Genomic DNA, 70,733 nt, shown 5'->3' on the forward strand with positions numbered 1-70,733 from the left:
CGGTTTAAGCTCAAACACGGGATCACCCTTGGGTGGAGGAGGATCCACTAGGATTTCAACAGGTAAATTGTTTTCCAGAATAGGTTCCTATTTAAAGAATACTTCATCTATTTCCCTTGTTTCATTCATAAACATGTCATTTTCATGATCTATCAAATATTGTTCTAAAGGATCACTAAGAGGTACGGCAATAGAAGCAAGACCAATAATTTCATCCTTACTAGGTAATTCTTCTTCACGCTGTTGTCTACTAAGTTTAGAGAAATTAAATTCATGAGTCATATCATCTAAACCGATAGTAACAACATCCCTTTGCAATCCATGGTAGCATTAATAGTGTTCAGGAAGGGTCTACCAAATATAATGGGACAAAAGCTATCTTGTGGGCAACCAAGAACAAGAAAATCAGCAGGATATTTAGTTTTCCCACACAAGACTTCAGCATCTCTAACAATTCCCATTGGTGAAATAGTATCTCTATTGGCAAGTTTAATTGTGACATCAATATCTTCTATCTCAGCAGGTGCAATATCATGCATAATTTCTTTGTATAAGGAATGAGGTATTGCGCTAGCACTAGCACCCATATCACATAAGCCATGATAACAATGATCTCCTATTTTAACAGAAATAACAGGCATGCCTACCACAAGTCTAGGTTTATCTTTAGCACAGGGTTTAGCAATTCTAGCAGTTTCATCACAGAAATAAATAACATGCCCATCAATATTATCAGACAAGAGATCTTTAACAATAGCAATATTAGGTTCAACTTTAACTTGCTCAGGAGGTGTATATGTTTTAATATTGCTTTTACGAACCACAATTGAAGCTTTAGCATGATCCTTTATCCTAATAGGGAAAGGTGGTTTCTCAACATAAGAAGTAGGAACAATAGGATCATTATAAGTGATAGTCTTTTCTTCAACTTTAATAGGTGCAGCTACTTTTACTTCTATGGAAGGATGATATTTAAACCACTTCTCCCTAGGGAGATCAACATGAGTAGCAAAAGATTCACAGAAGGAAGCTACTATCTCAGAGTCAAGTCCATATTTAGTGCTAAATTTACGAAAAACATCGGTATCCATAAAAAATTTAACACAATCAAATTTAGGTGTCATACCTGACTCCCTACCTTCGTCGAGGTCCCAATCTTCAGAGTTGCGTTTAATTATTTCCAATAAATCCCATTTGAATTCAATAGTCTTCATCATAAAAGAGCCAGCACAAGAAGTATCGAGCATGATGCGATTGTTATCGGAAAGCCGAGCATATAAATTTTGAATAATCATTTCTCTTGAGAGCTCGTGATTGGGGCATGAATATAACATTGATTTAAGCCTCCCCCAAGCCTGTGCGATGCTTTCTCCTTCGCGAGGCCAAAAATTATATATATAATTGCGATCATGATGAACAAGATGCATAGGATAAAACTTCTGATGAAATTCCAATTTCAATCGTTTGTAGTTCCATGATCCCGTATAATCACATAGCCTATACCATGTCAATGCATATTCCTTCAAAGATAAAGGGAAGACCTTCTTAATAACATCTCTGGGTACACCTGCAAGCTTAAATAATCCACAAACTTCATCCACATATATTAGGTGCTCATCAGGATGAATTGTTCCGTCTCCTGAAAGAGGATTAGCTAGCAGTTTTTCTATCATACCCGAAGGAATTTCAAAGCAGACATTTTCATTTTCGGTACGTTCAGTAGGTTGAGGAGCAACTCTTTGCTCTACTGGTCGGGGTGAAGATACCCCGAACAAGCCCCTCAGAGGATTACTTTCCATAGTAACAAGTGACGGTAAATTTCAGCACACTATATAAATTTTTCCTTACCAAATTCCACCTACCAAAGGCGCTTCACTCCCCGGCAACGGCACCAGAAAAGAGTCTTGATGACCCACAAGTATAGGGGATCTATCGTAGTCCTTTCGATAAGTAAGAGTGTCGAACCCAACGAGGAGCAGAAGGAAATGATAAACGGTTTTCTGCAAGGTATTCTCTGCAAGCACTGAAATAATAGGTAACAAATAGTTTTGTGATAGGATAATTTGTAATGAGCAACAAGTAACAAAAGTAAATAAAGTGCAGCAAGGTGGCCCAATCCTTTTTGTAGCAAAGGACAAGCCTGGACAAACTCTTATATGATGTAAAGCGCTCCCGAGGACACATGGGAATATCGTCAAGCTAGGTTTCATCACGTTCATATGATTCGTGTTCGGTACTTTGATAATTTGGTATGTGGGTGGACCGGTGCTTGGGTGCTGCCCTTACTTGGACAAGCATACCACTTATTATTAACCTCTATTGCAAGAATCCGCAACTACAACAAAAGTATTAAGGTAAACCTAACCATAGCATGAAACATATGGATCCAAATCAGCCCCTTACGAAGCAACGCATAAACTAGGGTTTAAGCTTCTGTCACTCTAGCAACCCATCATCTACTTATTACTTTCCAATGCCTTCCTCTTGGCCCAAATAATGGTGAAGTGTCATGTAGTCGACGTTCACATAACACTACTAGAGGAGAGACAACATACATCTCATCAAAATATCGAACGAATACCAAATTCACATGACTACTAATAGTAAGACTTCTCCCATGTCCTCAGGAACAAATGTAACTACTCACAAAGCATATTCATGTTCATAATCAGAGGGGTGTTAATATGCATATAGGATCTGAACATATGATATTCCACCAAATAAACCAACTAGCATCAACTACAAGGAGTAATTAACACTACTAGCAACCCACAGGTACCAATCCCAGACTTGGAGACAAGAATTGGATACAAGAGATGAACTAGGATTTTGAGAGGAGATGGTGCTGGTGAAGATGTTGATGAAGATTGCCCTCTCCCGATGAGAGGAGCGTTGGTGATGACGATGGTGATGATTTCCCCCTCCCGGAGGGAAGTTTCCCCGACAGAACAGCTCCGCCAGAGCCCTAGATTGGTTCCGCCAAGGTTCCGCCTTGTGGCGGCGGAGTCTTGTCCGGGAAGATGGCTTATGATTTTTTCCTCATCGAAAGACTCCATATAGCAGAAGATGGCCATCAGAGGGCCACCAAGGGGCCCACGAGGTAGGGGGCGAGCCCAGGGGGTAGGGTGCGTCCCCCACCCTCGTGGGCAGGGTGTGGCCCCCCGGTGAACTTCTTGCGCTCAATATTTATTATATATTCTGAAAATGACTTCTGTGAAGTTTCAGGACTTTTGGAGCTGTGCAGAATAGGTCTCTAATATTTGCTCCTTTTCCAGCCCGGAGTCCCAGCTGCCGGCATTCTCCCTCTTTATGTAAACCTTATAAAATAAGAGAGAATAGGCATAAGTATTGCGACATAATGTGTAATAACAACCCATAATGCAATAAATATCAATATAAAACATGATGCAAAATGGTCGTACCACTCGACAATCAACTCCAACGCCGCGTTTTTCTTCAAGGGGAGTTCTTCAGTATGCAGCAAAACGATGTTTCGGTCGATGAGTACTATACGCGGCTGAAGGTCCTTGCTGATGAGCTGCGCGACGTTGGCATGACCATCGACGACTCCGTCCTCCTCACCAACCTTCTCCGCGGCCTCCATCCCGACCTTGGCCAGTCCGCTGCCAACCTCTCCCTCGTCACGCCGACGTACGCGAAGGCGGTCACATATCTTCGCATGGAGGAAAAGCGTCTCCGTCACACCGCCCGGCAGGCGACCCACGCCGCCTCCACGTCGGTCTCGCCGCTGGCCACGACACTCTGCCAACTCCGCCAGTGCCACACGCGCCTCCTCCGACCCCGCCACCCGCGCCCGCGCCCGCTGGTGGACGCAAGCAGAAGGGTCGCGGGGGTCGCGGCCGCAACACCAACACGACGCCCCGCCCTCCTGCGGCAACCGCGGCCGCCCCTCCTTTGTCGTGGCTCTTGGGGTATAATCCCTGGACGGGTGTTGTGCATCCTTACTCCATGCCCTTTCCCCATCCTCCCGCTCCGGGCATCCTCCGGTCGCGGCCGTCTTCTCATCAGGCGCTGCTGACCGCGCCGGCTCCCGCGGCATACGGCAACGCCGCTGCCTACAGTGGCCCTGGCGGTCACCTAGGCTACGGCGCATATGGCGGCGCCCCTCCGGTCTACGACCCGGCGCTCCTCTCCGCCCTTCATGTTGCACCCTCGCCAAGCACCTACAACGGAGGCGGCAATTGGTACATGGACACCGGTGCCACCACTCACATGGCCTCCAACCTCGGTATCCTCTCCCGTGCCTCCCCCTATCCCTTCAACTCCCGCATCGTGGTGGGTGATGGCTCCTCTCTTCCCATCACTCATCACGGTTCATCCTCTCTTCTGTTCCCCTCTTCATCTCTTACTCTTAATAATGTGCTTGTTTCACCATCCTTAATCAAAAACCTATGTTCTGTTAAAAATCTTACTCATGAAAATCCTGTCACTGTTATTAAGGATGCTCGCACCCGGAGGGTTCTGCACCGATGTGATTCCCCCGATGATCTCTACCCATGTGGTCCTACGACGAGTGGCGGCCCGGTTGCTCTTCATGCCGATGTCTCTCTTTGCCACGCTCGACTTGGTCATCCCGGCGCCGACGCTCTTCACAAAGTTTTGAGCACCTTTTCTTTTTCTTGTAATAAATCAGCGGCTCATACATATCATGCTTGCCGCATAGGAAAACATGTTCGCTTGCCGTTTCCTTCGTCTACATCAATAGCCACTTTTTCTTTCGGTGTTATTCATTGTGATGTTTGGACATCTCCAATGCCTAGTAATTCGGGCTTATCATATTATCTTGTGATTTTAGATGATTTTTCTCACTTCACTTGGACTTTTCCGCTACGCCGTAAATCTGACGTTGCCTCCACTCTCCACAGTTTTTATGCTTACGTCCACACCCACTTCCATCGCACCATTTCTCATCTTCAAACGGATAACGGAAAAGAATCTGATAACCTCACTATTCGACATCTTCTGTCCACTCATGGCACTGTTTTCCGCCTTACATGTCCATACACCTCCCAACAAAACGGCAGTGCCAAACTTTTCTTTGCACCCTCAATGAGAGTGTTCGTGCGCTGCTTTTCCATGCACACATGCCCGCCCGGTTTTGGCCTGATGCTCTTGCCACTGCCACTCTCCTTCTCAACATCCGTCCATGCAAACCGCGATGGAGCTATACACCTCATCAGCTTCTGTCCGGGTCTCCCCCATCCTATGACGATCTTCATGTCTTTGGTTGCTTGTGTTACCCCAACATCACCGCCACCGCCCCACATAAGCTTGCGCCTCGGTCTCTCTCTTGTGTCTTTCTCAGCTATCAACCAAACACCAAAGGATTTTGCTGCTATGATCTGGTCTCTCGTCGCGTGTTCGTCTCCCGGCATGTTTACTTTGATGAGGTTGTTTTCCCCTTTGAGCAGGCTACACCGACAACAACTCCGCCTTCGGATGATCTCCCTCGACGGCCTCGTGGAGCCCTTGCGCTTCCTCCGCCATGACCCAATGCACCTCTGACGGGTCCTTCGGCGGGGCCTTCTTTGTCGGCTCAGGCGGAGACGGCCTCGCCCCTCCAGGCTTCGGCTCCCGCTGGACTGGTCGGCTCAGGTAGAGCCGGCCTCACCCCTCCGGGTTTCGGCGCTCGCCCTCGCTGGCCTGGCCCAGGAGGCGTCTCGGTCGGGCCCCCTCCCACTTCGCCCGCACTCACGTTGGAGGCGGCCTTGCCCGCTCCCGCATCGCCTGCGGCCTCGTCTGCCGCCTCGTCCGTCTCGGCCGCGGTATCATCTTCGCCACCCGCGGCCCCGCCCGCGGTCCTGTTGCCGTCACCCGCGCTCGTCCCTGCGGACGCCTCTTTGCCACCCGTGGCCTCGCCCGCTGTTTCGATGCCGCCATTTGTGGTCTCGTCTAAGTCCTCGACCGCCGCCTCACCCGCGGTTTCTCCTGCGGCCACGCCTTCGTCTTCTTCCGTGGTTGTGCCTCCACCTCGACGCCGAGCTCGGCCCCCGCCTCCGCCGCCTCATCATTCCATGGTGACACGTGCCAAAGACGGGATCCATCAGCCGAACCCTCGCTACCACAATCTTAGCATCACGGTCATCTCTCCAGTACCACGCTCGGTACGTTCTGCACTGAGTGATCTGTGTTGGCTAGCGGCTATGCGTGCTGAGTATGATGCTCTCGTCGCCAACCGTACCTGGACGTTGGTCCCTTGCCCCCTGGTGCCAACATTATCACCGGCAAGTGGGTTTTTCGGCATAAGCTTCTTCCCGATGGCTCTCTGGACAGGTACAAGGCCCGCTGGGTTGTTCGCGGTTTTGCACAACGTGTCGGTATTGACTTCTCGGAGACCTTCTCCCCGGTCGCCAAACCCACCATGATTCGTGTTGTTCTTCAGCTCGCCGCATCTCACCACTGGCATGTTCATTAGCTCGACATCAACAACGCTTTCCTCTATGGTCATCTTCAGGAGTGTGTTCTCTATCAGCAGCCTACCGGTTTTGTCGATCCGTCTCGGCCTGATGATGTTTGCATGCGATCACGGTCTCTCTACGGTCTGAAGCAGGCACCCCGTGCGTGGTATCAACGCATTGCAGCATTCCTCACTGGTCTCGGTTTTTGCAGCACCACCTCCGACACATCGCTGTTTGTGCTTCATCGAGCTGATCATGTCGACATGCTTCTTCTATATGTTGACGATATTGTCATCACCGCCTCTCGGGCGGACTTACTTCGCGACATCATCGGTCGTCTTGGTTCTGAGTTTTGGCTTAAGGACTTGGGCGCTCTGCACTTCTTCCTCTGCATCAATGTGCGACGTGACACTTCCGGGTTTTTTCTTCATCAAGGACAGTATGCTCTGGATCTCTTGGATCTTGCTGGTATGACCGATTGCAAACCTGTTGCCACTCCTGCCGAGGCCAAGCCGAAGCTCTCTGCCACTGCTGGACAACCTGCCACGGATGCCGCTCTCTACCGCAGTATTGTTGGTGCTCTTCAGTACCTCACGCTCACCCGACCAGACATTCAGTTTGCCGTGCAGCAGGTTTGCCTGCACATGCACTCGCCTCATGATGTTCACTGGTCTTTGGTCAAGCGCATTCTCCGGTACATTCGTGGCACACCGACATTCGGTCTTCGTCTTCGCGCCTCTGCCTCCACTGAGCTCTTTGCTTACACTTATGCGGATTAGGTCAGATGCCCCGACACTCGACGATCTACATCGGGATACTGTGTCTTCTTCGGTGACTCTCTCATCTCATGGTCCTCTAAGCGGCAGCCCACCGTCTCCCGCTCGAGTGCTGAGGCTGAGTACCGTGCTGTTGCCAACGTTGTTGCCGAGACATGTTGGTTACGGCAACTACTTGGCAAACTTTGGGTCTCCATCCCGAAAGCTACGGTGATTTTCTGTGATAATGTTTCGGCCACCTATCTCGCGGCGGATCCGGTGCAGCATAAGCGCACCAAGCACATTGAGCTTGATGTTCACTTCATTCGCGAGAAGGTTCAGTTAGGTCAGCTTCGTGTTCTTCATGTACCGACAACCCAACAGTTTGCCGACATTATGACCAAGGGGCTTCCAACCGCTGCATTCCAGGAGTTCTGTTCCAGTCTTTGCATCGCCGACACCGACGCTTCGACTGCGGGGGGTGTTGAGCGTGACATATTTGTATTACTTATCCTATCTTCTATAGTTGACTCCTAGAAATATGGTAAGTCCATGCCAGAGGCGCTCACTGGAGCCTCAACGTCAATGCATTTAGGAAAGTGAGAGGACAACTCGGGCATGCCAGGTACCGGGAAAGTGCTTGACAATGGCGCTGTACTTAGAAGTTCCGATGTGTTGCACGACTGTACTGTCCATGGTGACTCACGCGCTGCTAGGTCATTTTCCTTTTTTCAGAGAAACAAGGCGAGATCGTGATGGTTACTTAGCTCGAATCCTTCAGAATACCTTGGTCATAAAAGTCAAAGTAATAAATGACGGTTAAGGGTAATGACTTCAAACGTGGCCAGCTTCTATAATGTGGCGGGCGATGTTTACAAGTCTCGAAAACGGATTCACCGGCTTATTTACTCTTTATACTCTATTTTTTAATTTAAAGTTGACCAATTTACATAATGTATCTATAAATAAAGTAATAAATATACTTAAAACAAAGTAGAAATTGGCAAAATGGATAAATTCATTGCAATATCCAAGATCGGATGCATCCTCTAGTGTTGAATCGGGTATAGAACCCAGGATGCTTGGTTACAATTCCAAATCTACTAAACCATTGTTCGAGGAAAAGTATTATACAAAGCTTGTGGGATTGACGTGACAGGTATAATTTGAAGCGTCCGTTGTGGGACCATGACTTGCGAAGAAGGTAATCAACGCAAAGAACTTCTTCACTTTTGGCCCCAGGAAAATATGTCGCTTCCCAATCTTTCTACTCGAGGCATGGTCATGGTTTTCATTCTTTGTTCTGTTGTGGACCCGCATTGAAGTGGGACATTGCTTCTTAGAGCATCTCCAATAGACGCGCTAAAAAATTACAGCGCCGAAATAGCATTTTAGCGTGCGCAGGAGGATGGTTGCTTTTCTAGGCGCTGCAAAATTTAGCGCGCCGCTATAGCGCTTCACCCGGCGCGGCAAAATCTAGCACCCCCGGCAAGCGCTTGGAAAAAATATGAAACAACATATACGAAAACATTCATAGTTCAAATTCATAGCATAGTTCAAGCCCCAAACCACAAGCAAGTTCATATGATGCTAAATAAAAATAGATAAAATGATGCTAAACTACTCCTCGTCCTCCTTGGTGGTGTAGTCCGACGACCTAAACACATCGAGCCACCGAGGATCTTCATCGTCCCAGGTCGACGACGTCCCAGGTCGATCTGGGCTTCCGCCAGTTCCTTCCGTGCTCGCTTGTCCGCCCGACGCACGGCTCGCTCCACCTTCCTCTGGGCCCAGAACTTGTTCTTGGTGGCAACATCCTGCGGGAAGCACTCACGCCACACCGCCATGGCGTGCTCGTCCACCTCGATGAGGAGGAGGCGGCACTCCCGCCTCTGCTGGAGGTGGCGATGCTCCTGGCGCGTGCACACGTCGGAGAAATTCATCTGCGACCGAGGCCGCCCGAGGCGCCACGGCGTCGTGCTGTACGCGCGGGCGGCCTTGTAAGCGGTGTCGATTGTTCTGAGCCCGAGGCGTGTATCACCGGAGCAGATCTCCGTGTAATACATGCGGAGGGGCGGAGGCGGACGCCGCGGTAGCCCGAACTGCTCCGAGGGCGCGGCAGCATGGCGGTGCGCGGTGGCGGGGGTGTTGGAACCGACGGGGAAAAAGGCGCGGCGGCGGCGGGGAGCTGGAAGAGGCGAAGGAAGAAGGCGCGGCGGTGGCAGAGCACTGAAAGAGGCGGGAAGAGAAGGCACGGCAGTGGCGGAGCACTGAAAGAGGCGGGAAGAGAAGGCGTGGCGACGACGGGAGTGAAGTTTCTGGCGGTTGGCGGGTGCAGGCGCGTGGCTTTTAACCCAGCGCGCTAAGCATCGCGCGGCAAAACTACCGCGTGCTGCCGCTTTTCCCTGCGCGAGGGGCCAAATTTATTTCGCGCGCCTGCTGAAGCGTGTCGCGCGGCCTCTCGCGCGTCAAACTGGCGGTTTTCCAGCACGCCGCAAATTTTGCAGCCCGTTGGAGATGCTCTTATGACACTTCCAGCGATGCGCCGCAAATTTCGCAGCCTGTTGGAGATGCTCTTATGACACTTCCAGCGGTGCAACCGGTGAAGAAGTTTGGGCAGATTTAGGGAAGAGCACAAACTGATGAGAACTGTAAAGATTCTTAAATACGGATTGGACATGACTACTTTCATGGGGATTAAAACTACTTTCACATTTGTTCTACGCTAGCAAAGGATCAATCAAGGCGGCGAAATTTGTGAAGACTTCCAGACCAAAAATAATACCAACAGAAATTGATAATTACAACAGACAATTTACAACAGACAATAGACATGCCCAAACTTTTCATAGACAGTGAAGCAAGACATTAACTCTCATGATCTAATCTTCACTACTTACGTGTGACCGTATAAGCACCACGGCGGCACGACACAACTGCACTCTGATATACCAACCATCACTTTGAAGTCTTGTGCTTCTGTCGTCTTGGTCTAAGCAGTCGAACATAAAAGTAGCAGACATGAGAGCGTATACCGAACAATCATTTGATCTGAAACCGGCACATCAAGAAGACACTATCTGCAAGCTGAAGTTCGACAACTTCTTGGCCAATTCTGCATCTACAGCTTGCGAGCTTGTGTTGGCTATATTACAATTGCCGAAGTATTTACCAGTTATCCCCTGGACTTGAGGGTGCATCGCCACATAACATGTCGTTGCAGCACCCTGAATTAACATAGCATGATGTTTTCTTCAGCCATTGAAAATGCGTAATATGTTCTACCAAGAAGGCAAAAACAACAACCAAATATGAAACCGTGAGGGCTTAATCACCTGTTGGACGCTTCTGCTTATGATTCTTCCAACGGTGTTCATGAGAGCTGCAACACAAAAACAGTTAAAATTGTTACAACCAGAACTACCAGCACAATCTACGATTCAGAGCTACTTGCACTTTTGTTCCATATTGTGCTGGTAGCTCATAAGACCAATTTCTAGTGATTCGAGAGTTACCGCTCACAATGGTCCTGTTTCTGAAAAGGCTTGTCACGATGACGCCCGGATGGACCGTGTTAGCTGAAATGTTGACCCCTTCATCCTGTTGACAAAATTGTTTTTGAATTGTTCTTCATCCATTCATTCAGGCGGCAAAGAATCGACGTACCTTGAGAATCCGGGACAGCTCATTCATGTGGAGAATGTTTGCAAGCTTGGACTGGCCATAAGCAATGAAGCTGTTGAACCTGTGAAGTTCAGAACATGGCGAGCAATGTTACTTCCCCAATTTTGTGAGGCCTTGAGATGGTTGGTTTCATTCATTCAGCTTGGTCTAACTGACAACAGATTGATTACCCTGAAGGATCATGCACTTTGTCGAAGCATATCCCTTCGGGGTAGGTCATGATATGCCCGGAAGATGACACGTTAACGATCCTTCCTTCCACGCCGCTGTCCCGGCACGCGCTCTTCATGTTCTCCAGCAGCAGGTTTGTCAGAAGGAAATGCCCTGCCATGCCATTGGAGTCGACAAGGTGAGCATCAACCTCATAACTCACGGACCACATGAGCACCCGGCGGACAACTTTGGTGTACCGATGTGGTTCGTGGCGAAGTGCAGCTCTAGGCCGTCGGGGGAACGGGTGCAGTCCCTCGCCATGACTCCGGCGTTGTTGCTGCCGAGAAAAAATGCGAGAAATTAAGCTCCCAGTGTGTGCAACCACGGGCAAGATGTCTGCTCATTTCATGACGGAAATAGAGAGGTCGATTGGATGCTGTTGTGGATGTTCTTAGTTGTTCTTACATGAGGATGTTGAGGGGCAGGTTGAGGGAGGCGAACTCCGCGGCGAATCTCCTCACGGAAGCCATGGAGCTAAGGTCCAGCTCCAGCACGTCCACCTCCGCGCCGCCGCGGATCTCGGCCTGGATGGCATCCTTGGCCCTCACCCCCGCGGAGACGTCGCGGACGGCCATCACGACGCGCACGCCCCGCAGCGCCAGGACGCGCGCCGTCTCCCGACCGATTCCTCTCGACGCACCTGCAGGGGCGCGAGCTCGTCGGTGTCAGCTCACGGCTGAAACCAGAAAGTAGAAGTAGGTACCTGTGATGACGGCGACTAAGCCGCGGCCGTCGATGCCGGCGGTGACCTCCTCGGCCGTGGAGGCGCCGGCGAAGCCCGAGGGCCCCTTGCGGTAGAACCACCACATCAGTCAGTCGGCCGGCAGGCAGCAGCAGCAGCGCCGCAACAAGTTCGGCACGGGCCAATGATTGGATTCCGACTCCGACGTTGTAATATCGACATCAAGACGAAATGCATGTCAGCTCAGCACTGCCGAGCTCTATTTTTTAGGGAGTACCTAAAACTCATCTAAATGATTACGTCTCATTCATTTGGAAAACAAAAACGAATACAACCCCACGTCAGCACACACGCATCTTATAGCACCACATTCAATGGCTATAAAAAGTGAATGAGACCAAATTAAATCTCATCTAAATGAGTTCTAGCAAAACTATTTTTTACGACTATTGACAAGAGATTCCCACAACCCAACGGTGGATTCGGAACTGAACCCTACTCGAATTTTTTTGAAGGTCAACTCCACTCGAATTTGGAAACTTTCAGCTCAACATTCAAACTCAGAGTCCCATCACAAACGTACGTACGCACGCAAGTAAATGTGCATACAGTTTACCAGTTGCATTCGCTGACATCTACTGCTGAGAAATTTTACATGGCGAAAATATTCGGGCAAGGGAGAAAAACAACAAACTACTGGAGTAAAACATGCACCGCGGCGTACGCAGCCATCACACGCGACGGCATGGGATTATCTAGGAATCCTTCTTATCTTCGTCTTCGTCGGCGTCGCCGTGGGCGCGCGCCGTGCGGTCGACGCCGTCGTCGCAGTAGTACCTCTGGAGCGCCCTGGGCAGGTAGAAGGGCAGGAGGAAGGCGAAGAGGTTGGCGCCCCAGAAGGCCATGTTGGCCAGGGCGAGCACCCTCCCGGCCACCACGCGCCGCTGCGCCACGCCGGGGCCGCCGCGCTTCTCCTCCATCTCCTGCCGGAGCCACTCCCCGGCCGCGAACATCCTGCGGACGCTGTACATCACGGGGACGGCGGCCCGGACGGGGAGCGAGAACCGCCACGGGAAGGCGGCGGTTAGCCCCTCGGTGAACACCTGCGCGGAGAGCAGGAAGGCGTGCGGGGCCGCGGCGGCGATGCCCGTGGTGTCCCCGGAGCGGAGGCCGTCGAGGATGTAGAGCGCCGGGAGCGCGGCGGCGACGAGGAAGCCGCCGACGGTGTGCGCGGCGAGGAGGAGGCGCGCGGGGCCGAGGAAGACGGGCGCGGACGGGTCGGGCTTCCCGGGGCGCTGCGGGAAGGCGAGCGACGCCAGGAGGAGGAGGTAGGGGAGGAGCAGCACGGCGAAGGCGATCTCCGAGAGCGGCACGGTGGTGGAGAAGGCGAGCACGGCGGCGGCGCCCAGCGTGTTGAGCTGCTTGATGGAGAAGAGGTAGTAGTGGTGGTGCGGGCGCGCCGTGGGCGAGGTGGGCGTAGGGTGCAGCGGCGGCGGCGGCTGCCCCATCGACGGCAGCGCGATGCCGCCCCCCGCCGTCGGGCCCACGCCGCCGGACATCGGCGTTGGTCGGTCGGTTGAGAGCTTGCGATGCGAGGTGGCAGCGGCAGAGTGGGGGTGAGAGAGTGAGGTGTCTCCGGTGCAGGGGGCGGGGGGAGCTTAAAGCGACGGGTGGATGGCATGCGTGGCGCGTTCTGGTGCTCGGGTCGCCATGGCGCGCCGCGTGTGGAGGCTCTCTGGATTATCTTACTGGCCTCGGAGCCTGTGAGGAACAGCGCAGCTCGATCGGGTCAAGCTACGTGTTCCCGGCGTGTCGTTCACGGACTTGCTTGGAGGGCGAAAAGCGGGTGGTCGCGCAAGTCGCGCAAGGAACTTTCTTGAAACAAGGTGATTCGAGGTTTACAACCAAGTAGGCACTCCACTTGTGCTGGAGCAGATGATATGATTACGAAAGGAAAAGAAGAGTACGTAGGGGCGTGTTTGGTTTCCGTCGGCTACAGTGCCTGCGTTGCATATTCTTCTCCGCTTAACCTGGCTCTGGAAAAACAGTCTCATATCTGACATCTGTAAATTGTTTGGTTGTCTGCATATGGACTTTCTACATTAGGGGATTAACTTTGGCACATTATTTGGTTGTCTGCATTGTCTGGACGCATACAACTACATGTTGTTTGGTTGCCCCCATAGGGTATGATTAAGAGCTAGCACTTGCACTTAGCACACACGGTTAAGAGTTAGCAAAGGAAGGGGAAGAAGAAATGCAGTGTTCGCCGAACCATGGCGACTGTGGTGGATAGTGTCCGTGGCGCCGGACCATGGCGACTGCGGTGGATAGTGGCACGGCGAGCGACACCGTTGACGAACTAGTTGCGGTGCTCGCGCAAAGACGGTGGACAGAGGAGGAGAAAACAGTGCTCGCGCCATGGTATCGTCCGTGCAGTAGGACGAGAGAGGAGGCCAAGATGATCGACGCCAGAAACGATTCCAGTGTAGTGGGACGAGAGAGAGGAGGCCGAGCGGAGGCCAAGATGATCGAGCCCGTCGGCGGCGCGGCGAACTGTAGTGTGCACGGAGGCAGAGGACACGAGAAATCAGTGCGCGCGCCATTGCAACGTCAGTGCAGTAGGAGGACGACAGAAAGTAGGCCGAAATGAGCGACGCCGGAAACGACTCTAGTGTAGTAGAACGCGGGCAAGGAGATTAAGGGGAAGGGCATCGGTGTCAAGAGGGGCGAATAGGAGGGCTCTGAGCAAAAGACAGAGGAGCTCGACATAGCGGCATGAGTGCACTAAACTATTGTTCAAGGAGAGATGAAGCTACAATCGTCGAAACCAAAATCTTACAACACGGATGTTGTGCGGAGCTACGAGATTAGGTTGTTGGTTAAAGGAAATTTCAAACGATCGATCGTGCGCGACAAATCTGACAAAATTCGTCCAGAATAGCTCCAAACGGGAACACGAAATAAAAAACTTTCGGCCGACGAACTACGAACCGATCGCCTGAATAGACCCGTAGCATCGAGGTGCATCTTTTTCGTGTAGAGTTTACCTCGAATCAAAGTATCGTTGTGTAGATCAGAGGGACAAGGAAGAAAAGAGATCAGAGAGAAGCTTAATGGAGGTTGAAAAAGACCTCACCTAATCACCTGGCATCCCTCAGGTCTCCACTGTGTAAGGGCCCGCTCACTTGGGCTCGCCTCGGCCTGACTCACAAGAAATTGTCGATCTGAGTGTTTCCAGTGAGCCAGGCCCAGAGATGCTTTAAGTTTCATGCTATGCAGGCCCAACAGTATATACAGCCAACCAAACAGCCTATTTCCTTTCCGCGTGGCTCTGGTTGGGCCTCATGCAGGCAACCAAACACGCCCTAGATGAATCCCAAGAGGAAAAGATGATTATTGAACTTATAAAGGATGAAAGGGGTGCTAGACGCAACCAATGCCTCCACGTCGGCTATGAATAGTGCACAGCGAGCGCGAGCCGGCAGCAGCGAAGCGCGAGTGCGAGCGGGCAGCAGGGAAGCGAAAGAAAAATGAGAAGTGAGCGGGCAGCCACAGAAGAAAGAGAAAGAAAAATGAGAAGTGAGCGGGCAGCCAGAGAAAAAGAGAAGCGACCGGGCGTCTCCCCTGTGACCCTCGTCCCCTCTTGCCGTCGCCGGCTCCTCTCCTCTCCCCGCGCCTCGTCCGCCTCCTCTCCTCCCTCTTCCTCGTCTCCTCACCCGCACCGCCAGCTCCTTCTCTCTCCTTGCCCCAGCCATCTCTCTCCTCCCGCGCGCCGTCAGCTCCGAATCTGGAGGAAGAGGAGAGATGCTGGATTTGGAGGAAGAGGAGAGATGCGGGATCTGGAGGAGGAAGAGGAGATCCGGGCGTCCCGGCGGTGGCTCGACCAAAGCTGACCTCCTCATCTCCAACGCGGCCTCTAACCACAATGCGCTCTCCCCCCATCCTCCCCTGCAGGCTCTATTCCTTTGCCAGGCTGCCCCGCTCTTTTGATTTGACCCATTTTCTGCTGCCCCCTCAGTTCTCGACGACGACGCGTTGCTCATCCCCGCCGGCTTCGATCTCGTTATCACGCGTGCCCATCAAGTTCGTGGACGGCCGCGGGGACGCATCGGCTCCTTGTGAGGACAAGTGGGTAGCTAGAAACTGTTGTTGCTGTGTTCTGATTGGGTGGGTTTCAGTGTTTAATAGTAGTACCATGTTTCTTTGCGTGGCAGAGCTGAGGACTAGCATGGTTGTGGGCGCAGTGACCGAGGCGATGGCATTGCGTCATTTTTGCCTCCATTTCATTATTTTTATGATCCAGATAAGGCTGTTTGTCCTGGTTTGGAGGTAGATGGTGCCAAGGTAGCACAAAGTTCCGAGAAAAGGTAAAATTCAGACCTGTTTTTTGAGCAGTTTTAACATGGTCCCTCTTACCCCCTCTTTTCACATGAGAGGTGAGAGTATAAAATAGATCTTAGCCGTTGATCTCATCAATGAATGGCTTGATTGACTCTTACCTTCTTACCTCACATGTAAAAAAAGGAGGTAAGAGGGACCATGTTAAAATTTGCCCTGTTTTTATCACTGGTAAACTTTTGTGATCTTCTCTATTTATTTAGATTCAATTACCATAGCTGTGGTAATTTCATTTTTGTTCCTTGGACAAATCCTGCAAATTTTTAATAGGAAGCATGTTTCTTGCGTAATTTTCTCTCGAGACACAAACAGGTGTCACTATAGGAAAAATATCGTAACCATCATTCTCCCTAGTCATAGTTCGGGAAAAAAAACTTATCAAACATATAATTCCAGCTATGTTACCCGCATAGCAAGTGCCATCACGGTTTGAAAGTCATCCGGTCTGCACGTTGTATATCGCCGTCGATTGTCAGTGTACCTTCCATAGCTGTGGTAATTTCATTTTTGTTTCGCATGTGGGTTTGGGTGGCCAAGAGATTTTGCACCACGAACTGTAGCAACAGCCTGACGGTGTATCTCCCTTGAGCAACAATCTCCCATCGTTTTTGTTGATGATTTTTTTGCCAGTTTTTGCCAGTTAAGTACTTTCCTGAAGGAGCTCCCAGTTAGGCTTTGATGTCTGCTTTAGTCTGATATTTCCATTTGATCTTCCAAAAGGAGCAACCATCACAGTACCGAAATTATGTTCCACTTGATGGTTCTTAATTGTATTTCTCAGTTTGTGTTTGGACTTCCACTGTAGGTGGTTGCGAATCTCAGGCTTTGCATGTCCGTCTATGACATCCTTGCCGTCGAAGGCAGATTCATCTTTCTAGGATAGGGCTGCTCGACGTATAAAGTAATTTGTGCCATCATCTCTGCCATCCATTTATCTTTGCTAAGGAATGTGAGATGTTACTACTTACTAATTTTGTATGTTGTTTAGTATTCCACTGGTTGCATGGTGGATGTTTTTTGCTGTTAGTTTCTTTATATGCTAGCGAAGCTCGAGTTCAATAGTTCTTGTCATTACGTATTTGTTATTCGCCCCCGTACTGAATTTCTTTAAAATACATCGGTTCCAGTCTTGACTATGGGCTGTTTTGCCATGCTTACATCAGAGCTCAAAAGTAGATGTCATCAACAAGTAGGTGATACCTGTCTGTCCGATTTAGCATTTTCGAATTGCTCACAACATTTCTTTCGGCATGTCAATGAAAATGGCACCTTCCCGTTCTGATGTTCATTATGTTTCTTGAAGCCCTCACCATCTTTATATTCATTACATATTTTCAATAGCTTATTTCTTAATAACACCTAAAGTGAATACCAGGAGCTCATCCTTACCTCCCCGGTCTATTCTTATTTGAGTATTAAGAGCACCTACATTACTTTGGTTCTGTATGACTGATCAAATTTACACACACCTCAATCATAGTAAAGTCTGGAAGGAGACGTAAAAGAATCAAAGAAAAGTAGAGATGCACAATAATCTTACTTTTCAGGGATTGTTCTTGGGTTCAGCTTTCGCTGGCATGTTGTTACTACAGAGTTACGCTATCTCTTTGAATCGTCGTATATACTCCAAACTCTTATAGATTATGCAACTAGCTAATGGTTGGAACTTTAATACTCCGCTTTATGTTAGTTGCTTGTTCTGACTGTATGTGATGATTATATCCATGTGTATGTATGTGGTCTTCAAAGTTGTTGAAAGATTTAAAGCATAAGCAAGCTCGTCAAATTCCTTCGGTACGTCATATATTCTTCTGTCTCCTTCCTATGCTTTAGAGGTTTATAGTAAGAAGATATGAGATTCAGTCTTTCCTTTTCAGTATATCTGGAAGTATATGGGAGAGATTACTAGGTCACACATATAGTTCAGTTATTAAGTTTCTAAATAAGTTCAGCCCCAGAGCACATATTTTGCATCCATTGCTTATTTAATCCATTGAGATCTATTCTCTCTGGTTCATACCGTATGTTTACATTTGACTTGGAATCAGCTGTACTTTTGTTCTGCTTTTGTTGCAAGGTATATCATCAATTTCCTGTCTGGACGTACTTTTATTAGTTTGCTTCTAACTGCATCTTAATATGTACTCGGTGGGCTCTACAAGATTCGATGATGGATGTGTGAATGTGAGCAATCAGGATATAAATTTCTTCCAACAAGACATGCATTCAGGAAATATGTTGCGTCGCAACTTTGCAGCTTCACATTGTAGGATTAATATTTGGCACCTGACATGAGATTGAGAAATACCATGCTTTAATTAATTATTAGTACATACCTTGTGCAGGGCACATAAAATATATCTGATATCGTTTTTTTATGAATATTTTTTTCTTTTCTACCCTAATTCAGTAGCACCACTTCTTGATGTTATTTCTCTATACGATTGTTGCTTCCACTATAGTTTTTCTCATCTGAAATGAATTTGAATTAGGTCACTTTAGTACCAAGGTAAAAATTTATTTGTTCTTGAGAAGAGCCAAAATCCTAGGTGATCGTTAGATATTATTGATAATTATCAATTAATAATTATGTGCTTGACTGTTTGTTGATGACCAGTAAATTTGTCACAGTGTGCTTTTGGAATTTCCATGTGTTGAATAAAATTGGCAATGGGATCGGGAGTTGGTGGCAAAGAATTATGTGGTTTGATGACACTAGGGGCAGGAGTGGTGATTTGACTAAGAAGGTGCCTAAATAAGCTGTGAGGCTGCCTAAACAAAAATGTATTTCTGTTAACCGATCTAAGTCATTCTACTATCTGTAAACCAATTTAAGTCACTCTACTATTTGTAATACAATCCACATTGCATTATCTTTCTATCTACATTTCCTACTTACTCACTACTAACATTGCTTCTAACTGGCTTCTTGCGCCATTGGCGCAACCAGGTCATCTAGTAGCTCTAAAAGATGACTATAGCTCTACAGATGGCGCTTGTTTCGAACGAAATTGTGGTGTATGCTGCTTGAGCTGGGATAAGCAGACTGACGCTTCCTTTTTCCTTTCTCAAATGTTGCACCGACGCTCGTTCTCCCTACCATTTTCTTCTCTATCCAAAAGGACCATCATCATGTTTCAAATGTTACAGGTTACGGTTTGCAAGGTTTGCGAGAGTAGGGCCTCCTTGATAAAGTTCACGGCAACAAATACACTTCGCCAGAGCACCCCACGGGTTCATCCCAAATAGGTGTGCTCGACAAACAAAAATACGCTACAGGTGATTCCGGTACGCCCGTATCAGCTACAAGACCGGTGACTGACTTCCGGCCGGGTCAAGGACGCTACACGCACACAAGCTGCAGCAAAGCCGTCCAGTACCGGGAGCACGACGGGTTCTGGTGTATCGCCCTGAGAAGCCACGCCCCAGGACTCTGCATCGTCTCCACCAGCTGCTGCTGCTTCTTCTGCTGAGGACCTGCCGCCGCCGCCGCAGTCGACTGGCTCGCCAGCAGATGCATTTGGAAGTAGAGCTCAGCAGGCCGCAGTTCTGCGCGAATCAAAACCAGGAAACGGTCAGATAAAATGAAATGAACGTTCTTATCTGAGTAGTGTTCAAGCTTTGAGCTTCAGTTTCAGACCTGGGGGCCATGAGAACCACTCGAGGCGAAGGTTCTTCTCCCACTTGGCTTTGGAGCCGAGGCTGCCTTCTGCTTGGGCCAGTAGGAGCGATATGATGGGCACCATAGCTTGGGACTTCTGCTGTGCCTTTCTGAGGCTCGAAGCTGCGCGGGTTATATACTGAGGAGCCGCATACCTCCGCGCAATCTCCATATGCATAGCTCCTGCCAGGGTGATTTTCATTCAGTATACGGTGAGAACATAGAAAGAAGCAAACTCATCTACTCCTAATGTTAGTCCCGCTCGCTATCGCCCCTTAAGATTATAAAAATAACATAAAATTTGCAGGCAGTGGACAGAGTTTGTAAAAACTTAATAGGCTGTGTGAATTCTACCTCCCGGACTAACTTGCAAAGAAATGTGATGTCTAAGCATCTACTTGGTCACTGTAGTAGTACTCCCTCCGTTCCGAATTACTTGTCTTGGATTTGTATAGATACGGAGGTATCTAGCACTAAAATGAGTCTAGATACATCCGTATCTAGACAAATCCAAGACAAGTAATTCGGAACGGAGGGAGTAGATGTGAAGCAGAACCCATCAGCTGGTGTTATGTTATGGACAATGTTAAGCTAAGGCGGCAATGCTACTGTGAATGCTCATGATCAGTAAACCAGGTGATAAACAAGTCACCCGCAATGCTACTGTGAATGCTCACTATCAGTAAACCAGGTTATAAACAAGTCACTCATTTTCGAAAGAAAAAAAAGTCACTCACACAAAGAAGATTCTTCTTTCTAAGTTTCTTAAGCAGATTGCGGGATACTGTCTATTGGAGATAACAGAACAATCGAGTACAAAATTCAACTCCACATAAGAAATAACCAAAAAAAGTTTCAGGGAAAACTGACAATTGAAATATGCTAACCAAGAAACAGAAAAACAACATACTGGCTTACCATTGAGGAATAAGATGCAGCTATCAGCATCCTTTTCCGCACATGCCTGTGCAAGAGCTTTTTCAGCACTTGCAAAGTCCTCATCCCGCATAAAACACTGAGCACATGCTAGATTAAAAAGAGATGCCCATTTTGATGGGTTCCTACCATTCCTTTCAATGCATCCTTTCAGATTTATCTCTATTTCATCAGAGCCACGGTTCACTGAACATAAAGATTCAAGTTGCTTGAGCATTACCCAGCCAACCTCAGTATTCGTGCGGTTCTGCAAGCATTTCATGTATTCCTTCCTGGAGTTCGAAAGATCGCCTTGCACCACATAAGCCCGACATAGTTGCAAGTGTGCAAAGAAAGTATCCACACTCGGGGGAGCAACTCTTAGAGCATCTGTAACTTGAGCAATGCCGTTTTCATAGTCATCAGATTGCAAATTAACCTCTGAAGACAAAAGAAGTAGCAAGTACTTTTCATAAAGGATGAGTTTATGCTCTTGTGAATTGCTACTGCTGGACATAATTTGTAAAACCAGCCTCTTCAAAGTGGCACAAATATGTTTGGGGTACTTCTCTTCACGTGCTTTTTGGAAAATAGCAAGCACAAGCAAGTAGCGTGCATCTTGGTTCCATGGTTCTTGATGGACCAACCTTCAAATGAAGTTACATCTTAGTTTGCCAACCGAAGCCAAATAAGTATAATGTTGTCAATGTCGTAAGTTGGAAAAAAACATACCTTTGCAGGTTGCATATTCCATTGTATTGACTTAGGTACTGGTCTTCACATGTTGGGAACGAGAACTTTGGATAAGAGGTGCAGGTAGCATAGCAAGACATTGTTGCACAAGCTTGAATTTGATGCGGAGACCTTAGGCCCCTATTGGATGTGTGCCCATGGGACAACGAAGTAACCCTTACTGCTTTGTGAGAAGCAGTCCAATCTCCGCTCGACAGCAGGAGAGATCCAAGATGGTTTCTGCAGCATGCAACGAATGGCAACATTATGATCAATATAGTCATAGTCATGGTTTATTGTTCCAGGGAAGATGTTACCTTACTAAACTGCAGTCAGGATACATGTGTAGAACCTTTTTCAGGTAAGACAAACCACCCCCGACCCCTAAACAGTTGTTTAATTCCCCACCAATCTACAAGTCAAATTTAATCTATATTATTACAACTAGCATACAACCAAAAAAGGAAGAAAAAAAATCTACCAAGTACCCAAAAAAAAATTAGGGTACTTACTGCCTTCCCCAGAGCAATATTTGAGTGGACTTCACTCATCACGTCATAGGATGTAAGTCTAGGAGGCGTACTCAAGTGAGGTAACTGAAAACGCTTGCTTGGCTGCAAAGCATCTAATGCAGAGATGATGAATTTCAACTCTCTGTTATAACTGGGTTGACCAGGGAGTGTATGAATGACCGAAGCTGCAGAATCCTTCCCAGCTATGTTGTATGCTAAGGTGCATATGAATCCCAATGCCCCAGTTGCACTCTCCTGCTTCATATTAGATAAGTTTTCAGCCAAGTTTCGTGATATGGAAAGAGCTTCATCATGCCGTCCAAGTTTCCACAATGCAAGAGCATATACTTGCAATCCATCAACGTTCAGCAGTCCTAGAAATTTGAGATGACTTGTTAGTGTGTATGTTGTATATAGCATGTGCAAAATAAATTGATATAATAATAATATAATATGCTTGTCATGCATGTTTGTTCAATTCATAAGAAAAATAGGAAATATAAGCCTTCAGTTGCTTGAAATGGAAACTAAACAGACCTTGTGTTTTCAACTCTTCGCACTCGCGCACTGCATCAGTTGCAAGACCAGCCTGCGGTCAATGTGATGATTTTAATTAAAGAAGTGGAAATGCTTATGGGGAATTAAAAGGATAACCACCTAACTATAAGATTCATAAGTACCACACTAGGAACAGCAAGCTTATTACAGATACACAAGTCACAGTACACAACATTCTTTTAGATTTACAGTAAACAGCATGATTTAAGCTTCTTGCTCTGAAATAAATAATTCTATCAAACCATATGATAGTATTCTTACCTTACATAGTGACCGAGCAAGATTCACTGAAACATCAACAAAAGGATATCTATTGTCCAACTTGGATCTGCGCATCATGCCTAAAGCAAATTTCGCATGTTGGTAAGACGTGATTGCAGATTGAAAATCTGATCGCACTTCAGAGACCAAGCCATTTATATTGTGTGATTCTGGGTAATGAGGCGCTCGCTGAACAGCCTGTCTTACAGCCATCAATACCTACACAACATAAAGCACCACATACACAGAGACTGGCATGTCAAAGACGGAAAAGAAGCATGTAATAAGTGTAAACAACATAAGCATTGCTCAAGAAAGATTACATATACATAACCTGGTGCTCTAAATACCCAAACCCAAGCACTAACTTATGTAGGCATAGGTATAAACATGTGCCTAGTGAAACCATCTGTAGCACTAACTTAGTGACAATGCCAACAATCCAACAACACTATGATGTAAAGATGAGAACATATAATAACTGCCACCAGGTTAAACGGGTTGCTTTAGAAAAACATCACTTCATTTTGAGCATGAAGTGGCCAATATTTACTTCAAAATTAACTTTCAACGACACGAGAAAAATGAAATTGAACATACCTGAGGTGACAGAAGTTCACCAGAACGAGCTGCAATTGTTCCAAGGCCAATCTGGAACTCTGGCAGCTATGCAAATATGACATGAGAATGAGATAAAACTAAAGTAAGGAAATAACTAAGCAAATTACTAAATTACATTAATAACAACAGACAACTCAGTAAATTGTACTTACAGGTAGTATCTGCACAGCTCTCAAGCAGCTTTCATAAGACTCATTTACTGAACCAGCCCTTTAAGATCATACCAAAGATTAAATCAGCGTAAGCAAAAATTGAGTGCAGCAGTATAGGGGCCTTTCGGGCTTTCAGCAAAAGATGTAGGGGGTGGTTACCTAGATTGGTGATCGTTTTCTGCCGACATTCCAGCCCATGGCAAGGCCAATGATGGATCAATGCTTCGAGCTCGATCAAATGCTTGTCTTGCCAATTGCTTGTGACCTGATTGTCTGTAAATCTGAAGGTCCAACTATTAGTTACCTTCCTGCTAGTAAAAAGAGCCAACCAGGCAACCAACTACTGCATAAATAGCAGTACCTTTCCAAGGTATGCCCAAGCTTCAGAGAGAGACGTATCCAACTGCAGTGCCCTGATAAGAGAATGCTGCTTTAAAGCCTGATTACTTGAGACTGAACCCAATGTAACCCAGAAATCCTTATTAACTGGTTCCAGCATCAAACCACCCAATGACATTTTTTCTGGAAGCTCCCTGTTGTACAGAAAACATAGAGTATCATCAGAAATCTCCCAAACGAAACTAGCATCTGATGAACAAAGAAGTTTACCAAGCAATGGGGTCTACAGAGTTATTCTCCTCCATGGTACAAATGAGATCAAGACAAATAGCAGTATCAATGTGAATATTAGCTTCCCAGGGAGTGAGGTGCAAAGCTCGTTGATATGAGAGTTTTGCACTATTTGCAGCTGACAAGCATGTATTTCTCCACTGAAGGATAGAAGCTTTGAAATTTTGTTCATCCATGCCCCTCTTGATATGCCTATCCTCCCACGGAAAACACCTTGCAAGTGCGAGCTGACATAAAGTGTGAGACATATGATTGAATAGAATGCTTCAAGTTACAAGGTGCCAAGTAAATTTAAGTGATCAATTAATGGTTATAGAGGTACCTGAGTATCTGCATGCAATTTCCAAACACAGGAAAGGTTTCCAGCCAAGGAAGTGCAAACTTTAGCAGTTTCAGATGCTTCCTACATGAAACAACACTCAGGTGATATATGGACATGAAATGCTATTGATACAGAACAAAGTATCATATACCAAAATACCTTCAATAGATTAGCTGCCCAGGTAAAGGCCCCAGTAGTTACGCAATGCTTTGACCACGCAAGCAATGCCGAAGCAAGTCCAAAGTATGCAGAATGATTATGAGGAGCCATCTCCACGGCAGAACGAAACTGTTCGACTCCCTATATTGTGTAAAGTACAATATCACAGAAGTTATTACTGGTAGCAGCAGTAGAGTTCGCATAGATACTTAAATTGTTCTTTGCTAATAAAAGCAGTAGGTATCCAACACAACTGAAGGTTCATTAGCTGAAAAAGCTTCCTACCTTTCTGAAATAACCAAGCATTAGCTGGATGTTTCCACTTTCAATCAAAGCAAAGACCCTGGAACTATCAAGTTCAATAGCTCGCCCATATGACTGCCAACAAAAACTGAAGTAAGCATATTCAGAAGACTCACAGCAACACTAAATTGTTTATGATGCTCGAAAGTGAAAACAGCATACCTTTACTGCTGCAGTAAACATGCCCAAACGGTGGTAAGCCAGACCAAGTGCCTAATACCAAATATGGAATGTTAAACCAAATACATTGTAAAGACAGAATGAACCTATGACTTGAGTTTCATCAACTTTGACAAACAAATATAAGGAAATAAAACACACACCTCCCATAAATCCGCACATGTTGGGTAACCTCGTATTGAGTGTTGAAGGCTCTGTATAGCATCTGACCACTTCTTTTGATGAACCTAAATTTTCCACATCATGTCAATACTTACTATGGATATGTTCCGTTACGCAATTTATAGAAAAGATAATCACAAGAAAACTATTAACAAATTATACACACAAGCTTAGTCTTATCAGTCTAAAGTATAAACAAAGAACACTAGTAGCTCCTTGATTCAAGAAAACAAAACAATGCGATTGTTAAAGCATAGAAAGGGCTCTAAGCCTAGTCATTGAAGGATAGACAGGCATAAAAAGATCTGAAACAGCTCTAGGATCGGAACAAAAAAGGAGCTGAGCACCAGGAAGGAACAGTCACCCAAAGGGCCAGACTGCCAAATGACCTGGAGGGAACCCTCTGAACTGGTCAATTAAACCCAGCAGGTGACGCATGTGAAGCAGGCTCCCAAAAGGCATCAGAACATTTGATATTTTTATGATAAGCGCATTTCAGACGACTGTGTTTTACTGCCGCTTAGGAACTTGTTTTGTTTTATACTTCTATTCAGGCAGCAGCGCAAAAAATACTTTGAAAAGGGTAAAAAGGACAAGCCAGTACCCCATTGTTTTACTCTATGTACCTTGGTAAGCCAGTATGGAAGTATGCACTGCCCACATGTCTTTGCACTGGTGTGATGATGTCCACTAGAGGCACAATTGACTCTTCAACTCCTCTCTAACAGTATTGCCCAGTTGGTACCAACTCTGAGCTCTGCCCTTTCCTAGAATCCAGGCCCGTCCATGGAGGAGGCCGAGGTGGGCGACCACACAGGGCCCCAAATAACTAGGTATTAGTAGTATAATGACACTTTGCCATATAAACCGGCCATTTAATCTAGCGGCTAACTAAAGGTACCCAGCACAGCAAAGCCTAAGCAACATACCCAGCAACAAAGCAAGCCCACGGGGCCTGCTTATTCACGAATCTATCAACTGTCCCATCGATCGCTAAACCCCAACACGCCGGTTCGTCTGCTTCCGCCAAGCGCCCCAGGACACCACTGCTGCCTCCCGCGATTCCGCCAATCGCCCGGGACGCCGTCTGCTGCCTTCTGCCATCGGCGATCTGCTACCTTCCGTGGTTCTGCCAATTGCCCACGACACCGTCCGCTGCCTTCCGTCATTGGCGATCGGCCACGACCTTCTATTAGGTATACTTAGTTTTATCTCTGCTATTTATCACGAGTACTTGGTTAAGTGTGATCTCCCTGACCTAGATTAGGAGCAATCCCTGGTTAGGAGTAGCCAAGTAGAATGAGATTATGTGTCCCTGGGCTAGGTATTGGTAGCGAATTTATTTGTCCTGGTGCTAGGTTAGGAGTAGGACAAAATTAAGTTTGTTCTTGATCAGTTGTAATTGTTTTTTATATTTTTGTTCACACTAATTAGGAATTTTCATGTTTGAATAATGAATCATTAAATTTCTTTGGTTTATAAAAACAGGAGGCATTTATTTGTCAATCCTCATCAATCATCATGTCTTCCAAAAATAGAACGTATGATTCTGGTTATATAAACAGAAGCACAAGCTCAATCTCAAAAGAGTGCTCATTTCAAGGAATACTAGACAAATGTTGATTTTTGGTAAACATGAGGTTAGCTTATTGCTTTAGTATCCCTTCACTGTTTTTCAGCAATAGTATTTTGATATATGTCTAAATATTATACAAAATAAAACAGAATGAAATTATGTAATAAAGTGAGTGTATGCCGTAATTATATTAGTTCTTTTGTTATATGACTTTTTTTGAAATTTTGAGCCCTATTTTGATTTTTGGCCCGGGGCCCCGAATTTCTGGAGACGACCCTGCTAGAATCAGCCACCTCTACTTTACAGCTTATACTGTGCCTCCAATTCTTACTTACTTACTAAGCCTTTTGTCCCAAACAAGTTGGGGTAGGCTAGATATGAAACCCTTTCACGAGGACTTCCCAGGAGGTCACACATCCTAGTACTACTCTCGCCAAATGGGTTTCATACCCAAAGGACTGGCTAGTTTTTACGTTGGCTCACCAAGCCTATCACAACCCTTAGATATGAAACCCTTTCACGAGGACTTCCCAGGAGGTCACCCATCCTAGTACTACTCTCACTCAAATGGGTTTCATACCCATGGGACTGGCTAGTTTTTACGTTGGCTCGCCAAGCCTATCACAACCCTCCTCCTTTACCCGGGCTTGGCCAATTCACTTCAGCAAAAACAACTGGTGCGCTAACTAGGCTCAATTGCCCCGTGGCAGTACTTAAGAGTTCAGACCAAACATAAAACGAGGAGTTATATTTACTCTTTAGTTCCACCATTTGTAATCTCCTGATGTATGGACCATCTATAATTTTATGATTCTGCCTATGATCGTTATTTTTTCTCTTAGATTAGTATCTATCTATATAGTGTACTGTGTACGAGTAACTATGGATATTGTGCGTTGACAATGGCATGATGCTACAACCAATGGCCAAGATCGGGCAAATCCTGATGTTTAGGGTGTGTTTGGATTGTGCCTGCACTCACCTTGCCAACTGAGGGCACGCCAAAATTTTAGCGGACGAAACGGCCGCCAGCGCCTCGCCAAATAATTGGCTATGGTATAAACGGGAAGGAACAATGGGTCAGGGGCGTGCCAAAAGATTGGATCTCAACCAAACGCAAGAAGCACTCTGGTCAATGACCAAATATTTGGTAGGGCGCGTCAGGGCTCTAATCCAAACAGGCCCTTAAAACCCTTGGAACAAACTCCTTAGTACACCAGATCATGTCACATTGTATTTCAGGATGGTAGTTACACAGAATATTCACCAGCAGCAAGCACTAATGGCACTGGAACCTTGCAGCGTGTGGTGATGCCGATGGCCCAATTTTGACGGATAAACTATTTGGATTATATCGGCGCATACTTGCATAGAGAATAGCGATTTCAGTATCACTGTGCACAGATGGGGCTAATTAAACATACTTGTATACATAAAACATACTGGTGCATATTTATTTTTACCATATTTCTATATCATAAAAACGCTACGTGAAGTCACGTGTATTTTGCCGTATGATATAATTAAGGAATACAACATACACAGCAACAAGTAAAAACAAACATTACTTGTAGAGTTGTACATCACCTATTCAGTAAGTACCAAACTTAATCCTGAATGACCTATTGCTGGTGGAATTTGCTTATCAGCAGTATGTACTCCATATTCGATTATCCCTCACTGTACTTGAGATGAAAATCTGCACCATCAAAGGACATACTAGGGTCTAGCTGCCTTTCAAATTTAAACCAGCAGTACTGAGGAGTGATCCCTGGTCGAACAGGTGACTCAATGAACCAAGACCTTGAGCAGTTTGATGACCAGGCTGATTATACCTTAACTAAACCTATACAGCATACCTAAGAAACTACTACAACAAGGTCATTGCGATGGTTCCTACTGATGTAGTTCCTGCTAAGGCCTCCTTTGGTTTGGAGGAATTTTGTAGGATTTTTATAGGATAGGATTTTTATAGGAAAAATTCCTTCAGAGCTCTTTGGTTTGTAGGAATGAAATCCTATTCCTATGGAGGAATTCTTCCTATCCTCCACATTTCATAGGAAAATAAACATTAGCCTAGACTCAATGGAAAAAATCCTATGGTGTGAATCAAAGGGCATCTCCTTTTCTATTCCTATGCATAGGATTTGAGATGCATGTCATCTCATATCCTATGACTTTTCTATTCCTATGATTTTTCAATCTTATGAACCAAAGGAGGCCTAAAGATCTTCTGTTATTATCAGATAATATCATTATGCTATCACACCTACAAACCTCATCGCTGGTTTATAGAAGTTTTTTTTTTTTTGCGAATAGGTTTATAGAAGTATTAACAGAGAAGAAGATTATTGAAAATTCCTGCTTCCCTATCTAATATCTACGAGACAAAGGCCTGAAGTACTCTCTAACTAATACATATAGGCTTCGTTTCCATAGGTTCAAAATTAGGAGGTTCCCATCAAATTCAAATGTATTCAGTCAATAGAAATGAATCCTTAAGATTTGCGCATGATGTTGCCATGATCACTTCAATCAAGCAATATAAAGTGTGTAAAAGCAGCTGCCACTCGAGTGCACCTGCAAGTAGCCGAGTCTCCGGAAGGCCCAAAATGCGCGCGGCGACTTGCCGGCAGCCTCCTTGCACACGGCGAGCTCCAGGCTCTCCTTCCCCTCCGCGTCAAGCAGATCGCAGAGCGCCTCCTGCACCCACCAGCCACCAGACAGAAACAGGCTGCATCAAAACACCACCGCGAGCAAACCAACCAACCAACAAACGACTTCAATGCAACACGCAGCGCATGTGTACGCGTCCGCATTCAACCGCACCCACCCCGGCCTCGGCGTCGTCGGGGTCGAGGGCCACGGCCCGCTGGTAGCACCTGGCGGCGCGCTGCGCGTCGCCGGCGCGGGCGTAGTGGTGGCCGAGGGAGCGGAAGGGCCCGCCGTCGTTGGGGTTCAGCTTGGCGGCCGCGAGGAGGCGCTCGGCCTCCTCCTCCGCGCCCTGCCTCGCCGCGGGGGCGGACATGGGGGCCGGCGGGCGGGCGGAGCTGGACCCTCGGAATCTCGTGCTGCGGTGCTACTGGTACTCCGCCGAGCAGCGGACGAATCAGCGGCAGACTGGGTGGGCTTGAAGGATGAATGAATCCGAGTTGGTATGGATCTCCGCGCTCCCACTCTACGCCAGTACAGTGGAGCGGAGGAGGAGGGAGGGATTTTCTTCGGGGCGGTGGTGCTCCGGTGGAAGGCGGAGAGGGTTAGATGGATGGCCCCGTCGAGGAGGGGACGAGGGAAAGTAAAAGCACTGTTGGAACTTGGGCCAGGAACTTTAGGCCCAGGTCGACCGAACGTGATGTGTGGATAAGAGTTCTTATAAATGTTCTAAAAAAAGGATAAGAGTTCTTAAAAAGGAAGTGATGTATTTCTAAAGAAAAAAGGAGTGACATAACCCTAAAGAAAGTGGTGTGTGAATATTTGAGGGAGCTCTACTTTGCCACCTTAACTTTTTTTAGGGTTGATGTAACAACTTACGACATCTCTAGCCCATTCAAGAGTTAAGTATCGAGAAAAATATATGCTAACCCAACAAGTCAAAATTTAACGAAGAGGGAAAGAAGAGCAAATAAAAACTTGTAGACACCAAAATTCTTATGTATCTTTCGGGAAGGAAGCAAAAAAAAAATCAGAGAAAGAAGAGAAGAGCAGACCTTGCGTATATGCTAAGGCCACACTTATCTTTATATGGTTCGAAACCATTTCATTTTCTTAATTTCTCATAGTAGTGCCCTTCCATCAAAACCAGTAAACATGAGCCATCGCTGGTAATCTTTTGTACCATATATAGTGCTACCATCTAAAAAAAATATAGTGCTACCAATTGTCAGAGTTCCTCAATGCCAATGTGGGACAGGACCAACACTAACAAATTAATGATCAAATGATAATCACGATGAATCTTTTTTTTTCAGAGAACATGCAATGAACTAAGCCAAACGGATCTATTCATGTTCAATTGATGGCGCAGTTACATAAATCATTTGAGAAGCTACAGGCATATGCATCATAATGTGTATGGAAAAATCACAATACAAATATCATCGATATACACCCAATAAATTAACTACCACATTCCCCTCAAAAAAAAAACTACCACATTCAGCATACATTCAAATGGGCTAAAAGGTTTTTGTTTTTGGTTTCTTGAGAAAAAGGCAACCAAACATGGTTAAGCCACCCACACAATTTGTCTTCTATTTTCTCCTCGTGCTTACTCCATCGACCATATGTCTATCAAATGTGGCAAGATTTTATCTAAAATAGCCGTATGGTTGAGAGAAACTTGGTGTTTTAGTTTCAAGTTTAATTTTTTGATTCAAAATTCAACCTGCACAAAAAATGCAGCAAATCGATAATAATCCAGTGATGATTATGATCAAATTGTAGCTAAAACTGACATGTGATGGGAGAGAAATCTGGTGTGTCAATCTTCTGCCCCGCCCCGAGTATTCATTGATTCATCTTCCCTTTTATGGACAAATGCTACACGTACGGGGATAATCCATATGACTCAATATAGTACTAATTTTATTTTTATCATGTCAAAAAAAAAAAATATGTTGAAAAGAAAAAATTATAGATCCAATGTCACATTTCGTAAAAATTAACGATACATGTATAGGATACACTCAATGTGTACGAGCTTGTCCAACAGGTAAGTTGAACAACTCGCACATATCCTAAACTGGACGATGCTGACTATCCGTCTCACCCCCGTCCCTCGTCCCCCGTGCCGCTCCCGCGAGCGGCCCGGGCGAAACCCTAGATCGTCGCCGTTGCTCCCTTTTCTCGCCTTCCTTCTCCCTCGCCGCCGCCAGGGGATGCCGCCGGGCAAAGCCCGCGCGTGCGTCGGCGGCGGCTGGGCTCCCTCCCTCCTCGCGAGGCTCCTGGGCGGCGCGGTACGGCCGGCCCTCGCGGCGGCGCTCGGCTCGGCGGCAGGTCGGGCCGCCGACAGATCTGAGGGGCTCCCCTTTGGTGGCGTTGTGGCGATGGCGGCGGCGTGGTCTGCACGGGGCGGCGAGGCGCGGGCTCCTCCTCCTCCCGATCTGATGGCGCCGTGGTGGCGTCAGCGCTCGGGCTTACGGCGGGGTCTGCAAGGGTGGTCGGCGCGAGACGTCTTCCTCCCCGATCTAATGGCTCCACGGTGGCGCCAGTGCTCGGGCGGCGGTTGGCTTCGGCAAGTGGTGGCGGGCGTTGGGCTCTCGGCGGCGCTCCGGCATGTGCAGGCGGCGGCGGTCCCTGTGCGCGGTCGGCAGCTCCGTCTCTGACCTGGACGGCGCGGGGGATGGCGGCGGCCCGGCGTGGCCGGCGATCTGGATGCGGTGGTGCCGGCAGCTCGCTGATCTGCCGGTACTCCAGGATCTGCCTGGTGGTGCTGGTGGTGATGGCGGCCCGTGCACGAGAGTTGGATCCCTTCGAACTGATCTGGATGAAAACTTGCCTTCAGCTTCTGCTAAGGTCGGCGGTGGCGGCGCTATCTGCGTCGTTCCTTTCTTGAAGGCATCACCGTGGAGAAGTTCAAGGCCACTCTCTGCTACCTCCGAGGGAAACCCTAGATCGGATGATCGGATGACGGCGGCGCTCTGGTGTCATTCCTCCCTTGGGGGCGTCATTCTTGGAGGTACACACATGATCGAGGGACCAGAAGACGGATTCTTTGGTGGAGCGGTGCTTCATCCTACACACTGATGGCAACAGATCTTGACGGTGTGGTGCAGTGCAGATTCGGAGTTCGCTGTGGAAGGATAGATTCGGGAAGGAGGACGACGCTGTCGGGCGTCGTGGTGGCGTCGATGGCAGAGAGACCTAACACGGTACATGCAACAGTACAACTCTGAAAATGGATTGGTGGCAGATGGCTGCGGCGGCCTCATACCCGGCAGGCGTCCTGGTTGAGGAGTGCGCCGGATTGATAGGTGCCCCATACCCGACAGGCGTCCTGATTAGGACCTCAGGTTTTAGATGTTTAGATTTGGTTGTGATGTCTGTTTAGTATTAGGCCCAGACTATCTGCGCTCTTTCATCAATTGGATAGGTGTAGTGACAATTGTTGCTTAGATGGTGGCTTTAGTCTTACTGTTGTATAATTTTGTAAGATCTTGTGATAATAATTAATAAAGTGACTATATGCATCACCTAAATACAGAGACCGGGGGTCATCCTCGTACCCTAGAATGGATGTAAAGTCAAGCAAATTGCTTCCACGCCGAGAAACGATATGATCTGATTTTACTGGGTTAGCTACTACCATAAATTTATTCTGCAACAAAATTAGCCCTAAGTCAAAGGATCATTGCCCTTTTAATTGATTTTCTCCTTTCCCTGTAGTTAGTTATTTAAATTAACAAGTCTGTCCTTCTCGCACGAGTTCTTCATTGGATTTGTTTAACTGAACTGAAAAATCCAGATCAGCTAGAATACCTTTTAAAATTCTTTGAACAATGATTGAGTAATACATCATTTCACCCGGAAAAAAAACAGCCTTTACCATTTCTTCATCACTAATCCATAGAAAAAGAAGAGATGCAGTGTATGGCACAACCCCAGTTGCACCAACAGACCAAGCAGGAGTTCAGGTTCAGTGTATGTTGCTTAGATTCCCGGCATCTTTTAGCTCCCGCCATGTAAGATTCCGGTCGATCGGAATTTGAAACCCGGCGACTAATCCGTGGAACGCATTTGTTTACGTGATCCGGAAGGAGCAAGGCCGAGCTCTTGAGAACGAGGCTTGGATCGAGTTGACCAATGGCTCCGTCGCCTACTTGCACCACGTCGCTGTCGCGCACTGCTGTGCCGCCCCGTCTGGCTTTCTCCTCCCACGGCGACGCGCCACCGTCCCCAAAGTCGCCTCCTCATACTACAAGGCTGCAAGCACATAGCTGTTGCCGCCCGCCCTCTCAGCCGCGCGAGACATCGAGCTCCACGTACGTACGGGGCGATCGAGGAGGATCAGCTGGCTAGCTCGGGTGGAGACGACCGGTGGATGGAGGCTGCGGCGGCGGCGGAGGAGAAGGTGTTCGTCGCGGTGCCGGCGGAGCCCAGGGCGGGGCAGTCGACCCTGGCGTGGGCTCTCCGCCATCTCTACGGCGGCGCCGGCACCACGATCGTCGTCACGCACGTGCACGTCCCGCCGCAGATGATCCCCATCAGTACGTGCGTCGTGCGTTCCTTCATCTCCGAGTACATCGTTGAGCTCTGCTCTCCTAGCTACTGCGGGTCTCATCACATGTTTGTTTTGATCCTCTCCTAAAATCTCAGTGGGGGTCAAGTTCCACGCCGATAAGCTGAGCCCCGAGCCGGTGCGCGCGTTCAGAAGGGCGGAGCGCGAGAGGGCCCACGAGATGCTGGACGACTACATCCACCAGTGCTCACAAATCAAGGTGCCATTTGCTTAATCTCTTCATCCTTTCGAGAGAGAAAAAAGCTCCCCTTCTTCTGTACTATAATGTGCACAATGTCTGCAAATTCCAGGTGAAATGCGAGAAGCTGGTGATCGAGCAGGAAGACGCCGCATCCGGTCTCGTCGAGCTCATTCGGCTCCGTCGGATCACCAAGCTCGTGATCGCGGCCGCCGAAGACAAGCACTACTCGAAGTATGATGTCTGTCAGGGCAGAACTCTGTTTCTTGCACATACAGACATGCTCTGTGTTTTCTTTCCTTTCCTTTTCCGTTTGGGGTAGGAACAGGGAGTTCTGAAACATGTAAACTTCCACGTTTATAATTTTTCATTTCCGGTTTCAGAAAGCTCGACAAGCCTGTGTCCAAGACAGCGACAGAAATAATGGAGAGAGCTGATCCATCATGCAAGATTTGGTTCGTCTGCAAGGAGCAGTTAGTCTGCACCAGGTAAGCTTTTTTAATCTGATTTGTTACTAGTAGCTTTCCGATTTCTCGTGGCTAATGCATTATGGATGGCAGAGTTCCAAATATCACAGACTCTCTTACGAATTTTATATCAGTAAATTGACTCAGTTATGCATTGCAGGACCAAGGAAGTACAAATTGCACCATTAACTGTTGCTGCACCTTTGCTCCCTAGTCCTGGCCATGAAGCTCAGCATTTGCAATCTCCCCAGGAAGAGGTGCATCAGATCATGCAATCTCATCTTCTAATTTCCAGCACCTTTTTTTTCTTTAAAAAATGACAGGATTCATCATCGTGCTTCTTAATTCATTGTTTTTTTAACGTTTGTAGGGTGACACCGAGATGGAACCGAGTTTCGACGATGAGCTCGAAGAGGCACGCAAAGCCGTCGGGGAGCTGATGAGAAGGGCTCTGAAAGAATCCTGCAGGCGCCAAAAGGCAGAAGAAGAAATGGCCACATCTCTCCAGAAAGTAACTCCTTGATCAGAATTTGTATCAGAACCAAAAAGAGCTTCAGTGCAAAATTCAACTTGCATTGTATTTTCTTCAGAGTTTGATCGGAGCTTTGAACCTTGCAGGCGCAAGAACACGAGCAGCTGTACCTTGAAGAGGTGAAGAAGAGGGAGGAGCTCGAAGCAGCCCTGGCGAGAGCAGACAGAGAAATCGCGCGGCTACGACAGGCAATCCAGCAAAAACACGACCGGGGAGGCAGTCACGGCGAGATCGATTCTTGAACAGCACATCGTCGTCACAGGCGACGACGCGACAAAACCCAGCTTCGGCGCCGCAGCCGCCGCCGGGCAATTTCAGAGCAGCGGCGGGGTAAGCCGACGGAGCCTTTTCCGTGGTGAAGGGTGATGGCAATGCCGCAGTGGTGGAAGAGAGCTGGACACTGCTCAGCAGGAGGACTGGGAAGGTGCCCGATGAGGACGGGGCGCCGATGCGGTCAGCCGCTGGCTCGCGCGCTCTGGGTTTTGCGCCGCGGCAGTGCTCTGTTTCCTTGTGACTCGAATGCAGCGAAGGCGGTACCGTGCTCATTTTGGTACCTACGCAAGTACAGCATATACTCACCAGGCTAAACGCTGAGAGGGCAGGGATTAGGTGCAATTTTACTGTTTAGCGTGCGAGGACAGAAATTAGGTGCAGTTTCAATGTCCTCAAATGTTGTTGTTTCTGTTGAAACCAAAATTTTAAGATACATTCCTACGATTGATTAGTACAGTATAACATAAAAAAATTCATCTATTCCCTTATTACCTTCAAGATTTAAGCATATTATAATCCCCTTCCTTGTTTCTAGAAGCAAGAAGTCATAGTATCCATATACTCCCTCCTTTCCGGTTTATAGGGCTTATCTCAAAATTTTAGTTTTTTCATTTTATAAGGCTCAATTTGGTTGTTCTCCATCACATGTTCAGACTTCAAGGTGCATTAAATCATTGCATGCAAGTATTAAGAGAAAACTGACCAATACATGCACTTTATGCATGCATGCATGCATTGCAATTAATGCATTCATAAACATAATTTTTTGAGGAAAACAAGAGCATTAATTGGATGCTTTTGCAAACTACAAAAAATATTTCACCACTCATCATCTACCTTGATTGGTGAGATTTTTGAATTGAGCCTTAGGCTAGTCATAGTGGGAGTAACTTAGATAGTAACATAGCGCACTTCAAGAAATTTTTGCTTATGTGGCAAGTATTTAATGTGAGGTGGTAACATAATACTTCCTCCGTCATGGTTTAGAAGGCACGCTTGGAAATTCTCTAGGACCTAGGTGGTTATCTATTGGTTGTGAGATGGGATTAAAAATAGCATTCACACTACGCATGCATATAGAAATAGTATACGGAGTACTAATTAGCTACTAGAAATAAATGCAATGCGCCCTAAACCTTGTCTATTATGAAAACGCACGCAAATTTAATTATGCCTTCTAAACCGTGACGGAGGGAGTATGTTACTGTAATATAGCGCTTCCCAAGACAAGATGAGTCTACAAGCTAATAAATGAATCTATCTATGACACTATTATCATGTTACTTTGCATTATGAAGGTAGTAACTTAGACTAGTGTCATGCATATGACACTAGTCTAAGTTACTCCCCACTATGACCAGCCTTATAAACCGGAAAGGAGGGAGTACAATCATTGACATCGTCTTACCTTGCAAGAGTTAATACTCGTTTTTTTAAACACCATTTATTGTAATTAATTAACAAAAGATTATTGCAATCATTCATTACAAAATTAGCCACGCAAAGCGGAACACTATTAAGAGGAATCCATCGGGGCCGCTAATAAAGCTAAACTTCGCAATCTCGTGTGCCACCTTATTGGCAAGCTGATTATTTTTCACAATTTTAAAATCCCGCATATGCCTGAAGATACTCAAGGCCTCTTTCTTCAGGTCAACAAGGGGAGACCTACTAAGCTTCTCATTTGCAAGCAAGAATATCAAAAGCACAGTCAGTCTCCAAAATAATAGACTGGTGGAGGGTAATACCAAGCACAAAGCTCAACTTCATTCACGGTGATACACTGATCAAAAAAGTCCCACGAGGAGATGATAACTATGCCAGAGGAGTTTCTAGCAACCACCCACACATTGACCGCATTAATACTCGCCACAAAGCTGGTGTCGACATTGCTCTTGATAAAATCGGCAGTGGGAGGTTTCCACCATACATGATCTTTAAACGGTCTAATGTGCTGCTATAACCCCTCCCACCTTCTCTTACCTTTGTTAATGTAAATCCAACTCAATAATATCATGACAGGGCGCGAAAGAGGACCAACTTAGGCGACAAAATTTACGAAGACAATAATGGATTCCTTCCCCTTCTCAAAAATTAAATCATTTCTCAAATGCGAGGCCCGCCAGAAGAGAAACAAGATTTGCTCTCATTGATGCAAGCTCAACTGATTCGGTCCCGAGAATTGAAATCTCTTCATCAAGAATATTCCATGAATCTCTCAAAGCCAATCACAAAGCACGAGCCTTTGAACAACTTAGGAGTGCATGAAAAGTGCTTTCATCTTCTACACCATAAATAAAGCGCATACTCCCTCTCTCTAGGTGAATAAGTCGTCTTAGGTTGTGCATCATGACCAAGAAAGAGGGGAAAACGAGAGAACTTAATGTTTATTTGCTAATTAATAGCATTGCATGCAATGAACTAACCACTGCATGTCGTATTTGGTAGTCTCGAGTCATTGAAAACATGCATGCCCCACATCTCTTATTGGTTGATATGTCAAGAAACAAGAAACGAGGTGGGAGTTAATGCACCGCACCTAAGTGTTTTGGGATTATTTGGTTTTCGTAAGGTGACTTATGCACCTAGACGAATAGACTACCTGAAATAGCCTGGTGGTGTTTAACTATTAATTTGGACCGCCAAGCTATAGGCTGTGGGACACCATGCAGAAATCCTGATCTTCTAGAGAATATTAGCCTTCCAAATTAAATTTCAAAGCCTTCTTTACCCCATTTGGATCGCTACTAGATTGGCCCAATGTGTCCTTAGTATCCATCAAATTAAGCGCAAAATTGTACACACTTTTAAGAATAATATACTGCTTTTCTTATAGTGCCACACAAATAAAATCTCCACCCCCAGAGGTTTGAATACGAATCTTTAGAATCATCTCTGCATCGTGGGGATAGAAAAGATACTTAACCAATTTTCATCCCAACATTTCCCTCGGCTGAAGAATAAATCAGAGACCCACTTCAACCTAGTATTATGCCTTTTAGCTAAAGTTTTTAGGTCAGAGCTCCTTGTAATCAATTATCCCACCAAATATTAATATTGCTTCCATTATACACCCGTCAAATTACACCCTTATTTAACATATGTAGCCCATGCATAATACATTTCCAAGTCACGGATGCATAATGCGGAAACACTTTATTAAGAATATAATCTCAAGGATAATACTTTGCCTTCATCATCTCTGCACAAACGCAACGCCGGTTTAACCAATAAAGCTTGGTTAAATAATCTGAGATCACGAAATCCTATGCCACCATTACCTTTAGGCCTCGTTAATTTGTCCCACACTAAGCAATGTGTTTTCCTTCTATCGTTCTCATCTCCCCACAAAAAATCCTAATAATCTAGGATAGCTCCTCACAAAGGGAAGCCGGAAGTTTGAATATTCCCATAGAATACACAAGTAGGGCATGAATGACTGATTTACTAAATCTTCCTTAGCCCCACAAGAAGCATACTTTTCAATCCAGACCGAGAGCCTTTTCAACACCTTTTCGTTAGTGGATTGAAACTTACCAGCATTCATTCTTCCCTCTAGGACCGACAATCCAAGATATTTATCCTTAAACCCATACATCGTAATTTTTAAAATTACCATTGTAGCCACTTGATTCTTCAAGCCACACCTTTTCCCAAACAACATGGAACAATTACTTAATAATTGCCCAGTCCCTTTCTCATACACCGTCAGAATATTTTTAATGGCTAATGCATAATCAAAGTTGACCTTGAAAGACTGTCATCTACGAACACAAGTGAGAAATACCAGGAGCTTGTCTATTCAAAAAAAATTCCTTAAGAGCACCCCTGGCACAAGCATCATTAAGCAGCAAAGAAAGTGCCTTAGCTACAAATAGGAATAAATATGGAGATAACCGATATACCTGCCCGAGCCCTAGAGTAGGTGAAAACGACTCCAATAATTGACCAATTAAACGCCAAATTTCATCAATGTAACACACGTCATAATCCAATTAATCCAACATGGTGCAAAGCCCAAAGCCCCATCACACATTGCAAGAAATGCCAATCCACACGGTCGTAAGCTTTAGCCAAATCCAATTTATAAGTAGAAAATTTCCCTCTTAAATCTTTAAGCGTACTCAAAGAATGCACACATTCAAAAGCTATGAGAGCATTATCAGAAATTAAGCTTTCCAAAAATATACATGCTTTTAATAGGGGATATAATACCAAAAAGAGCGGACGCGGTTTGGTTACAAGACACTTGGAGACAATCTTGTAGATAACATTGTACAAACTGATCGGCCTGAAATCCTTAATTGATTGTGGATTCTTAACTTTTGGGATGTGAACAATAGTTGTATCATTAATCCCCTCGTGCATTTTTCCAGAAATAAAAAACTGCTAAACACCCTTAACAATATCCTCTTTTATCCAACCCCAATACCGCTATTAATACTCGTATTTTGTTTTAGTGTAAGCCTTCGTCGTCTACTTTACTCATTGCTTAGATACATCGTTTACAAGTTTAGGAAACAAAAATAAAAAGGGTTCATCAACCCAATTACAATTACAAACCACATTTTTAATATAATAGTTATATGTAGCAATCTCGTGAGGGGCACCGTTAGCTTCCCTTGGACAGTGTTCAAATCTCACACTTCCAATTTCTCTACCAATATCAACAAAATGTACATGTATAACATGAGCTTCATTCCATCATTGATCACGATGAATTCAAGCATCAATTACCTTAATGTTATCCGACTCAACTTGAACTGAGTTACATCCAATATGTGAAGCCAATGGGAGACCGTGGCGTATGTCTAGAGCTTCAGTCGTAGTAACCGAAGGTACATGTGATAATATCTAGATGGAGGATGTGATTAATTTTTCATTCATGTCCCCGAGAATAGCTCCAACCGCACCATTGCATTCATCAATTTGAAATGCGGCATCCACATTGAGTTTTACAAAACCCACGTCAAGTTTGGACCATTGAATCACCTGATCAAGAGAACTTTTCATCTCATGAAATGGTTCCTCCCCTCCTTTCAAGCGAGACCCACGATAGGGTTTCTCTGCCTCCCGCCGGTGCCACTGCTGATCTTCCTCGTCTCCTGTGGCCTTAGGGCCACGAAGGCGCGGTAGATCCAGGCATACGCCGATGGGAGGGCTCAGAGTCTGTTTTTAGATTTTTTAGGTTGCTTAGGGTTTGTGTCCGACTCAGGAAGATGAGGTGCGTGACAGCTCCCTGAAGAAGGAATAAGGTCTTCCCCGCTCAGCCCCATCTCGGTGGTGCGTCTAGCGTTGTCGGAGGGCGTTTGGAGGCGTGTCTCTGGTGGATCTCGTGGGATTATGTTGGCATTTGTCTTCGATGGATCTGCTTGGATCCGGTCTTCGCTTGTCCGTGTTTGTATGTCTTCGGGATCCTTATGATCTATGCCCCTCTTCATCAGATTTTGGTTGATGTTCTGGTGTGCTGGTCCTTTGGGGTCTTAGCACGACGACTTTCCGACTCTCTATGACAAAAAGGTTTGCCCGGCTCTGGTGAAGGAGGGGAGATAACGGCGGCACGCCTTCGGCTCACTTCAGTGCTTGTAGTTGTTGCTAGATGGTCTATAGATATGGATGTAATGTCTATTGCTTATTATATTGTTTGTACTGCCGTGATGTTTGATGAATAGATCCGAAGTTTTTCCCAAAAAAAGAATCATCAGATCATTAGCCCTTCCTCTAATCTTCTTTAGGTGGCGCATATTGTTGGCAATGATCGAGAAGATAAAAATTAAGCATCGGTGGATGGGTAGAATGATTGCCCGATGAGTTGTTTGTCTTCATATCCACCAGAAATACCAATAGGTCACCACAACTATTCCTTGCGGTTAGATCATAAAATTTTGACGGCTCATAACAATTAGTAAGCTTGTTAAAAGAGCTTACATGTATTATCTATTTTTCATGACACAGTCGAAACCCTTTCTTTGAGTGGACACAACGAAAATAGAACTAAAAAGTTGTTAGCACTACTCTTGTCATGATGTATCAACATGTTTAGTTTCGAGTTTTGCATTTAGTTAGATGGTCTAGGGCGCTGTTTGTCAGGTGAAGCTTCAACTCAGCATGGGGAGAGACGAGATGCCAAGCTACCATGCGATGTTGTAAGAGGGCGAGATGTTGTGATGTCGTGGGAGGCAGCAGAAGCGTGACGGATTGCATCAGGTTGAGTCAGGTGACCTGACATGTCATTTAGTTTGCTGCAACCGTGAGAATCGGTGAGTTAGTTAGCTGAATAAGTGGGTAGTTGCACATGTGGAGTGGAGCATAGAAAACGGATCGTGGCATTGGCCCCTGCTATTTCGGCGGATTATCTTCCGAGCTATATGAACTCTCTTGCCTTATCTATGAGGTTTAGCATAGAGGATATTATTAAATGAAAAATGCCAGTGAAGGAGGACGTCCAGAGCATTCAAGCCAGTGTGTTCACCAAGGTTTTTCCTTGGCCTCCATCGCCGGCGAACCGGGTGGCACTTTCCGTTGATGGAGCATTCTCTTCGGCTGATGGCACGACAACGGCAGGGATGATCTTGAGGAGACAGGATGGTTCTATCTGTTGGGGAACGTAGTAATTTCAAAAAAATTCCTACGCACACGCAAGATCATGGTGATGCGTAGCAACGAGAGGGGAGAGTGTCGTCCATGTACCCTCGTAGACCGTAAGCGGAAGCGTTATAAGAACGTGGTTGATGTAGTCATACGTCTTCACGATCTGATTGATCCAAGTACCGAACGTACGGCACCTCCGAGTTCAGCACACGTTCAGCTCGGTGACGTCCCATGAACTCCGATCCAGCAGAGCTTCGAGGGAGAGTTCCATCAGCACGACGACGTGATGACGGTGATGATGATGCTATCGACGCAGGGCTTCGCCTAAGCACCGCTACGATATGACCGAGGTGGATTATGGTGGAGGGGGGCACCGCACACGGCTAAAAGATCAACTGATCAACTTGTGTGTCTATGGGGTGCCCTCCTCCCCCGTATATAAAGGAGTGGAGGAGGGGAAGAGGCCGACCCTCCTAGGCACGCCCCAAGCGGAGTCCTACTCCCACCAGGAGTAGGACTCCAACCCTTCCAAGAGTAGGAGTAGGAGAGAGGGAAGGAGTAGAGAGGGGGAAGGAAAGGGGGGCGCCCCCCTCCTTGTCCAATTCGGACTAGAGGGAGAGGGGGCGCGCGGCCTGCCCTGGCCGCCCCTCCTCTTCTCCACTAAGGCCCAATAGGCCCATTACACTCACCGGGGGGTTCCGGTAACCCCCTCAGTACTCCGGTATTTGTCCGAACTTGTCCGGAACCCTTCCTAAGTCCAAACATAGTCATCCAATATATCGATCTTTATGTCTCGACCATTTCGAGACTCCTCGTCATGTCCGTGATCATATCCGGGACTTCGAACTACCTTCGGTACGTCAAAACACATAAACTCATAATACCGATCATCACCGAACGTTAAGCGTGCGGACCCTACGGGTTCAAGAACTATGTAGACATGACCAAGACTCACCTCTGGTCAATAACCAATAGCGGAACCTGGATGCTCATATTGGCTCCTACATATTCTACGAAGATCTTTATCGGTCAAACCGCATAACAACATACGTTGTTCCCTTTGTCATCGGTATGTTACTTGCCCGAGATTCGATCATCGGTATCCTCATACCTAGTTCAATCTCGTTATAGGCAAGTCTCTTTACTTGTTCCGTAATGCATCATCCCACAACTAACTCATTAGTCACAATGCTTGCAAGGCTTATAGTGATGTGCATTACCGAGAGGGCCCAGAGATACCTCTCCGACAATCGGAGTGACAAATCCTAATCTCGATCTATGCCAACTCAACAAGCACCATCGGAGACACCTATAGAGCACCTTTATAATCACCCTGTTACGTTGTGACGTTTGGTAGCACACAAAGTGTTCCTCCGGTACTCGGGAGTTGCATAATCCCATAGTCATAGGAACATGTATAAGTCATGAAAAAGCAATAGCAACAAACTAAACGATCATCGTGCTAAGCTAACGGATGGGTCAAGTCAATCACATCATTCTCTAATGATGTGATCCCGTTAATCAAATGACAACTCATGTCTATGGTTAGGAAACATAACCATCATTGATTCAACGAGCTAGTCAAGTAAAGGCAAACTAGTGACACTCTATTTGTCTATGTATTCACACATGTACTAAGTTTCCGGTTAATACAATTCTAGCATTAATAATAAACATTTATCATGATATAAGAAAATATTTATTATTGCCTCTAGGGCATATTTCCTTCAGTCTCCCACTTGCACTAGAGTCAATAATATAGATTACACAGTAATGATTCTAACACCCATGGAGTCTTGGTGTTGATCATGTTTTGCTCGTGAGAGAGGCTTAGTCAACGGGCCTGTGACATTCAGATCCGTATGTATCTTGCAAATCCCTATGTCTCCCTCCTTGACTTGATCGCGGATGGAATTGTAGCGTCTCTTGATGTGCTTGGTTCTTTTGTGAAATATGGATTCCTTTGCCCAGGCAATTGCACCAGTATTGTCACAAAAGATTTTCATTGGACCCGATGCACTAGGTATGACACCTAGATCGGATATGAACTCCTTCATCCAGACTCCTTCATTTGCTGCTTCCGAAGCAGCTATGTACTCTGCTTCACACGTAGATCCCGTCACAACGCTTAGAACTGCACCAACTGACAGCTCCACCATTCAATAAAAACACGTATCCGATTTGTGACTTAGAGTCATCCGGATCAGTGTCAAATCTTGCATCGATGTAACCATTTACGACGAGCTCTTTGTCACCTCCATAAACGAGAAACATATCCTTAGTCCTTTTCAGGTATTTCAGGATGTTCTTGACCGCTGTCCAGTGATCCACTCCTAGATTACTTTGGTACCTCCCTGCTAAACTAATAGCAAGGCACAAATCAGGTCTGGTACACAGCATTGCATACATGATAGAGCCTATGGCTGAAGCATAGGGACCATCTTTCATTTTCTCTCTATCTTCTGCAGTGGTCGGGCATTAAGTCTGAATCAACTTCACACCTTATAACACAGGCAAGAACCCTTTCTTTGCTTGATCCATTTTGAACCTTTTCAAAACTTTATCAAGGTATGTGCTTTGTGAAAGTCCAATTAGGCGTCTTGATCTATCTCTATAGATCTTGATGCCCAATATATAAGCAGCTTCACCGAGGTCTTTCATTGAAAAACTCTTATTCAAGTATCCTTTTATGCTATCCAGAAATTCTATATCACTTCCAATCAACAATATGCCATCCACATATAATATTAGAAATGCTACAAAGCTCCCACTCACTTTCTTGTAAATACAGACTTCTCCAAAAGTCTGTATAAAACCATATGCTTTGATCACACTATCAAAACTTTCATTCCAACTCCGAGGTGCTTGCACCAGTCCATAGATGGACCGCTGGAGCTTGCACACTTTGTTAGCACCCTTTGGATCGATAAAACCTTCAGGTTGCATCATATACAACTCTTCTTCCAGAAATCCATTCAAGAATGCAGTCTTTACATCCATTTGCCAAATTTCATAATCATAAAATGCGGCAATTGCTAACATGATTCGGACGAACTTAAGCATCGCTACGGGTGAGAAGGTCTCATCGTAGTCAACTCCTTGAACTTGTCGAAAACCTTTCGCAACAAGTCGAGCTTTGTAGACAGTAATATTACCGTAAGTGTTAGTCTTCTTCTTGAAGATCCATTTATTCTCGATGGCTTGCCGATCATCGGGCAAGTCAACCAAAGTCCACACTTTGCCGATCATTCAGGTTGACCCGGTCGGCCTGATTGACGATGAAGCCGAATTTGTCGCCGTGAATGGCTTTGATTGGTCAAAACCCAACTTCCAGCAGACTCAAGATGGTGAACCGGCGAGGGAGGGACAATGATCATCTTCATGGGCTTATAAAGCCTTGTAATAAATTAGTTGTTAAAACACCGCATGTTTGCTTATGCCATCGTGCATAAAATACTTATATGTGAATCTGTGTTTCCAGATGCCAATGTTTAATGCTTGATTATGCATCGTTTAATGCTTGTCTCTGCAATGTTTGAACTCTGTTCCTGTAAATATAAAGAAAAGACTGGCATGGCGGTTTAGAACCAAACGGGTTTAAACACCTAATTTAGAGCCAATATATTTACCTCGATAAGAGCAGAGACAAATATAAATAAAGGATAAGGGCTAATACAAACTTTTTAGTTAACACATCAGGTAAGCGTGTATAAGCAATGACCATACCTTGTCCCTTTTAATCCTTAGATCGCCGGTCTAAATAATCTGGGTGATTGAATTTGATAAATCAATATTTATGAAAAGTTAACGCTTCTTGAATACTCAATGATCATTATACCTTAGTAGCTCATACCTTTTGATCCTTGAACCACCGGCTTGAATGACCCGGGCGGCTGTGTTGTCCAATAATTGAGCCGATGAAGAAGACCAGGCTAATTTATTTGTAATATTGAAACAACAACAAACTAAAAGGCAAGCGACAGATAACAAGCATAATTTTAATCTTGTATTCAAAAGGTTGGGGGTTTCTGATTCGAATACGACCAGTAAACCGGACCAAAGGGGTTAAGCTAAGGTTCGAATACGACCATATAGCCCCCAGTGGCTTTGGCGTTGCGCCGATCAAGAGGGTACCGACAGCTATGTTCTCTTTGGTTCGAATACGACCTATGTTTGAACAGGAAGCCCCCAAATGACCTTGAGAGGTTTTTAACGATCCTAATTCGAATACGATCCAAGTCAGACTCAAAGGGGTTAAGCTATGATTCAGATACGATCAAGAAGCCCCCAATGAGTTTTGGCCTTGAGTCGATCAAGAGGGTTACGACAGCTATGTTCTCTTTGGTTCGAATATGACCTATGTTTGAACAGGAAGCCCCCAAGTGACCATGAGATTTGCAGCTAGATTCGGATACGATCATAAGCTGGACCAAAAAGGTTAAACTTGATTCAAATATGATCAGCTCCTTAATAGTCATTTGTAAATGAGAAATAATAAAGATGCATAGTCTTTGAAAAGAAAAGAGACCGATGGTCTTACTTTATTGCTTATCATAGTATATACAACGTGAACGTATGTACATGATGAGAGCCGGTGGCTCAGGTGTAATAGGGCCGAAGTTGAGCAATGTTCCATGGCCGGCGGGTCTCCTCTTCCGACTTACGTGAGTCTGCATGCTCTCGAACGTCAATGAGGTAATATGACCCGTTGTTTAAATTTTTACTGACCACAAAGGGTCCTTCCCAAGGTGGGGATAACTTGTGTGCATCTGAGAGATCCTGGATGAGCCGGAGCACCAAGTCGCCTTCCTGAAAAGTCCTGGACTTAACCCGGCGGCTGTGATAATGACGCAGGTCCTGTTGATAAATTGCTGACCGGGCCGCTGCTAAGTCTCTTTCTTCATCCAACAAGTCAAGTGCATCCTGTCTGGCTTGTTCATTATTAGCTTCAACATAAGCCGCCACACAGGGCGAGTCATGACGGATGTCACTAGGCAACACTGCTTCTACTCCATAAACCATGAAGAAAGGTTTGTAACCCGTAGACCTATTGGGTGTAGTGTTGATACTCCATAATACTGAGGGTAATTCCTCTACCCAACAACCCGATGTTCGTTGTAAAGGAACCATAAGCCGGGGTTTGAGCCCTTTCAAAATTTCCTGATTGGCTCTCTCAGCTTGACCATTGGATTGAGGGTGAGCTACAGAAGAAACATCAAGCCGGATGTGCTCTCGTTGACAAAACTCTTCCATAGCCCCTTGAGACAGATTGGTGCCATTGTCTGTGATAATACTGTGTGGAAAACCGAAACGGAAGATCACTTTTTTGATGAACTGAACCGCCGTGGCTGCGTCACACTTACTCACAGGCTCCGCCTCAACCCACTTAGTGAACTTATCAACTGCCACTAGGAGGTGTGTCTTTTTATCCTTAGACCTTTTGAAAGGTCCCACCATGTCAAGCCCCCAGACCGCAAACGGCCAAGTGATTGGAATCATCCGGAGCTCTTGAGCCGGCACATGTGCTCGTCGTGCAAATTTCTGACATCCATCACACCTACTGACCAGATCTTCTGCATCAGCATGAGCCGTCAACCAGTAAAAACCGTGATGAAATGCCTTGGCCACTAAAGATTTTGGCCCGGCGTGATGACCACAATCGCCTTCATGGATCTCCCGAAGGATTTCTTGACCTTCTTCGGGGGAAACACACCGCTGAAACGCTCTGGAAACACTGCGATGATATAACTCTCCATCTGAAATCATCATGGACTTAGATCGCCGGGTTATCTGTCGAGCCAGGGTCTCATCCGCTGGCAACTCTCCCCGGGTCATGTAAGCCAAGAACGGCACCGTCCAATCTAGAATGACATGAAGAGCCGCTACCAACTATGCCTCCGGGTCAGGAACAACTAAATCTTCTTCTATGGGCAACTTGACAGAGGGGTTATGCAAAACATCCAAAAAGGTGTTAGGTGGCACCGGCTTACGCTGAGACCCCAGCCGGCTTAAAGCATCAGCTGCTTCGTTCTTTCGATGGTCAATGTGCTCCACCTGATAACCTTTAAAATGTCCTGCAACGACATCAACCTCTCGGGGATAAGCCGTCATGAGAGGGTCCTTGGAATCCCACTTGCCAGATACCTGTTGAGCCACTAGATCCGAGTCACCAAGACATTTGACCCGGCTCAAGCTCATCTCTTTTGCCACTCGAAGACCATGGAGCAAGGCTTCGTACTCTGCTGCGTTGTTAGTGCAAGGAAACATCAACCGTAACACATAACAAAATTTGTCACCTCGTGGGGAAGTTAGCACGACTCCAGCCCCCGAGCCTTCCAACTGCCTGGACCCATCAAAATGAATAGTCCAATACGTGTTGTCTGGCTTCTCTTCTGACATCTGCATCTTTGTCCAGTCATTGATAAAGTCAACCACCGCTTGAGACTTAATTGCAGTACGTGAAACATACTTCAACCCATGAGACCCAAGCTCAATTGCCCACTTGGCGACTCGTCCAGTGGCTTCTCTGTTTTGAATAATGTCTCCCAAAGGAGTAGAGCTAACCACAGTGATTGGATGTCCCTGAAAGTAATGCTTAAGCTTCCGGCTCGCCATGAACACCCCATAAACAAGCTTCTGCCAATGTGGATATCGTTGCTTAGACTCAATTAGCACCTCACTGACATAATAAACTGGCCGTTGTACCGGATGCTCTTTGCCAGCCTCCTTGCGCTCTACCACAATAGCCACACTAACAGCTCATGAGTTGGCAGCCACGTATAACAACAACGGCTCTTTCTCAATTGGAGCAGCCAAGACCGGTGGCTCAGCCAGCTGTGCCTTCAGATCCTCAAAAGCAGCATTCGCAGCATCGCTCCAAACAAAAACATCTGTTTTCTTCATCATCTGATACAGAGGCATTGCCTTTTCTCCTAACCGGCTTATGAAACGGCTCAAAGCAGCAACACGACCCGCCAGCCGCTGAACGTCATTGATGCATGTTGGCTTGGCTAGGGATGTAATTGCCTTGATCTTCTCCGGGTTAGCTTCAATACCTCGGTTGGACACCAAAAACCCCAAGAGTTTGCCGGCTGGAACTCCAAAAACACACTTGGCCGGGTTAAGCATCATTTTGTAGACCCAGAGATTATCAAAAGTCTCTTTCAGATCTGTGACCAAGGTTTCCTCCTTCCTAGATTTTACCATTATATCATCCACATAAGCATGAACATTACGTCCAATTTGATCATGAAGACAATTCTGCACACACCACTGGTAAGTCGCCTGGGCACTCCCAAAAGGCATAGACACATAGCAGAAAGCTCCAAAAGGAGTAATAAAAGCTTTCTTCTCCTGATCCTTGATCGCCATCTTAATCTGATGATAACCGGAATAAGCATCCAAGAAACTCAAACGTGCGCAACCCGCCGTAGCATCAATGATCTGATCAATACGGGGGAGAGCAAAAGGATCAGCCGGACAAGCCTTGTTCAGATTGGTGTAATCCACACACATACGCCAGGTGCCATTCTTTTTGAGTACAAGCACCGGGTTAGCTAACCATTCGGGGTGAAAGACCTCCACAATGAACACGACTGCCAAGAGCCGGGCCACCTCTTCTCCAATGGCCTTGCGCCTTTCTTCATTGAACCGTCGGAGAAACTGTCTGACAGGTTTGAACTTTGGATCGATATTAAGAGTGTGCTCAGCGAGTTCCCTCGGGACACCCGGCATGTCTGAAGGTTTCCATGCAAAGATGTCCCGGTTCTCACGGATGAACTCGATGAGCGCGCTTTCCTATTTCGGATCCAAGTTTGCGCTGATGCTGAACTGTTTGGATGAGTCGCCAGGTACAAAGTCAACCATCTTAGTGTCATCAGCTGATTTGAATTTCAACTCCGGCTCATGCTCTGTTGTTGGTTTCTTTAATGACGTCATGTCTGCCGGGTCAACATGATCCTTGTAAAATTTTAACTCCTTTGTTGCACAAATAGATTCAGCATAGGCAGCATCACCTTCTTCACATTCCAAGGCTATCTTCCGGCTCCCATGTACTGTAATGGTGCCTTTATGACCCGGCATCTTGAGCTGCAAATATACGTAACACGGCCGAGCCATGAACTTGGCATAAGCCGGCCGCCCAAACAGAGCATGATATGGGCTCTTGATCTTAACCACCTCAAAGGTTAGTTTTTCCGCTCTGGAGTCATACTCATCCCCAAAGGCTACTTCCAGCTCAATCTTACCAACTGGGTATGCCGACTTACCAGGTACCACACCGTGAAAAACCGTGTTGGATTGTTTAAGATTTTTATCCGTCAATCCCATCCGGCGGAACGTCTCATAGTAGAGGATGTTGATGCCGCTGCCTCCATCCATGAGCACCTTAGTAAACTTGTATCCACCAACCTGAGGTGCCACTACCAAAGCCAAGTGACCCGTATTATCAACCCGGGGCGGGTGGTCCTCTCTGCTCCACACAATAGGCTGCTCTGACCAACGTAGATAACGTGGAATTGCCGGCTCAACGGCATTGACGGCCCTCTTGTGAAGTTTCTGGTCCCTCTTACATAAACTGGTAGTAAATACATGATAATGTCCACTACTCAACTGCTTCGGGTTGCTCTGATAACCGAATTGCTGCTGCTGATTCCCTTGGCCGGGTTGCTGATTATATCCTCCTTGGTGACCAGGATAACCCTGACCGTGAAAACCTCCTCCGCCTGAACCGGCGCCCGGGCCCTGGAAGCCGCCTCCACCTAAACCGCCACCCGGGTCGTGACCTCCATCAAACGCATTTGAATTTTTAAATGCTTTCATGATCGTGCAATCCTTCCACAAGTGGGTGGCTGGTTTCTCCCGGGTGTCGTGTTTTGGACAAGGTTCATTCAACAACTGCTCAAGAGTGGGCCCTGACCCGCCCGACCCAGGGGGTTGTCTGCCCTTGCGCCGCTGATTACCACCCTGTGCATTAGTATTAGCAACAAACTCATCAGCCTTACGTTTATTACCTCCCTGATTTGCCAGGTTATGCTGGTGACCCTTGCCGTTGCCGTTCTTCTTTCCCTTCGTTGCCTTTTCTCTGTCAGACACCGGGTCCTTGGTGGTATCAGAATCAGCATACTTGACAAGAGCCGCCATCAGCGTTCCCATGTCATTACAGTCACGTTTAAGCCGCCCCAGCTTCTGCTTCAGAGGTTCAAAACGACAATTTTTCTCGAACATCAAAACTGTTGAGCCGGCATCCATCTTATCAGATGAATGTATTATCTCCTTGACCCAGCGCACCCAATGGGTTGTAGATTCACCATCCTCTTGCTTGCAATTGGTCAGGTCCACAATCGACATTGGCTGCTTACACGTGTCCTTAAAGTTCTGGATGAACCACACTTTCAACTCTGCCCATGAGCCGATAGAATTGGGTGGCAATCCCTTCAACCAAGTCTGAGCTGTTCCATCCAACATCATGGTAAAATACTTGGCCATTGCAGCGTCGCTAACCTCCAATAGTTCCATAGCCATCTCATAACTCTCAATCCAAGCCCCCGGCTGTAGATCAGCTGTGTAATTAGGCACCTTACGAGGCCCCTTGAAATCCTTTGGCAACCGCTCATTGCGTATGGCCGGTACCAAGCAAGGCACGCCTCCGGTTCTTGTGGCCACTCCTTCCTCAACCGAGGTTGCTGGGTAAACCGGAAAGGTTTGATGAGCCGCCTGCTCTGCCGCTATTTGAGCAGCTCGTTCCGCCTCTTAACGAATCCTCTATTGATCCGCCAAGTTAAGGGCTCTAGCCTGCACCGGCTCATGCCTATATCGCCGGTTGTGGCGTTGAGCATTACTTGACATCTCTGCAAACTCCATGTGCCTACTGTAACTCGGGCTCCGGCTTGGGCGAGGAGTTGAATGAATCCTGTCTCGACTGTAGGAGTATGCATCCTGCTGGGCCAGGGCTGTCTGAAGTAGTTCTCTTACCCTCCGAGTTTCAATTGCTGCTGGCGAGTCGCTTCCATTGGGAGAGCCGCCAAACGAGCCGACGCTGCGAAGAGGTTTTCCAGAGGGTTGGAGAAGTGACCCGGAGGTGTTGACACATAACGAGGAGGAGCTGTATTTATACGAGGTGGCTCCATGGCGCGTGGCTGAACTGGTGCACCGGGTGTCGTGACCCGGTTTTCCTTCGGCGGATTGCTCCCCCCAGCCCCGGGTGTATGGAACAGGTTCCTGGGATCCAGCGTTAAAGGTAGACGCGATTGAGTTTTCTGATGCCTCCTCCTCATGAACTCGTTTGATGCGTTAAGATCCACCGAGAGCCAGAAAGTTTCTGCTTGAAGCTACTGAGCACGAGCATCCAGAGCTGCTCGTTCTGCTGCCATCCGGGTTTCCTCTGCGGCTAGATTTTCCTTAGCTTGCACCATCTCCTCCCGCACGCGTGCCACTTCTGCGTCGTGCTGGGTTTTATCCGTCGGCTCTACCATGACGGTTAACAGAGTTGTCAGCCTATCCATGAGGTCCATTAGAATCTGAGCCGCGGGGCGTGGGGTCTCCTGACCCGGCTGCTGCCGCTACGGTAGAGTTCTGCCCGGGCTGCATCCTCGCCATGAAGACTCCGGCCCAATTCGGCGGCTCAAGGGGGTCCGGAATACTGCTGCCATTGGAACAACCCCTGAGCATGCCGTCTTGCAGCTGGTACAACGAGTCCGTCTCACCTATTTATGATGCAGTATCAGAGCAGATGGCCATCTCCCCGCCTTCCACCGATCCTTCGGAGTATTCACCGCCGTGGATGCAGCCTACGAAGGCATGTTTCATGATAGATTGATCACGGGTGGTCCTGGCGCGCTGAGCCGTTTCGATGAGGTTGGTGTGGACGTCCGGCTCAGGGCCTGACTCGCCGATCTGGCCGATGAAGACGTGAATTCCGCCGAAGGGGACCCGGTACCCATACTCGATTGAGCCGGCCTCGGGGCCCTAGCATTCTGAAGGAAATATGCCCTAGAGGCAATAATAAAGTTATTATTTATTTCCTTATATCATGATAAATGTTTATTATTCATGCTAGAAGAATTGTATTAACCGGAAACATAATACATGTGTGAATACATAGACAAACAGAGTGTCACTAGTATGCCTCTACTTGACTAGCTCGTTAATCAAAGATGGTTATGTTTCCTAACCATGGACAAAGAGTTGTTATTTGATTAACGGGATCACATCATTAGGTGAATGATCTGATTGACATGACCCATTCCATTAGCTTAGCACCCGATCGTTTAGTATGTTGCTATTGCTTTCTTCATGACTTATACATGTTCCTATGACTATGAGATTATGCAACTCCCGTTTGCCGGAGGAACACTTTGTGTGCTACCAAACGTCACAACGTAAATGGGTGATTATAAAGGTGCTCTACAGGTGTCTCCAAAGGTACATGTTGGGTTGGCGTATTTCGAGATTAGGATTTGTCACTCCGATTGTCGGAGAGGTATCTCTGGGCCCTCTCGGTAATGCACATCACATAAGCCTTGCAAGCATTGCAACTAATGAGTTAGTTGCGAGATGATGTATTACGGAACGAGTAAAGAGACTTGCCGGTAACGAGATTGAACTAGGTATTGAGATACCGACGATCGAATCTCGGGCAAGTAACATACCGATGACAAAGGGAACAACGTATGTTGTTATGCGGTCTGACCGATAAAGATCTTCGTAGAATATGTAGGAGCCAATATGAGCATCCAGGTTCCGCTATTGGTTATTGACCGGAGACGTGTCTCGGTCATGTCTACATTGTTCTCGAACCCGTAGGGTCCGCACGCTTAAGGTTTCGATGACAGTTATATTATGAGTTTATGAGTTTTGATGTACCGAAGTTAGTTCGGAGTCCCGGATGTGATCACGGACATGACGAGGAGTCTCGAAATGGTCGAGACATAAAGATTGATATATTGGACGGCTATATTCGGACACCGGAAGTGTTCCGGGGAAGTTTCGGATAAAACCGGAGCACCGGGGGGTTACCGGAACCCCCCGGGGGGTTAATGGGCCTCATGGGCCTAAAGTGGAGAAGAGGAGGGGCTGCCAGGGCAGGCCGCGCGCCCCCTCTCCCCCTAGTCCGAATTGGACAAGGAGGGAGGGGCGGCGCCCCCCCTCTCTCTCCCTTCCTTCCCCCTCTCCTATTGGACAAGGAAAGGGAGGGGAGTCCTACTCCCGGTAGGAGTAGGACTCCTCCTGCGCGCCTCCTACTAGGGCCGGCCGCACCCCCCCCCCTTGGATCCTTTATATACGGAGGCAGGGCACCCTAGACACAAGTTGATCCACGTGATCATATTCTTAGCCGTGTGCGGTGCCCCCTTCCACCATAGTCCTCGATAATATTGTAGCGGTGCTTAGGCGAAGCCCTGCGACGGTAGTACATCAAGATCGTCACCACGCCGTCGTGCTGACGGAACTCTTCCCCGACACTTTGCTGGATCGGAGTCCGGGGATCGTCCGTCATCGAGCTGAACGTGTGCTAGAACTCGGAGGTGCCGTAGTTTCGGTGCTTGATCGGTCGGGCCGTGGATACGTACGACTACATCAACCAAACGCTTCCGTTGTCGATCTACAAGGGTACGTAGATCACACTCTCCCCCTCTCGTTGCTATGCATCACCATGATCTTGCGTGTGCGTAGGAATTTTTTTGAAATTACTACGTTCCCCAACAGTGGCATCCGAGCCTAGGTTTTATATGTTGATGTTATATGCACGAGTAGAACACAAGTGAGTTGTGGGCGATATAAGTCATACTGCTTACCAGCATGTCATACTTTGGTTCGGCGGTATTGTTGGACGAAGCGGCCCGGGCCGACATTACGCGTATGCTTACGCGAGACCGGTTCTCCCGACGTGCTTTGCACATAGGTGGCTTGCGGGTGACAGTTTCTCCAACTTTAGTTGAATTGAGTGTGGCTACGCCCGGTCCTTGCGAAGGTTAAAACAGCACCAACTTGACAAACTATCGTTGTGGTTTTGATGCGTAGGTAAGATTGGTTCTTGCTTAAGCCCGTAGCAGCCACGTAAAACTTGCAACAACAAAGTAGAGGACGTCTAACTTATTTTTGCAGGGCATGTTGTGATGTGATATGGTCAAGACATGATGCTAAATTTTATTGTATGAGATGATCATGTTTTGTAACCGAGTTATCGGCAACTGGCAGGAGCCATATGGTTGTCGCTTTATTGTATGCAATGCAATCGCGCTGTAATGCTTTAGTTTATCACTAAGCGGTAGCGATAGTCGTGGAAGCATAAGATTGGCGAGATGATAACGATGCTACGATGGAGATCAAGGTGTCGCGCCGGTGACGATGGTGATCATGACGGTGCTTCGAAGATGGAGATCACAAGCACAAGATGATGGTGGCCATATCATATCACTTATATTGATTGCATGTGATGTTTATCTTTTATGCATCTTATCTTGCTTTGATTGACGGTAGCATTATAAGATGATCTCTCACTAATTATCAAGAAGTGTTCTCCCTGAGTATGCACCGTTGCGAAAGTTCTTCGTGCTGAGACACCACGTGATGATCGGGTGTGATAGGCTCTACGTTCAAATACAATGGGTGCAAAACAGTTGCACACGCAGAATACTCAGGTTATACTTGACGAGCCAAGCATATACAGATATGGCCTCGAAACACGGAGACCGAAAGGTCAAGCGTGAATCATATAGCAGATATGATCAACATAGCGATGTTCACCAATGAAACTACTCCATCTCACGTGATGATCGGACATGGTTTAGTTGATTTGGATCACGTAATCACTTAGAGGATTAGAGGGATGTCTATCTAAGTGGGAGTTCTTAAGTAATATGATTAATTGAACTTAAATTTATCATGAACTTAGTCCTGGTAGTATTTTGCAAATTATGTTGTAGATCAATAGCTCGCGTTGTTGCTTCCCTGTGTTTATTTTGATATGTTCCTAGAGAAAATTATGTTGAAAGATGTTAGTAGCAATGATGCAGATTGGATCCGTGATCTGAGGTTTATCCTCATTGCTGCACAGAAGAATTATGTCCTTGATGCACCGCTAGGTGACGGACCTATTGCAGGAGCAGATGTAGACGTTATGAACGTTTGGCTAGCTCAATATGATGACTACTTGATAGTTTAGTGCACCATGCTTAATGACTTAGAATCGGGACTTCAAAAACGTTTTGAACGTCATGGAGCATATGAGATGTTCCAGGAGTTGAAGTTAATATTTCAAGCAAATACCCGAGTTGAGACATATGAAGTCTCCAACAAGTTCTATAGCTAAAAGATGGAGGAGAATCGCTCAACTAGTGAGCATGTGCTCAGATTGTCTGAGTACTACAATCGCTTGAATCAAGTGGGAGTTAATCCTCCAGATAAGATAGTGATTGACAGAATTCTCTAGTCACCATCACCAAGTTAGTAGAACTTCGTGATGAACTATGATATGCAAGGGATAACGGAAACGATTCCCAAGCTCTTCGTAATGCGGAAATTGACGAAGGTAGAAATCGAGAAAAACATCAAGTGTCGATGGTAGACAAGACCACTAGTTTCAAGAAAAGGGCAGAGGGAAGAAGGGGAACTTCAAGAAGAACATCAAGCAAGTTGCTGCTCAAGTGAAGAAGCCCAAGTCTGGTCCTAAGCCTGAGACTAAGTGTTTCTACTGCAAAGGGACTGGTCACTGGAAGCGGAACTACCCCAAGTGATTGGCAGATAAGAAGGATGGCAAAGTGAACATAAGTATATTTGATATACATGTTATTGATGTGTACTTTACTAGTGTTTATAGCAACCCCTCAGTATTTGATACTAGTTCAGTTGCTAAGATTAGTAACTCGAAATGGGAGTTGCAGAATAAACAGAGACTAGTTAAGGGTGAAGTGATGATGTGTGTTGGAAGTGGTTCCAAGATTGATATGATCATCATCGCAGACTCCCTATACTTTCGAGATTAGTGTTGAACCTAAATAAGTGTTATTTGGTGTTTGCGTTGAGCATGAATATGATTTGATCATGTTTATTGCAATACAGTTATTCATTTAAGTTAGAGAACAATTGTTGTTCTGTTTACATGAATAAAACCTTCTATGGTTATACACACCAACGAAAATGGTTTGTTGGATCTCGATTGTAGTGATACACGTATTCATAATATTGAAGCCAAAAGATGCAAAGTTAATAATGATAGTGCAACTTATTTGTAGCACTGCCATTTAGGTTATATTAGTGTAAAGCGCATGAAGAAACTCCATGCTGATGGGATTTTGGAATCACTTGATTATGAATCACTTGATGCTTGCGAACCATGCCTCATGGGCAAGATGACTAAGACTCCATTCTCCGGAGCAAGCAACTGACTTATTGGAAATAATACATACTGATGTATGCGGTCCGATGAGTGTTAAAGCTCACGGCAAGTATCGTTATTTTCTGAATTTCACAGATGATTTGAGCAGATATGGGTATATCTACTTGATGAGACATAAGTCTGAAACATTTGAAAAGTTCAAAGAATTTCAGAGTGAAGTGGAAAATCATCGTGACAAGAAAATAAAGTTTCTATGATCTGATCACGGAGACAAATATTTGAGTTACGAGTTTGGTCTTCAATTAAAACAATGTGGAACATCAGCATAATGGTGTGTCCGAACGTCATAACCGTACTTTATTGGATATAGTGCAATCTATGATGTCTCTTACCGATCTACCACTATCGTTTTGGGGTTATGCATTAGAGACAGCCGCATTCACGTTAAAAGGGCACCATCTAAATCTGTTGAGACGACACCGTATGAACTGTGGTTTGGCAAGAAACCAAAGTTGTCATTTCTTAAAGTTTGGGGTTGCAATGTGAAAAAGTTTCATCCTGATAAGCTCAAACCCAAATCGGAAAAGTGTGTCTTCATAGGATACCCCAAAAGTTACTGTTGGGTACACCTTCTATCACAGATCCGAAGGCAAGACATTCGTTGCTAAGAATGGATCCTTTCTAGAGAAGGAGGTTCTCTCGAAAGAAGTGAGTGGGAGGAAAGTAGAACTTGATGAGGTAACTGTACCTACTCCCTTATTGGAAAGTAGTGCATCACAAAAACCTGTTTCTGTGACACCTACACCAGTTAGTGAGGAAGCTAATGATGATGATCATAAAACTTCAGAACAAGATACTACTGAACCTCGAGATCAACCAGAGTGAGATCCGCGCCAGAGTGGTACGGTAATCCTGTTCTGGAGGTCATGCTACTTGACCATGACGAACCTACGAACTATGAAGAAGCGATGGTGAGCCCAGATTCCGCAAAATGGCTTGAAGCCATGAAATCTGAGATGGGATCCATGTATGAGAACAAAGTATGGACTTTGGTTGACTTTCCCACTAATCGGCAAGCAATTGAGAATAAATGGATCTTCAAGAGGAAGACAGACACTGATAGTAGTGTTACTATCTACAACGCTAGAATTTTCGCAAAAGGTTTTCGACAAGTTCAAGGTGTTGACTACGATGAGAGTTTCTCACTCGTATCTATGCTTAAGTCTGTCCGAATCATGTTAGCAATTGCCGCATTTTATGAAATCTGGCAAATGGATAAACAAAACTGCATTCCTGAATAGATTTATTAAAGAAGAGTTGTATATGATACAACCAGAAGGTTTTGTCAATCCTAAAGGTGCTAACAAAATATGCAAGCTCCAGCGATCCATCTATGGACTGGTGCAAGCATCTCGGAGTTGGAATATACGCTTTGATAAGTTGATCAAAGCATATAGTTTTATACAGACTTGCGATGAAGCCTGTATTTACAAGAAAGTGAGTGGGAGCACTACAACATTTCTGATAAGTATATGTGAATGACATATTGTTGATCGGAAATAATGTAGAATTAATCTGCAAAGCATAAATGAGTGTTCTTAAAAAGTTTTTCAAAGAAAGACCTCGGTGAAGCTGCTTACATATTAAGCATCAAAATCTATAGAGATAGATCAAGACGCTTGATAAGTTTTTTCAATGAGTACATACCTTGACAATATTTTGAAGTAGTTCAAAAATGGAACAGTCAAAGAAAGAGTTCTTGGCTGTGTTACAAGGTATGAAATTGAGTAAGACTCAAAGCCCGACCACGGCAGAAGATAGAGAGAGAATGAAAGTCATTCCCTATGCCTCAGCCATAGGTTCTATAAAGTATTCCATGATGTGTACCAGATCTATTGTATACCCTACACTCTGTTAAGCAAGGGAGTACAATAATGATCTAAGAGTAGATCACTGGACATTGGTCAAAATTATCCTTAGTGGAATAAGGAAATATTTCTCGATTATGGAGGTGACAAAAGGTTCGTCGTAAAAAGTTACGTCGATGCAAGTTTTGACATAGATCTGGATGACTCTAAGTCTCGATCTAGATACATATTGAAAGTGGGAGCAATTAGCTAGAGTAGCTCCGTGCATAGCATTGTAGACATAGAATTCGCGAAATACTTACGAATCTGTATGTGACAGACCCGTTGATTAAAATTATCTCACAAGCAAAACATGATCACACCTTAGTACTCTTTGGGTGTTAATCACATAAATAATGTGAACTAGATTATTGACTCTAGTAAACCCTTTGGGTATAGGTCACATGACGATGTGAACTATGGGTGTTAATCACATGGTGATGTGAACTCTTAGTGTTGAATCACATGGCGATGTGAACTAGATTATTGACTCTAGTGCAAGTGGGAGACTGAAGGAAATATGCCCTAGAGGCAATAATAAAGTTATTATTTATTTCCTTATATCATGATAAATGTTTATTATTCATGCTAGAATTGTATTAACCGGAAACATAATACATGTGTGAATACATAGACAAACAGAGTGTCACTAGTATGCCTCTACTTGACTAGCTCGCTAATCAAAGATGGTTATGTTTCCTAACCATGGACAAAGAGTTGTTATTTGATTAACGGGATCACATCATTAGGTGAATGATCTGATTGACATGACCCATTCCATTAGCTTAGCACCCGATCGTTTAGTATGTTGCTATTGCTTTCTTCATGACTTATACATGTTCCTATGACTATGAGATTATGCAACTCCCGTTTGCTGGAGGAACACTTTGTGTGCTACCAAACATCACAACGTAAATGTGTGATTATAAAGGTACTCTACAGGTGTCTCCAAAGGTACATGTTGGGTTGGCGTATTTCGAGATTAGGATTTGTCACTCCGATTGTCGGAGAGGTATCTCTGGGCCCTCTCGGTAATGCACATCACATAAGCCTTGCAAGCATTGCAACTAATGAGTTAGTTGCGAGATGATGTATTACGGAATGAGTAAAGAGACTTGCCGGTAACGAGATTGAACTAGGTATTGAGATACCTACGATCGAATCTCGGGCAAGTAACATACCGATGACAAAGGGAACAACGTATGTTGTTATGCGGTCTGACCGATAAAGATCTTCGTAGAATATGTAGGAGCCAATATGAGCATCCAGGTTCCGCTATTGGTTATTGACCGGAGACGTGTCTCGGTCATGTCTACATTATTCTCGAACCCGTAGGGTCCGCACGCTTAAGGTTTCGATGACAGTTATATTATGAGTTTATGAGTTTTGATGTACCGAAGTTAGTTCGGAGTCCCGGATGAGATCACGGACATGACGAGGAGTCTCGAAATGGTCTAGACATAAAGATTGATATATTGGACGGCTATATTCGGACACCGGAAGTGTTCCAGGGAAGTTTCGGATAAAACCGGAGCACCGGGGGGTTACCGGAACCCCCCGGGGGGTTAATGGGCCTCATGGGCCTAAAGTGGAGAAGAGGAGGGGCTGCCAGGGCAGGCCGCGCGCCCCCTCTCCCCCTAGTCCGAATTGGACAAGGAGGAAGGGGCGGCGCCCCCCTCTCCTCTCTCCCTTCCTTCCCCCTCTCCTAGTTGGACAAGGAAAGGGAGGGGAGTCCTACTCCCGGTAGGAGTAGGACTCCTCCTGCGCGCCTCCTACTAGGGCCGGCCGCACCCCCCCTTGGATCCTTTATATACGGAGGCAAGAGGCACCCCATAGACACAAGTTGATCCACGTGATCATATTCTTAGCCGTGTGCGGTGCCCCCTTCCACCATAGTCCTCGATAATATTGTAGCGGTGCTTAGGCGAAGCCCTGCGACGGTAGTACATCAAGATCGTCACCACGCCGTCGTGCTGACGGAACTCTTCCCCGACACTTTGCTGGATCGGAGTCCGGGGATCGTTGTCGGAGTAAATAGCCATGGGTGGCCTAGCCGGCTTGCCCTGGCCCTTCTGAAAAAATTACGAGCCCGTCCGGCTCTCAAGAATCCAAGACATGGGGCCGCCTTCCCCTCGCTGGCTATCACCCAGGCCGGCTTTCGGAAGGCTGCCCGACTTTAGCCCTCATGAAGAAAGCCATGGGAGGGCCGACTTCGAGAAGCCGGCCGCGTGGAGGCCGACTCCAAGAAGCCGGCTCCCATAAAGCGGTCGAGACCGTACCCTCAAAGTTTGCATCCACCTAGCGGCGATGTGACGGGGCGTGGCTACAGTGAAGCCTGCCACCCCCGAATCCCGGAGCACGCCTGGCACAGTGCGCCGTACGGAGTGGGCATGACCCGTCCGGCGCGGCACTATTGCCATGTTGACCCTGATGTCACCCACGACGGGCCGCCAGCACGGCCCACGGGCGGTGGGCCCCTTCGGGCAGAGAGATGCCCGAAGGCGGCCAGGCCTCCCCCAGTCGGCCCGAGACGGGGCCGGCTCCCCGCAGCCGGCTCGCTTCCCCCCTCGAAGGAGACGCCCCATTAAGGAGACAAGACGCGGTAAGGCTACAGCGATCGCCCGCCGGACGGTGGCACTGTAGCCACGCTTACCTCGACAAAGCCCTCGTCATCAGGTTGAGGCAACAGTAACCAGCCACCGAAAAGACCCTTGGCAGTGGGGCCTGCCTGTTGCCAAGGAGTTGGTAGCCGGCGGGACCCACCAGCCGGCGGGCCCCAGCAGTCAGCGCAGAAGCCGGCGAGTGTAGACACAGACGGCTGGGCCCCACGCCCAGCCGGATTACTGTTGTACCCCCGGGGGGTAGGCCTATATAAACCCCCCGGGACGCCCATGCAAAGGGTTGGAACCCTCAGCTAGTTTTAGACACCACCCAAGGAGAAGAAGCAAGCTAGCCGTGCCCTTCTTCCTCTTCCCACTGAACAACTCAAGGAGCATTGTGTAGCTACTTGTCCATCTAGTGATCATGCGGAGACCCCGCAGAGCAGCAGTAGGGGTGTTATCTCCACGGAGAGCCCCGAAGCTGGGTAAGATTCGCCGGCGTGCATGTCTTCGCCTCATCCCGTTTCCAGGCACCGGCGACGTCTTACTGGCTCCCACAATGATAAGCCACCCGTTGGCATATGTCGCACCTACCACCCGACATTTGGCGCCCACCGTGGGGCCAGGTGCACCGTCGTCCGGAGACCTGTTCTGGACGGGAACCCTCTTCCTCCCCCGCGAGCGTAGCCAGCCCGGCACGCCCGATGGCGCTTGCCACGACGCGCTGCAAGGCGTCACCAACGCCTGCGCAGCGAGCAGCCTCGCTGATCTCCTCGACAAGACCCTCATCTCCGACGAGCTCGCCTCCGATGCGGGCACCGACCACCTCGTCAACCTTCTCGGCCGGCTCCATGTCTCCGGCGAGCCTGCTGTGGACTTGGAGTCGGTTGGCTCCACCGACCCGATGCCTGTCGACTCCGACACGGCCTCGTTCGACACCTTCCCCACCAACGTCACGATCTACAACGACCCGCTTCCCCGAGCCGATGGCTGCGACGCTGTCACCACCGAGGTGATGGTCATCGGCCACGACGGCGCTGCTGACGAGAGCGCCCACGATGCCCCACACGCGGTGGTCCACGACTTGTCCATCCCCCTTCCGGCCGACGCTGACGCTGAAGCACTGGAGGCTCGCCGCCTCGCCCTCCTCGCGGAAGGCCAGAAATTGGTTTCCATTAGATGCCTCGCTGAGGCCCACCGACGCGAGGCCAACCGCGCCACCTTTGGCACGCCGCCCCCAGGCGGGCCCAGCCGGGTCGGCATTGTCAGACAGCGCGGCGCTGTCGTTGCCGACACGTTAGGAGTCGACCGCCCAGTCTACGCCACTCCACTCGAGAACCTGCGCGCCGCCCAGGCGGCCGTAGACGAGCTAGACAGACTGGGGGCCGAAGAACTCCCCCACATGACCCGATGCATCCAGCAGCTGATCGATGCAGCCGTGCAGCGGCACGAAGCCGACGCCCGCGCGGGAATCCCTCCCCCGCGCCGAGATCACGGCGCGACGTCCCGGACACTGACTACGAGCAACACTCGCGCGCGGCGCGAGAAAGAGCCGGCGGCCTGCCGAAGCTGGACCCGAATCTCCATCGAGCGAGACGCGGACGGCCATCCCCGAGCCATGGAATGGCGGGACAACCCGCCTCCGCCTCGACCCCGTGGAGAGAGATATCCTACCCCGCCGCCAGTGGCGCACCCGACTCTCAGCGGCCGACTAGGTCGCCGTGAAGGAGTCGGCGAGAACGACGCCCGCCATCGGATCAACCGCCTGGCGCGATCCCTGGCGCTGGAAGAAGAAGACGATGTCGGTCCGCCTTGCTTCGGCCCCCACATCCGCGACGAGCCCTTCCCCAAAGGGTTCTCGCTCCCAAGAGACACGCCCAAGTACAACGGCTCCGTGAAGCCGGAAGATTGGTTGATCGACTACTCCACAGCGGTTAGCATAGCCAACGGCAACCGGCGTGTTGCCGTGAAGTACGTGCCCCTCATGCTGCAAGGCACGGCGCGGACCTGGCTCAACAGCCTCAAACCATGCAACATCAACAGCTGGCTAGACTTCACAGAAGCCTTCGTCCGCAACTTCACCAGCACCTACAAGCGGGCTCCCAAGCCCAGACAGCTCTCCTTGTCCGTACAAGGCCCCGTCGAGTCAACTCGCGACTACCTCACGCGTTGGGCCGAGCTCCGCAACTCTTGCGAAGGGGTGCACGAGGTGCAAGCCATAGAATACTTCACTGCCGGGTGCCGAGAAGGTACCCTCCTCAAGCACAAGCTCCTCTGCGACGAGCCGATTACCCTCGACGAGCTTCTGGACATAGCGGACAAGTACGCCACCGCCGACTCCTCAATGAAGACCGAGCTTCGGGTCGACGCGTCCGGAAAAGTACTCAACCCGGCGCCCAAGACGCCGGCTGGGGATTCCGGCCGACGCCCACACCCGAACGACCACAAGCGCAAGGGCCCCGTGCCGCCTCCCGCCAGTCGGCAGGTGGCCATAGTTGAAGACGTACCGCCCGAAGGGCGGCCCGCGCCCAAGAAGCCCAAGGGCGGCCGGCCGGATTGGCAGCCGGCTTTCTCCTACGAGCAAACTCTCGACGCTCCGTGCAAGTTCCACAGCGGCGCGAAGCCGTCCAACCACACAACCCGGAAGTGCCATTGGCTCACCCGAATCTCCAAAGGCGAAGGGCTCGCGCCGCCTCCGCCTGCCGGCTCCGCCGCCTCCGGCCGCTCGGCCCGCAGTCGGAGCCGTGTACGACGAGTTCCCCGACGAGCAAGCAACCTACATCGTCTTTACAAGCCAGCTCGAAGACCGACGCGGCAAGCGCCGAGAGCACCAGGAAGTCAACGTGGTCGCTGCCAACCCCGCCGGACACATGCATTGGTCAGAAAAACCCATCAGCTGGAGCCGGGCCGACCATCCAGAGGTGATGCCGTCTCCCGGCTCTTATGCGTTGGTCCTGGAAGCCACCCTCGCGACGGACAGACGCCCTGCCCGCTTCTCCCGCGTGCTGATAGACGGCGGGAGCAGCATCAACATCCTGTACCGTGACACCCTGGAGAAGCTAAACGTCAAGACAAAGCAACTCATGCCTACTCAGACAGTGTTCCATGGCATCGTACCCGGCCTGTCCTGCGCCCCCATTGGCAAGATCAAGATTGATGTACTTTTTGGGGACAAGGAGCATTTCCGCCGGGAAGCGATCTGGTTTGAAGTGGTGGACCTGGAGAGCCCTTACCATGCATTGCTTGGCCGACCTGCCTTGGCCAAATTCATGGCAGTCCCCCACCATGCATACCTCAAGATGAAGATACCAAGCACCAAAGGCGTCATCACCATAGCCGGCGATTACAAGAAGTCCTCTGAGTGTGCAGCAGCCAGCAGCCGGCTGGCCGAGTCCCTTGTGATTGCCGAAGAAAAGAAGATGTTGGACCGAGTCGTGGCCATAGCCGGCAAGCAGTCGGCCGTGTCCCCCGATCCCAAGGAGCATGATGCTCAAGGATCTTTCCAGCCGGCCAAGGAGACCAAGAAGATACCCCTTGACCCCGAGCACCCCGAGAGGTTTGCCGTCATCGGGGCAAGCCTGAACAGCAAATAGGAAGGCGAGCTCGCCGATTTCCTCCGTGAGAATCGGGACATCTTTGCATGGTCCCCAAGGACATGCCGGGTGTTCCGAAGGAATTCGCCGAGCACAAACTACACGTCCGAAAAGACGCGAAACCAGTCAAGCAGCCCCTCCGCCGACTATCAGAGGAAAAGAGAAGGATTGTAGGGGAGGAGATAGCCCGACTTCTTGCAGCCGGCTTCATTATGGAAGTTTTCTTTCCAGAGTGGCTCGCCAACCCGGTCCTCGTGCTAAAGAAGAACAACAAGTGGCGCATGTGTATAGACTACACGAGCCTCAACAAGGCCTGCCCTAAAGATCCCTTTGCCCTGCCGAGGATTGACCAAGTGATAGACTCCACGACCGGATGCGAGCTGTTGAGTTTCTTGGATGCTTACTCAGGATATCACCAGATAAAGCTAGATCCGGACGACCGCCTGAAGACCGCCTTCATCACGCCATTTGGAGCCTTCTGCTACCTGACTATGACATTCGGATTAAGAAATGCCGGTGCCACTTTTCAGCGTTGCATGCAGAAGTGCCTCCTCAAGCAACTCGGCAGGAATGCCCACGTCTACGTAGACGACATTCTGGTGAAGACGGAGAAGCGCGGCACCTTGCACCTCAAAGAAACATTTGAGAACCTACGCCGGTTCCAAATCAAGCTCAACCCTGAGAAATGCGTGTTCGGAGTGCCAGCCGGCCAGCTCCTAGGCTTCCTGGTCTCCGAACGCGGCATCGAATGCAACCCGGTGAAGATCAAGGCCATCGAGAGAATGGCGATCCCCACCAAGCTTCGAGACATCCAAAAGTTCACCGGATGCTTGGCCTCCTTGAACCGCTTCATCAGCCGGCTCGGAGAGAAAGCTCTCCCCCTTTACCGCCTCATGAAGAAGAGCACTCACTTCGAGTGGAACGACCAGGCCGACCAAGCTTTTCACGAGCTAAAGAAGATGCTGGCCACGCCGCCCGTCCTAGCGGCGCTGACTGAGAAAGAGCCCATGCTCCTTTACATTGCCGCAACCAGCCGGGTGGTCAGCACCGTCATCGTAGTCCAACGCCCAGAAGAAGGCCGAGCCCAGCCGGTCCAGAGGCCGGTGTATCACTTGAGCGAGGTGTTGTCCGCTTCAAAGCAGAACTACCCGCACTACCAGAAGATGTGTTACGGCGTGTACTTCACCGCCAAGAAGCTGAAGCCCTACTTCCAAGAGCATCCCATCACGGTCGTATGCACCGCCCCGCTGGCCGAGATCATAGGCAGCCGGGACGCATCCGGCCGGGTGGCGAAATGGGCCATCGAGCTGGCCCCTTACACAATCTTCTACCAGCCCCGCACTGCCATCAAGTCCCAAGCACTGGCCGACTTCCTCGTCGACTGGGCCGAGACCCAGTACCTGCCGCCGGCTCCCGACTCCACCCATTGGCGCATGCACCTTGACGGGTCCAAGATGCGCACCGGCTTGGGAGCCGGCGTCGTCCTTACCTCTCCCAAAGGCGACAAGCTCAGATACACGCTGCAAATTCACTTTGCCGCCTCCAACAACGTGGCCGAGTACGAGGCGCTCATACACAGGCTTCGGCTTGCCAAAGAACTCGGCATTCGCCGGATCCTATGTTATGGCGACTCGGACTTGGTGGTCCAGCAATCATCCGGCGACTTGGATGCCAAGGACGCAAATATGGCGAGCTACCGCTTCCTGGTTCAACAACTCAGCAGATATTTTGAAGGATGCGAGTTCCTCCACGTACCGCGAGCCGACAATGAGCCAGCCGATGCCCTGGCTCGAATAGGCTCCACTCGGCAAGCAACACCAACCGGCGTCGCTCTACAACGCCTCCTCAAGCCGTCCATCAAGCCGTCTCCAGAGTCCGATTCCATCTTCGTACCACCTGACCCCGACGCGGCCGGGTCTGGCTCGAAGAACCAAGCAGGCGACCCCGGGACTTTAGTAATCGGCCCGGGGACTTCGGCAACCGGCTCGGGGACCGCCACACCCGGCTCGGGGACTGCAGTAGCCGGCCCGGGGACTGCACCAGCACAACAGCCGGCGGTCGACTCCAGCATTTCACCACCTAGCCCGCCCACCCTGGTGGCAGTAGCCATTTTGGCAATAGAAGAAGTCGCAACTCCGTCATGGGCTCAATCCATCCTCAACTTCCTACTAAACCAAGATCTGCCGGCTGACGAAGTAGAGGCAAGACAAGTCCAACGCCGAGCCGGAGCATACACAATCGTCAACAGAGAGCTCGTCAAGCGCAGTGTCACTGGAGTCCTCCAGCGATGCGTCGAGCAAGAGAAGGGCATTGCAATCCTCAGAGACATCCACCAAGGAGAATGCGGCCACCATGCGGCCTCAAGATCACTCGTCGCCAAAGCCTTCCGCCATGGTTTCTTTTGGCCGACTGCTTTGGATGACGCCAAGGAGTTAGTTAAATATTGCAAAGGGTGCCAAATCTTCAGCTCCAAGCAACACATGCCGGCTTCGGCACTCAAGACCATTCCCCTCACCTGGCCCTTCGCCGTTTGGGGACTGGACATGGTGGGCCCATTCAAGATGGCGCGCGGCGGCATGACGCATTTGCTCATCGCCGTGGACAAATTCACCAAGTGGATTGAGGCAAAGCCGATCAAGAAGCTGAATGGGCCGACTGCTGTGACATTCATCGCAGACATAACAAATCGGTACGGCGTGCCACACAGCATCATCACCGACAATGGCACGAATTTTGCCAAAGGAGCCTTGGCACGTTTCTGCGCAGCCCAAGGTATCCGGCTGGACTTAGCGTCCATCGCCCACCCGCAGTCAAACGGCTAGGTCGAGCGAGCCAACGGCCTCATCCTCTCCGGCATCAAGCCCCGACTGGTCGTACCACTGGAGCGTTCAGCCGGCTGTTGGCTCGATGAGCTGCCGGCTGTCCTCTGGAGTCTGCGCACTACCCCAAACAAGTCAACCGGCTTCACCCCTTTCTTCCTCATGTATGGTGCTGAGGCGTTCATCCCAACTGACATCGAGTTCGACTCGCCTCGGGTAACCATGTACACGGAAGCGGAGGCCAAGGAAGCACGAGAAGACGGCGTCGACCTGCTGGAAGAAAGTCGGCTGTTAGCCCTCAGCCGGTCCGCCATCTATCAGCAGGGCCTGCGCCGCTACCACAGCCGGAAGGTCAAGCCAAGATCCTTCCAAGAGGGCAATCTTGTGCTTCGGCTGATCCAGCAAACATCCGGCCAGCACAAGCTCTCGGCCCCTTGGGAGGGCCCCTTTGTCATCAGCAGAGCCTTAGGCAATGACTCCTACTACCTGATCGACGCGCAGAAGCCGAAGGCACGAAAGAGAGACGACTCCGGCAAGGAGTCGGAACGACCATGGAACGCCAACCTCCTCCGAAGGTTTTACAGCTGAAATGCAGTATGTATCACGCTAACTTTTGTACTAAGTACGAGACAATAGGGCCCCCGAGGAGAGCTCGGGGACTGCCATCTTTTGTCTATGAATGAAAAGTATCATGCTTATGACCTTGTCATCTCATTTACTTGTTCCGTCTGGCACCGGGTTCGACTAGTCGGCCCGGGGACTGGCCGCCTGGAGTTATATTAGAAGTCCTACCCACAGTCATACAAGTAATGTGCCGGCTCCCAAGCCTTCTCTTGCCAAAAGTCGTAGTTCGAAGAACCGACTGTCCGGCTGGCAAGAGTTAAGGGCAGGAACAGGTGCCCACACAAAAAATAGCTAGGGACTAACGGACTAATATAACGAAAGCCGGTTTGCCGCCTACCACCTACCGACTACCAAAGTAGCCGTCCGACCGGTTTCCATTCACTTCACTTCAATCCAAGAAAGCTCGAGTACTTGCCTCCCCAAAGAGGGAAGGCGGCAAAGGAAAAAGCCTAAGGATAAAAAGCATACGCGAATGGAAACCAAACATGCACATAATAATATTTACATAAAAGACCTCCAAGAGGCCAGCATTCAACATAGTTTGGATACACCCCCAGTGGGTGGAACTGCGAAAGCTTAATAAAGATTGTTCAAAAGGCAACAAGCAGGAAAAATAAGGACGGCAGGTCAAGCTGGTGGAGCGACCGACGAGCCGGGCTGGCCGGCGGAGACGGTTGCGCCGGCTGAAGGAGTGGCCGGCTGGCGAACCTCGGTTTGATCACCACCTCCCGCAGAGGGTGTGCTTCCACGCGCCTCGTTGCTGGAGGCACGGTCAGCCTGAGGCCGGCCGGTTGTTCCACCAGCCGGCTCGACGTCTTCACCGTCCTCTTCTTCATCATCCTCGCCCTCGTCGCTGGAGGCGATCTCCTCTGCTGAGTCCTCGCCCACCGCCGGGTTCAGCCCGAACCACTCCTCCGGCTGGGCAACGCCGTCATCATTGATTTTAGGTGCAAAAATGCTGATGTCGGTGCACTCGGCGATCGTCGAAGCACGCTGGGCGATAGCCGGCCGCACCTCCTCCAGCTCCGCGTCGGCCTCCAGCCGCCAAGTGCGCAGCTGGTCCAGGTTCAGCCCTGGGTACCAAACTCGAACGAACTCCAACGCCTGCCCAGCTCCAAGACGGGCCGCCGACGCCTTCCAAGCTTCAAAGCGACCGACTGCGACCTCCAGCCCATCGGCAGTCCGGCTTGGGGTGCGGGGGATCGTCTCGCCGGGCCAGAGGGCGGCCAACACCTGCGCCCCGGCACGTTGGAGCCGGCGAAGCATCTGGTGAGCCGGCTACAGCCGCGCTTGGACAACCAAGAGCTGCTCCTCAAGCGTCCGATTCGCGTTCGGCGCGATGTTGACCCCCGCCTGACGGCGCGCCTCGCGATGGGCCTCGATGGTTTGGGCGGCGAAGGCGGAGTAGCCGGGAAAGTAGTCTGCACAAGAAAATAGGCAGCAGCACAAGTCAGGCCAAAAACCAGGCAGCAAGGGGTAGGAGAGGAGTGAGGTTGGCGGTTTACCGTCAATCAAGTCCTCGATGCGGCCGAAGCCTTCGTCCAGCGCTCGCCGGGTCTCAGCCCAGCTCGCCACCTCGGTCTCAAACTCTGCCTTCAGGGCGGCCTCGCTATCCTGCGCTTTCTGCAGGGCCGCCTTGTGGCTCTTCTCTTGGTCAGCCAGCTTCTTGGCCAGGCGGTC

The 70,733-nt window shown here is 48.1% G+C and overlaps 4 protein-coding genes and 1 long non-coding RNA gene across 8 annotated transcripts; 2 read left to right on the forward strand and 3 right to left on the reverse strand.

Annotated features, from left to right (window-relative positions):
- Window positions 1-9,928: 9,928 nt before the first annotated feature.
- Window positions 9,929-11,983, reverse strand: LOC125512925 (short-chain dehydrogenase TIC 32, chloroplastic-like). The gene is made up of 8 exons (XM_048677990.1): window positions 11,775-11,983; window positions 11,477-11,711; window positions 11,269-11,348; window positions 11,029-11,182; window positions 10,841-10,919; window positions 10,690-10,774; window positions 10,510-10,556; window positions 9,929-10,401 (listed from the first exon to the last, which is right to left on the reverse strand). The coding sequence occupies exons 1-8, from the start codon at window positions 11,878-11,880 to the stop codon at window positions 10,240-10,242; spliced, it is 948 nt and encodes a 315-aa protein (XP_048533947.1). The 5' UTR covers window positions 11,881-11,983; the 3' UTR covers window positions 9,929-10,239.
- Window positions 11,984-12,355: 372 nt separating this feature from the next.
- LOC125512933 lies at window positions 12,356-13,709 on the reverse strand. The gene has a single exon (XM_048677998.1). It carries the CDS (start codon window positions 13,310-13,312, stop codon window positions 12,509-12,511), a length of 804 nt encoding a protein of 267 aa, XP_048533955.1. The 5' UTR covers window positions 13,313-13,709; the 3' UTR covers window positions 12,356-12,508.
- A 1,545-nt stretch (window positions 13,710-15,254) lies between these two features.
- Window positions 15,255-19,041, forward strand: LOC125512942. The gene is made up of 2 exons (XR_007285615.1): window positions 15,255-15,884; window positions 15,971-19,041. It is a non-coding gene; the product is annotated as an uncharacterized LOC125512942 (long non-coding RNA).
- Window positions 19,042-19,244: 203 nt separating this feature from the next.
- On the reverse strand, window positions 19,245-30,200 carry LOC125512904 (tetratricopeptide repeat protein SKI3). 4 transcript variants are annotated; one of them, XM_048677971.1, is made up of 20 exons: window positions 29,732-30,200; window positions 29,479-29,601; window positions 25,304-25,387; window positions 25,143-25,193; window positions 24,963-25,055; window positions 24,678-24,818; window positions 24,519-24,599; window positions 24,176-24,423; window positions 23,928-24,099; window positions 23,726-23,847; window positions 23,567-23,624; window positions 23,394-23,459; window positions 22,794-23,012; window positions 22,512-22,563; window positions 21,975-22,348; window positions 21,780-21,874; window positions 21,463-21,702; window positions 20,734-21,377; window positions 19,795-19,998; window positions 19,245-19,703 (listed from the first exon to the last, which is right to left on the reverse strand). In XM_048677971.1, exons 1-20 carry the CDS (start codon window positions 29,924-29,926, stop codon window positions 19,498-19,500), a joined length of 3,468 nt encoding a protein of 1,155 aa, XP_048533928.1. In that variant the 5' UTR covers window positions 29,927-30,200; the 3' UTR covers window positions 19,245-19,497. The 4 variants fall into 4 exon arrangements, with proteins under 4 accessions (XP_048533928.1, XP_048533932.1, XP_048533935.1 ...); XM_048677975.1 differs by lacking the exons at window positions 29,479-29,601; window positions 29,732-30,200 and adding an exon at window positions 25,949-26,110; XM_048677978.1 differs by lacking the exons at window positions 25,304-25,387; window positions 29,479-29,601; window positions 29,732-30,200 and having other exon boundaries at window positions 24,963-25,068.
- A 3,497-nt stretch (window positions 30,201-33,697) lies between these two features.
- LOC125533832 (U-box domain-containing protein 33-like) lies at window positions 33,698-36,082 on the forward strand. The gene is made up of 7 exons (XM_048697173.1): window positions 33,698-34,103; window positions 34,213-34,334; window positions 34,426-34,547; window positions 34,697-34,801; window positions 34,941-35,037; window positions 35,151-35,291; window positions 35,399-36,082. Exons 1-7 carry the CDS (start codon window positions 33,938-33,940, stop codon window positions 35,552-35,554), a joined length of 909 nt encoding a protein of 302 aa, XP_048553130.1. The 5' UTR covers window positions 33,698-33,937; the 3' UTR covers window positions 35,555-36,082.
- The last annotated feature ends 34,651 nt before the right edge of the window (window positions 36,083-70,733 follow it).

This window comes from Triticum urartu, chromosome 1 (assembly GCF_003073215.2).
Source record: "Triticum urartu cultivar G1812 chromosome 1, Tu2.1, whole genome shotgun sequence".
Taxonomy (NCBI): domain Eukaryota; kingdom Viridiplantae; phylum Streptophyta; class Magnoliopsida; order Poales; family Poaceae; genus Triticum; species Triticum urartu.

Coding starts and splice junctions, on each gene's coding strand:
- LOC125512904 (XM_048677971.1), bottom strand. CDS start 29,926: ATGTCCGCCCCCGCGGCGAGGCAGGGCGCGGAGGAGGAGGCCGAGCGC. Junction 29,602..29,731: donor CCGACGACGCCGAGGCCGGG/GTGGGTGCGGTT, acceptor TGGTGGGTGCAG/GAGGCGCTCTGCGATCTGCT. Junction 24,600..24,677: donor GGGCAGCTAATCTATTGAAG/GTATTTTGGTAT, acceptor TGTTTCATGTAG/GAAGCATCTGAAACTGCTAA.
- LOC125533832 (XM_048697173.1), top strand. CDS start 33,938: ATGGAGGCTGCGGCGGCGGCGGAGGAGAAGGTGTTCGTCGCGGTGCCG. Junction 34,335..34,425: donor ACCAGTGCTCACAAATCAAG/GTGCCATTTGCT, acceptor TGCAAATTCCAG/GTGAAATGCGAGAAGCTGGT. Junction 35,038..35,150: donor TGCAATCTCCCCAGGAAGAG/GTGCATCAGATC, acceptor TAACGTTTGTAG/GGTGACACCGAGATGGAACC.
- LOC125512933 (XM_048677998.1), bottom strand. CDS start 13,312: ATGTCCGGCGGCGTGGGCCCGACGGCGGGGGGCGGCATCGCGCTGCCG.
- LOC125512925 (XM_048677990.1), bottom strand. CDS start 11,880: ATGTGGTGGTTCTACCGCAAGGGGCCCTCGGGCTTCGCCGGCGCCTCC. Junction 11,712..11,774: donor CTTAGTCGCCGTCATCACAG/GTACCTACTTCT, acceptor GCGCCCCTGCAG/GTGCGTCGAGAGGAATCGGT. Junction 11,183..11,268: donor CTTCGCCACGAACCACATCG/GTACACCAAAGT, acceptor ATGGCATGGCAG/GGCATTTCCTTCTGACAAAC.